Source organism: Antedon mediterranea, chromosome 10, assembly GCF_964355755.1.
Source record: "Antedon mediterranea chromosome 10, ecAntMedi1.1, whole genome shotgun sequence".
NCBI lineage: Eukaryota > Metazoa > Echinodermata > Crinoidea > Comatulida > Antedonidae > Antedon > Antedon mediterranea.
Genome location: NC_092679.1, coordinates 13,845,812 through 13,917,900, shown reverse-complemented (window position 1 = coordinate 13,917,900; position 72,089 = coordinate 13,845,812). Strand labels below are relative to the sequence as shown.

General features: G+C 35.3%; 3 protein-coding genes across 3 annotated transcripts; 1 reads left to right on the top strand and 2 right to left on the bottom strand.

Annotated features, from left to right (window-relative positions):
• Positions 1-16,934: 16,934 nt before the first annotated feature.
• On the top strand, positions 16,935-57,700 carry LOC140059822 (uncharacterized). The gene is made up of 19 exons (XM_072105755.1): positions 16,935-17,186; positions 18,366-18,437; positions 19,194-19,253; positions 21,191-21,259; positions 21,974-22,045; positions 25,834-25,905; positions 26,499-26,573; positions 27,381-27,446; positions 30,963-31,031; positions 35,235-35,306; positions 35,746-35,808; positions 37,110-37,244; positions 47,459-47,527; positions 50,783-50,857; positions 51,014-51,085; positions 51,328-51,387; positions 53,394-53,569; positions 53,805-55,502; positions 55,642-57,700. The coding sequence occupies exons 1-19, from the start codon at positions 16,999-17,001 to the stop codon at positions 55,758-55,760; spliced, it is 3,282 nt and encodes a 1,093-aa protein (XP_071961856.1). The 5' UTR covers positions 16,935-16,998; the 3' UTR covers positions 55,761-57,700.
• Positions 57,701-63,951: 6,251 nt separating this feature from the next.
• On the bottom strand, positions 63,952-68,137 carry LOC140061261 (uncharacterized). Its single transcript, XM_072107769.1, has 2 exons — positions 64,474-68,137; positions 63,952-64,182 (listed from the first exon to the last, which is right to left on the bottom strand). Exon 1 carries the CDS (start codon positions 68,135-68,137, stop codon positions 64,805-64,807), a length of 3,333 nt encoding a protein of 1,110 aa, XP_071963870.1. The 3' UTR covers positions 63,952-64,182; positions 64,474-64,804.
• A 51-nt stretch (positions 68,138-68,188) lies between these two features.
• On the bottom strand, positions 68,189-71,075 carry LOC140061260 (uncharacterized). Its single transcript, XM_072107768.1, has 3 exons — positions 70,921-71,075; positions 69,494-70,629; positions 68,189-69,394 (listed from the first exon to the last, which is right to left on the bottom strand). Exons 2-3 carry the CDS (start codon positions 70,361-70,363, stop codon positions 68,189-68,191), a joined length of 2,076 nt encoding a protein of 691 aa, XP_071963869.1. The 5' UTR covers positions 70,364-70,629; positions 70,921-71,075.
• Between the last annotated feature and the right edge of the window lie 1,014 nt (positions 71,076-72,089).

Below are 72,089 nucleotides of genomic sequence, written 5' to 3'. Positions count from 1 at the left end.
GCTTACTTCATTTTACAATTTATATTGGATATTTGTTGTTATTTTACTGTGGAAGAAATAAATGTTAATTTGAATTGAATTGAATTGAGGTATGCAGAACATGGTACACTGATTATGAACACAAAGAGTGCACAAGCTCAACGAGCCTGCTTTGCAAAATTTTATTTTATTTTGTTTATTAAAATATATTTAGGCAGGGTAGGTAACATAATTCAGAAAAGAAAAAAATTCTGTTTTTCAATATGGTCCTGCAATGAAACAACTTAAAATAAAACAAAAAAACACAAGAAATAAAAAAAATAAATAAATAAATAAATAAAACAATCAGTGAATATAGAACTTTAAAAATAATAGTGGAAATACAATTATTTTTTTAAGAAATGCTTTTATAATTAATTTTAAAACTATTTACAGACAAACTATCTTGCATTTTTACATTCAGAGATTGGGAATATTCTCGTAGAGTATCCATGTTGGTCGTAAACCATTTCACATAAGGGGAGGTGCAATACCATGTATACATTTGTACATAATACAAGCAATAGCGTAGTCTCTACGTTCATCTAGCAATTTCCATTTATTTTGTTTAATAATATCAATCCCACGATAGTTTTTGAAGTAAAAAATACTTTTTACAACTCGAGTTTTTGTAACCTTAAAAGAATATTTTAATTTTTTTGAGACGTAGTTCCCCACACAGAGATAGCATAGTCCATACAGGGCTGAATTTCGCTGATATAGCATATTTAAAAGAGATTCACTTAGCGTTTCAGACAATTTATTTAGGATAATAATTTTGTATCCAATAGTTTTAATTAATTGCCGAATCATTCCAATAGATTCTCATCAATTTGAAGTCCAAGATACCGGATATTCTTCACGACATCGAGGGTTTCACTACCAACATGAATTCAGAGAGGACTGAGGACATTATGATTTCCAATTAACATAAGTTTAGTTTTACTAAACTGGCTGGGTATACATATTGAGGAAGGTAATTTATAAATAGTAGAAATAAAATTGGTCCTAAGACACTACCTTGTGGTATGCCAACTTTGACTTTTGTTTTTTTAGATAATTTATTATGAATATTTAACTATTTGTTTACGCTGGGAAAGATAACTTTTGAACCATTTAATTTAATTACATTTTAGCCCATAATTATCCAATTTAGTAAGTAGATATGTGTGATCAATGGAGTCGAAGCATTTAGATATATCGAGAAAAGAGGCTCCAATCAATTCACGGTCATTTAAATTTTTCCGTATCCGGACAACTACCCCTGGACAATTACCACCTGGACAACCTCCACCCGGACAATGACTCTCCTAGGACAACTACCACCCGGACAATTACCCTCTTGGACAATTACCATCTAGGAAAACTACCCGCTTAGGACAACTCCCACCTGAACAATTACCCCCTAGGACAATTACCCTCTAGGAAAACTACCCCCTTAGGACAACTCCCACCCGGACAACTACCCCCTAGAAAAACTACACCTAGGACAACTACCCTCTAGTCCAACTGCCATGCCCCTAGGACAGCAACACCCTCTGAACAACCACACCTATACCATGACACATACACCTTAGGTTATAATTACGATCTTGTAAAACTTACTGAACTTATAAACATATGGAGAGAGATTAATAAAAGCTTTTGAATTTTTTAATATGCGTATCGTCAGCAGTTATTTTACATTAAACGAGAATCGATTAAATTATTAAAACGTATTCCAATCTTGAAAAATAAAGGAGGGTGGGCTTATTTTATTCTTGTGTGACATGAAGATTTCGTATATATATAAATCTAGGAACATACAGTTTACCTAGCTGCACCAGTCAATCAAACAGCCTTTCATTTAATAATGTTTTGATTAGATGAATTCATAGCAATTAATATGATGACAACAGCAGGGAGGTAAGCATTCAACTCAACATTGTATGAATTATAGATCGATAGGTTAATATATTTAAATCAGGGAAGAGTGAAATTTCATCCCTGATTTAAATAGATTTTACACATTAATATAGCCTGTTTTGAATTATAAAAGAATTTATACATTTTGAAATATTGCCATGCGACAACCAATTTACGAATTTCGATTCTAAAATTAATGTTCAGACGGCCTTAAATACTTGTGTATTTTGTTTGCGCTTTTGTTTAAAATCAAGAAATTTGTGAAAAAAAAAAGTTATTGAGTATTTTGAGATTTCACCCCCATAGAACATCATTTTGAATAAACGCCTACCTCCCCTCCCTTCGAATAACCCCAGTTTTTACTGTATTTTATAACTTCCCGATATTAATTGTGTTTTACTTATTTATATTTAGGGGGTATTTATTTGATTGTACATAATTACACCCAAAAAATAAACGCCTTCCCCTCGAATAGCCCTACCCTCTAAAAACCATCCTTAGCAATACACGCCCATGGGAGTTTATTCGAATGAATATTAGGAAAATAAGTGAAAACGGTAGGTATATTTGAGAACACAATGTATTAATGAGAATGATCAAATATCTCTTTAGCAATGCACGTAGCGCGCGTTTGTATACGTAAATAGCGTTAGCAACAACATACTATACAAACTGCATTATAATCATAGGCAATTATACTATAGTTTCTCGGATTTAATTCTAACAAAATATACAATGGAATCACGAAAAAACAAACGGTAAGTATTTATTCTGTATTGATTTTCATTCTATCTCATTCTGATAGAATTCATAAGTCATACAACATTTACATCGAAACTAGGCATAACCCCTATCCTATTAAAAGTAGATTTTGTATCTAGAAATGAAACCTGTATTTTCTACTTTCAAACTAATTTATCCTCTCTAAATTTAATGCTATTTTGTTTTACTAATTATACATTTTTAAATTTATTTAATGTAACAAAATGCACACACTCCATTGTATGATCATGTAAAAAAGCAAGCATTTACATTTACATTAGATATTGATCGATGGAATCTGTATTATATCAAATAAATAGCAGTTAGTCGGTATGATAATTATACTCATAGCAACATACTACCGTACTGTATCGTTTGCTAATCGGTTATTTATTTAATTGAAACTCATATTCATATTTTTCCCCCTTATTTTGACAGTGGATATTAATACTTGGAGTCAAATATTATAATGAATGTTTTTTAACATTTTTCAACATTTTTTTACATCTTTAGAAAATTCGGTAGGTTGGTCGGTCGGTCGGTAAACACTAAACACATAATCATATTTTTTTTTAAATTTGACACTGGATATTAATATTTGGAGGCCAACATAAGTGTTTAAAACAATTTTTCAGCATTTTCAGCTAAACACTAAACTCATATTCATATTTTTTCTTTAATTTGACACTGGATAGTAATACTTGGAGGCAAATATAAATGTTTAAAAAATGGTGTTTTTTTTCGGTCTGTTAGTCGTTCGGTAAATACTAACTCATATTCATATTTCTTTCGTTTTTTTTAGTAGCTCACTATGTCGGTCAGTCGATCGGTGTAAACACAAACTCATATTCATATTTTTTCGTTATTTTGACAGTGGATATTAATACTTGGAGGCAAATATAAATGTTTTTAAAATTTGTTCAACATTTTTTAACATTTTCACAATTTCGGTTGGTCGGTCGGTAAACACTAACTCATATTCATGTTTTTTTCGTTATTTTGACAGTGGATATTAATACTTGGAGGCAAATATAAATGTTTTTAATTTAATTACTTATTTAATTTAATCGCGTGCAAACGCTACTCTATAGCTAACTATGTCGATCGGTTGGTAGGTCGGTCGGTCGGTAAACACTGACTCAATTTTGCACACGCGACTGCAGCCATGTATATGGTCTTGTTTATTTATAACAATGTAAGTTCATGTTATACTTGTTTGCCACACATCATATCACAGCTGCAGATTACAGTGCATTAATGCGCATGCTCCCACTTCCAGCCATGGTAACGCGCACAGCGCGTGATTGTTGCCATTGTATACGTTTGGCATTAGTATAGTAACTACTACTGCATAAAAACGTCTAAAAGCAAACAAACTTACACTGTCTTACAATTTCTCCGAAAATATTTCACTAATTTACTAATGGATTCACGAAAAAACAAACGGTAAGTTATAGTATAAATGAAATTTCAATAGCATGTATAATTAAATAAATAGATAAAAAATTTGTGTTTTGAAACATTTTTTGAACGATGTTTTGTATCAATGCTTTTTTAGCCTAGGTACACTACACGCCAATTCAATATAGGCCTACATACCCAACCGTATTTAGTTATTTGTACCGAAATCATTTAGACCAATATTATAGTTTACTAGCAATTATACCCGCCCCAGGGCGGGTTTCAAAATGAGTTTAAAGCCTTCTCAGTACAAATTCTTTCGAGTGATGGACAAATTCAATTCAACCTAAGCTTCAAATTGAAAGGAGTATACATAGCTATGATGGGTCTAATAATGGTTGAAGTACGTTGTAAATTGTGTAAATGAATAGGTGTCATATTGGCTGATAACTAAAATATCTAATTTAGATACTGCGGTCCCCCAGCATTCTTTCTCCTTTCACCACCCCAGCCACAATCAACAAACCTTAACTCCCTTCCTGGACAGTTGAAATATAGTAACTGTTCCTAGTACAATTCCAATCATATAGGCTACTTCATTACGCTGGTATTTTCGCTCCTCCTCCCCCTACAAACACACCCCAGATACACTGGGTGATGTGTTGAAGACGGTTCCAGTACAAATTATGTTATTATCACTCCCAACCCATAATCCCTCAGTGGCAGTTTTCAAATTTAAAACATTCCAAATACAGTTTCAGTCATGGTGATAGCCTAACACCCCCACCCCAAACTCCCAGCCGCTTCCCAGGGATAATTAAATACTTTAACAATTTCCAACCACAATTCTGACCTAAGCAAAATCCACACTATCTCCTAGCCTAAGCAAAATCCCACTGTCTCCTGTACTCTATCTCCCAACACCCCTCCCTCACAATGGGCGTTTTTTTCTTGGAGGCATGGTGATGTAGTTGAACACAGTAACAGTAAAGAACGTGTGTACGTTCATACAGGAATGGATGTCTGTAATGAGACAATCCAGGAGGCCGATACATAGCTGGATATGGTTAAAGTACTTTGCTAAATGTTTAATTGAATAGGTGTCATATTGGTTAATGAATAAAATATGTATATCTATATCTATATTTCCCCAAACACCTTGCTGAGGATAATTCAAATACTGTAAAACTTTTGTAGTATAATTTTACAATTCGATAGCCTACAACCCCGAGCCCTAGCAAAAAATGACATCACAAACAACCACACCACCCCCCGCCCCCACCCCTCCCACAAAAACCCCAGGATTCGGGGGAATTTTTTTAAATGTAGTTTAAAACCTTCCGGGTACAATTGCCATCATTTTGATACCCCATACGTATGGTTACGTGCAGAAACAGAAATTTGTATAACGAACAAACATTGAAAGTGGGGGTTTTGACCACATTTTGGTCCCTAACATGGATCCTAGGTTGCGGATGATGTTGAAATATAGCTTAGAACATTCCCGGTACAGTTTCGGTCATTTTGATACCCCATATGTAAGATTACGTGCAGTAACAAAAATTTGTATAACGAACAAACAGACAAACAAACAAACAGACAGACAAACAGACAAACTCTCTCACTTATAATATAGATAAATCCATGTCTTCTGATATAGATTATCTGACGATCGTAGATATAGATCAAACACAGATTTTCAGATCTTTGATGTGCATCCTTCAGATGTCACTTCTGGGTGTGACTTGATGTCATCTAAAATAGGATTCTCTAACAATGAAGGTAAAGCACATGTCTCCTAATTCAGAACCATGTAGGATACCACTAATATGTAGGATATGGAGTCAAACAAGTCCACCGTGCTTTAGTTTAGATTGAAATGAGAGAGTGTTCAAATGAAACAAGACCTAACTAAAAGTGTAACAAAATATTTTTACTTTGAGATGGAGTCAAACCAGTCTACTATGCATTAGCTTAAATGGGTTGAAATGAAACAAGACCTAATTAAAAGTGTAACTTATAATTTTACTTTGCAGACTCAATCAAGTATACAAGAAAGCCTCAAAGAAAGAAGCAGCACGAGAGAAGTCTTCTGGATATGGTTGAACTTTCTGGTAAATCTAGTCCTCTGATTAAAAGACTACATAGAGACAACTCGACTGCAAGCTGTCAAAAGATGGGAAACCGCTACACTTCTGATACAAGAAACAAACTTTCAGATGGAAGCGTCGGACGTACTGCTACCGTATTTCCAGGAAGCAGACCATCGCTTGATAATGCTAAAATTGCAAGACTTTCCTCGAATAACATTGGTCCACATACGGCAACAGATAAGCAAGCTGCGAGGAAGCAACCACCAAATGGACGACTAACAAATAGACCACAACTGAGCCCACCACGGCTGAGTGCAAGTCGTCTTCCCAGTGACGACGAACATACTAGTTTGACATTACCATCAATAAATGCCACAGGAAAAATAGCAAAACCCTCAAAAACAGCACCAAGACCACCAGACATGACACGACCTCAAAATCAGAGCAGCAGTTTACGTCGAAATTACAAAGGATCTAGGCAATAGACAAACAAAACAGTGGTATAGGAATTCAAAGTATCAGAAACTGTTTTAATGATTTAAATTTAATTGATAGAAAGTTACTCTTATGATGTATGTATTCCGAGAACGTGGTGAAAACCCAGAGCCAAGTTTCGTTTTAGTGAACTGAGTACTGTCACAGAATAAACTAAATGTATTCATTATATAGAGTGTATTCTAATTCCTAATTAAAGCATAGTCTAACTTCGCATTATGACAGTGGATGACAGCGACAATTCAAAGCTTTGATGGTCCGAATGAAAAGAAACATGTATGGACATCATGTGATCAAAATAATACTTTCAAGACACATAATTGCAAACTTGTTTAAAACAAAAACGAAACCGATGGATTTTCCTTGGTGTAACTGTTTATAACTGTGAACACAATTCCATCTGGTTTCAATAATAATAGGTAATGTTCACTCTAAAGCAATTGTTATGCTAATGCTACTGATTTTGTCATTAAACTACTAATGAATATTATTATTATATATTAGGCCTACAGTAGGTTATTTATTTATAAATTTTCGTCCTTTTGGATGAACAATCTCTATAGATGCTGTAGGGATACACAGAGGTTAATACTTCCCAGTTAGTTAGGCCCTATAACAAAATGATCACATTTTCATGTAGGCTACATGCTCAAGCTCAATGCCATCTGTTTGACGCCATTGATTTTGCTACAGTCATCATTGTATTTTATTATTCAGGCATTTGATAATCTTGTTTTCGTTTATATGCTTACTTTCATTGGTCTATTATAACGATTGTGCTACGGTTGTATCCGAACGGACTGTCGTACTGTGCGGACATTCAATAACGAGCTCCGCTAGGTCACCTTTCGAGTGTTGAATGACATACGTGTACCATTGACAATTTGAATTTCCCGCTGCACTTTATCTAGAAAGGGCACTCCTTTGGCCTAGGAATCACATCAGTTTGATGATTTGTCTACCGCACTGGACCTGATTGTTTTTATAGTACAGTACAATACAGATCAGCTTTAGATATTTTTATACCATATTTTTATCGTATCAAACTAACAAAACACTTGTTTACGTTGCTTTAATATACATCATTGGTTTTCCATTGGCCATATTTCTTATGCTATACTATAAAAATGTACGTTGTGATCAACATAAGAAAAATCAGAGTAAAGGGTGGATTATTGGAGGAAGGTTCTTTTGGGGACAATACAAGCAAACATTTTGGTTTTGGGAATCCTTTGAGCTGTACAACAAGGCTCTGTTGGCACTCATTGCAAACTTGAAAGATGACGTGTCCTCAAGTTTGTCTTACTGTCAAACAGCCGCAATTACGGCTCTTTCGGACATGTAATATCTGGTAACCACCGGTAAACAACGGTAATAGCCACAACTGTACACATATAAATGTAAAAAGTAAATTTAATAATAATCTTTGACAAACAATTCTTCCTTCTATAATCCAAACCCCCCCCCCCTTCCCCCAAAAAAACCCACCAATTCTCAAACAATGATACAGTATCCCTATTCCCCACACAATTTATACACTTTCCCAAATTCCCAATCCTTCCAGACAAAATATCAACAATCTTCTTATTGTCAAATAAATCCCAGAACCCCCCTTCCAAATACAATAATATCACAAGATGAATAATTAAACAACAATGAATGTCCACAAATATCGTTCCTTCTTGCCTTTTCTCCTACGCTGACACAAAAACAAATTCGAAAGATAAAAGTTAAAACGATTCTGCAACTAAACAACTCCCACGCCTCTGCTCCCGTTATGCTTGTATTCCCAATTATAATTCTTCTCAAACTGCAACTATTTTCTGACATATAAATAAATGAAATATAAAGTTAAAATGTTTCTTGATGTCTTTCTGTACTGCCTTATTGTATTACTTCCAACTCACAATTTATTAACTTCATGTAGGCCTATATCACTTTATTTCCTTTCTGCTTCAGCTCTATATCACCATAATTATTTCCAACGCATAATTTATTAACTTCATGTATATCACTTTATTTCCTTCCTGCTTCAGCTCTATTTTCTGCTTCAGCTCTATATCACCATAATTATTTCCAACTCACAATTTATTAACTTCATGTATATCCCTTTTTTTCCTTTCTGCTTCAGCTCTATATCACCATAATTCTTTCCAACCCACACTTTATTAACTTCATATGTATCACTTTATTTCCTTTCTGCTTCAACATAACATAGCCCTCCTTCTCTGTCTCCTCTCAATTTTCATCCCCCTCTCAACCTTCCCTCAATTGCACACATACCACCACCTTATCCTTCTCAACCAATCAGCAACTCAAACACCAACTCAACTCTTACACCTCTCCTCCAATCAGCAACCTCCACACACTCCTTCTCTGCACACAAACACTCTGCTCCACTGGCTTCAAACAATAGTTTCCTAAAACAAAAGAAAGGTTCAAATAATGAAAACAAAAGGAAAAGTAAGCATGACTTGCAAAATAAATACAAAACTTATGTCACTTGTGACACTTACTCTCTATTTTTACTGTCATATTTATTGTGTTGCACTTATACCTTGAACCAATGAAAGAGAAGTCAGAGCAGAGATTCCAATTCCAATCTATCCATTGGGGCGATCGTAAACTTGGATCAGAGTTTCAATGAAGATGACGTCATTGGTTTACTTCACAAGATAACTCCCGTTATCCTAATTATGCTGAATGTTTCTATCATGCTAGTCGTAATTGGTGAGATATTTATTGAAGGCCTATAATGTAAATGTAGGAATATTAAACCACCATATTCAGCCAACTGCTTATAAATTAATATTAAATTATTTGTTTGCTCTCGTTTTCAGTTGATTTTTTGAAGAAATTCAAAACAGACTGTTGTCGTCAAGCGAGTAGAGCACTGCTTCTTCAAATCGATGAAGATGACCTTGAAGAATCACACATTGAGAAAAATAATATTATAATATAGCTTTATTTTTATAATGAGGTCAACCAATCACTTTAATATTTTAACAATGTACTTTAAACATTATATTTTTATTTTATTTGTATCTTTGATTTAAATATTGGATCAACCTACCGAAAAACCGAAGACAATTTTTGAAAGTTCACCAATTCTGTTCTAGACATCGTCCACAACTCTATTCATGTTTCCAACTCAACATTTCAAAGATAGTTTGTTTTACTTGTTTACAACTGTATATATTTTTAATGTATTGTATTGATATTTTTAATGTTTTATATATTGTATGTGTTTTTAAGCATCAAGGAAAACCAATTTCATGCTCGCCTTGTGTTCATGACAATAAAGATTTATCTTATCATATCTTATCTTATCTTAACCTGTGACATGCTTTGTTGACAACCTAAAGCCCTTGGCAATCTAATTGACAATCACCTCAGGTTGTTACGGAAACTTCAAAAAGCATCATACTTTTAGATCTCCAAAGGGGCGGTCATAAACTGCAAACAGGGATTTCCCTCATCATGTTCAAGAGGTGGCCAGCTGTATTGTTGTATTTCATTGAATAATTTATATTTCTGCGAATTTTCAACAACATAATAAAAATCTACATTTACATTATAACTCACATCCATGCGTTTTTGGTTTTTTTTTCTGTCAGTAATGTTTATTTGCGATGTGTTAGTACAACTTTGCTCCCATTGCAGTGTACGGTAGTGGAGCCCTTGGATTAGCCTTGGGTGGAAGGTGCTGATGCTCAACATACTGCCATGAAGTATCTGCGTATACTTTCATGGGGAGCATCGTTGTATTAATGGTGATTTTTGTACCTATCAGTCTCTTTGGAGACTCTTCCAGGGATTCCTGGTTGTTTTTTTTTATCTCAGTTTCATGCGGGTAAGTGAACATTCTTCCTTTTTTCCTGCACTTTGGTGGGCTGCTCTTGGCGGTGCCTTGGCACCTGCCGCGGGCTATTTTTCTCTGAGCATCCCTGTTGTGCTTACTTAGAATTGGAAAATTATTGCTATATAACTTATATTTGCTTATGACTTTAATGTGCAGTTTTACATGGGTGAATGTTCATTTACTAATTAAACTATTTAAGCCAGAATTTATGTTGTATGCGTCTTTATTTATTATTCTATGAGTTTGTTAATTGCCGCAGTCTCCGAGTAGCAAAATAATATTATAATATAGCTTTATTTTTATAATGAGGTAATATTTATACCATAACTCTTGTTATTGTATAGTATAAGATTAAAAAAAAAGATAAAATAACCTTTTTAACTTTTCAGTTGTAATAGCCAGTTTTGTTAAGTTTCCATTGTAACTTTACATATTCAATTTGTTTTAATATAGTAATGAAAGAGGAATAAAATATGCTTGTTTTAAGTTAGTCTAAAAATCTGATTAAATTATTAAAGTGTGGAAAGTATCACCTGGTTGTGACTAGAATGTTTATATTATTACGATTATTACTGTGTCATGACGGAATTATCAAATTTTAGTGTTAAAAAGAATATCAATGAATGTGAAAAAAGAGAAAACAACATGTTGATACGTAGGGTAAAAATAGTCGTATATCATTGCCATTGTGTATAATGTATGTATGACATATGAATATTTTGTATATATAAGAAGGTCATACACTGTATGATACTGTAGTCAGATTCAGATTATAGAAAGAACCATTTTGTAAACTGTAAATTTTACTGACATATACAATACATCAATAAGTCTTGATCTTGTACTTACGAAATACCATTGTAAATTAGACCTATTTTTAAAGAACAATACGCATAAATAAGAGCTTGTTTTTCTCTCCTTTGTGGCCTAAACACCACAATAATATCATCTTTCATGTCATCACCCTAAAATCTCTATTATTATCATTCTTATCACATTTTTTATCTTTTTAAACTTCATTCATTAACATTTTTAAATCGTGTAAATTAACTTTATATTCCATATTACTAATATTGCTTACAAGATGTTAATTAATGATGAAATGATTGATTTAAAAAAATATATAGTTACCTAACTGCGATAATTCTTGAAACATTTTTAAAAAGTGTTTGCATTAGTTATAGCTGTACTGTACTGTTTGTATTTATTGTGTTAATTTTATATCTATATACAATAAGGTTTATCGAAAATTGCGTGAGCGATGCATAATGGGAAGAGTTTGGGAGCAATAGCGCCACCACCAGTATATAAAGTTTGTATTATACGGTTGGCGTTATTGCTCCCAAACCCTTCCCATCATGCATTGTGCAATGACGTGTCTCGCGAAATCAAGGTATTTGCGATAAACCTTATGACTCAGACATTTTTACAAACCGTTATCAATTAAAGCGTATTAATTTGTTGTTATCAGTTCATTTTTGGTGGATAGGGATTTTCTATGTATGTCCAATTATGTATTTGTGTGTATTACAGACATACAAACACTATTTCGATTTATTTTAAACTAGATATACTTTTTTTAGAAGATTCCATTGATGGTATTGATACCTTTCACCGAATTGAACACTATGTAATTTGTGAGGTTCGCATAGTGGCATGCACTGTTTGTTCACACCATTTCCCAACATAATATATGTTGTAATTGTGAACTCAGAGATCAAGTCAAGAAAAGTTAATTTAAAATAACATATTAAAACACATATTAAATTGTTTTCAAAATACAAATTAAAATAAAAATAGAAACCGCTTTATATCAGGGAAGATTCACTCTACTTGTTTACATGTTGTTCATTTTACAATAGTATTTAGTTATTTTATCACTCTGTGGTCCCTAAATAATACACCTTAAGTAATTAACAACAACATACAGTACAGTATCTGTGTAATTATTATGAGTAGGTTAAGAAATCAGCTTTTATTTAGGATACATTGTTATTATTGCAATATGGAAACTGATTCTCTATGACTTATTAAATTCCCGCCAGAGATACCTCCGATTCAAGAAGTAAGAGTAAGAAAGTTTGTTTGAAGAGCCATTAACAGGGAATTTTCGGAATCTACTAGCTTATACTAATCTTTAATACCTTATTTAAGCTCAGTCATTTGGGGTAGAAACCTTGCGTCTTCAAAGGGTTAAAATACAATTTTGTTCGTAAATTCTAGTTGTTTCTAATGGAAAAGGCGACCTTGGTGAGAAAATGATAAGATTTTTTTGCAGATGTGGCCAAGATGTCATCGATTGTAAGCAATAAAATCGATAGATATATTTAAAACTTGACTACCACAAGGAAATAAAAAATGATATACACACTAAGTATGTTATGACAAAAACAGGTACTGTATAATGAAAAGAAGTAAAGTGAAAGTACACTAATGTCACGATCCGAATCCGGAACTTTTTTTGTTGATACCAACTCAGTTGGAAATGCTTATACAATTTATAGAATTGAAGAAACAATCATGATTTTATTTCAATATCAAACCAGATTTTTGTATTCTCGGGGAATTATATATTTACCTCAGCTGCGCTTCGGGAAATATATTTTAACTCAAACATAATATCATTCCCTTGGGGATGTCAAATCTTATATTTCACCTCTAAGCAGGCAATATCTGTATAATAATGTATTAATAGCTGCCAGCCATAAAAACAAACTAATGAGAAAAGGTTTTCTTGTTTTTTATGTCTGGTTCCTTCCAACACTGTGATTTTCTTCATTTACGGTGTTTCTCTTTTCGATGTGTTTCACACTGTGTGTTCTTCCGACAATGCGTGTCAAACCGTATACAATGTTAAACCAATACTGCATGTGTTCATAACAAGGCCATATAGATGGCTGCAGTCGCGTGCTCATTAGTGTTTATCAACCGACCAACCAACCTACCAACTGACCGAAATTACTGAACATGTTTAAAAATGTTGAAATGTTTAAAAACATTTACATTTTTTTAATTTACACGTGCGAAGCCTGTCACTTTTGACGTGCTCGTATAACGTAATTTCGAGTTGAAAAGTAAGTCAAGAAAACAGAAATAGGGCAAAAATAGTGCGCAATAACATTTAACGCGCAGTGCGCGCGCAAAAATCTGCGCACTCATGGCAATTTTGTAAACGCTTAAAATTGCCTGAAACGTACTCTTATTTCATCGAAAATAAATTTTGAAAATGTTAAGCGCGCGTACGCATGCGTTACATGCGCTACGCACGTAATTGTATTGCCATATGATGATTTATGCCCTGAAATTTATGAGTACCAAATTTTATTTAATTGTGATTCATGGTTGTGAAGATATGATTACAAACGTGATTTCGTTAAATCGTGCGTAGACCACGTAATTTTTTATTGCGCACCGTGAAAACATAACCCCATCGATTCCTGGCCATAAGGAATATACTGTGAAAAATTGACTTAGCTAGATTAAACTGGTATCAAGATAAGGTCAGAAAGCGATAAAACGCATAGGGATACCGGACCGACAGACAGACCGACAGACCGACCGACCAACCGACATAGTGAACTATAGAGACGCGTCCAACGCGAATAAAAATGTATAAACACGGTGTCAATTATGTGAACGCAAAATGCCACTATGTGTACACAGTGTGTATCACATTGCGATATTTTCGTAATGGCCTGTAGCAATGATGTCCCTACTGTTCTTGCTGTGTAATAATGGATTCATCGATTTGTGTTGAGGTAACTTTATCGATATTGTTCCGTAAAATTAGACATAATATAAAAAGGATAACTGGACCTACCTAGTCTAACTAAAATGTTTAGTCATTAAACAAACTGAACTTATTATACCTATGCAATATTAAAAGGATTCTTACTGTCAACCTACAGTTATTTTCACAAAATAAACCTTTATTATTATATAAACATTATTATCGTTATACAGTATGTTCAAAATATAAAAAACACTTATAAAGTTCGACTATTTTAAACATTTTAACAGACAAAGACAAACAAAGTTAATAATCCATACATAAACCCTGATAAACCAAAACAACTAAAGCCTGTTTTCCTGTTGACGTTATTCGACGCTATCGTTAACAATAATCGGCGATCTTCTACGTAAACATTGAAATGTTAACGATTTAAAGGAAATGGTACTCGCTATTGTCATCATTTCAACTTCGTCGTTTAACTTTTAACGATCAACGACGATAGCGTCGAATAACGTCGACAGGAAAACAGGCTTAAGTATCACGTCATAACCAGGAAACGATTGTCACGCTATTAACCAATCGTATTACTCAGAAAATTTTTAAAAATAGATGCTTACACACTGTTTAATAGGCTAGAGCAACTGTTTCCATTACATTTAATAACAATGTCACATAATAATGTAAATTTAAATAAATCTTTCCAAAATACTCTAATACGGATCTTTTTCGACGAACTAATATTAAACTTTGATCCGAAAATGCCTCGATAGTGCATGTGTTTAGTGTACGACTGTGCTTTGGTGGTCTGTTAACCTCAGATATATACCCTATAGCCGGGTGAATAACTCAATGTAATTTAGTACCGTATACAATGATGATTGCCGTAATCGCCGTGTCTATAACACAAATCAATAAAATGCCGTTTTTTCGGCCGTGTACATAGAACAAGACATTTCATGTTTATGTTATGCCTATAAAATAATAATAAAAAAACATCATGTTTATATTTTTTTTTATCGTTTATACTGCATACCATTATTTAAAAAACCTTCATACGCGAGAAAAAATTCACGATATTACACTCTACTCTGTACAGGGGTATAAATATACAGGTCCACGCTAACGCTTGCACACAGACCAGGGCGGAAAATGGTGTATTTTTTTAGAGTGATGACGTCAGCATTCACACGAGGAGCGAGCTAAGACAACGTGATGCTGGTAGTGGGAGTGCATGTGTTTTGAAAATAACTCAGTTGTGGGTATTTTCCGAAGATTTTAAATTGCGTTTTCTTTTTAAACTCTTGAATTCATAAATAATTCTTTCAACTATAGCTCTTGCCTACTCTTCTTAATTAAAAGAGTCAAGGCGTCGAATCCGCGTCTAGCGACGGTCACGGGTTTGGTGCATCTTTTTTTTTCCCTTTAGAATTAAGGGAGGTGGCTAGCCACCCTATTCACCCACCTACCCTAGATCGAGATTTATGCGCGAAAAGAAACGTGACCAGACCCTGTTTTATGGTTCGGGCCAACCGCTTCCTTTTTCCAATCGAACCCCCACCCAAACCCCTTTAATCGACAGCGAACATATACGCGGTACACCAAGGGTTATTGGTAAATTGAAACAATTCGTAAACTCAACCGTGAGAACATAACTCGTACCTTTATCCCTGTATGAACGTACGTCGATGCGTAGTTGCAAATGAATTTTCGATTTTCGCCTGGAATCTGAAAATCACACATTTTGGTCCCTGGATGTAATATGATAAAGCCCAGATATGTCGACAGGTATACCGCAGTGAGCCATGAAAGATTCGTACAAAGAGACACCGCCAGACAAATGCGTACCACATCATACTGTTTACTTCGCTGTCAGTAAATCGTACGTACGTAAAAAATGGAATGCCGCAGTTACTTAAAATATATAGTAGTACACTTAATATGGTTTTATTTTTTACCAGAAAAGAAATGATCATATTTATCTCCCCGACAAATATGGGCAATACTCCCCGACTCCTCCAGCTTTCCCTGACGGGGGGGGGGGGGGGGGGGGGGGCTGGCTGGCGCCACCACTGTCACGTCATAACCAGGAAACGATTGTCACGCTATTAATTAACCAATCGTATTATGGTTTGTATCATTCTCTCTGACTTATTAAATTCCCGCCAGAGATACCTCCGATTCAAGAAGTAAGAGTAAGAAAGTTGTTGGAAAAGCCATTAACAGGGAATTTTCGGAATCTACTAGCTTATACTAATCTTTAATACCTTATTTAAGCTCTGTCATTTGGGGTAGAAACCTTGCGTCTTCAAAGGGTTAAAATACAATTTTGTTCGTTCGTCTAATGGAAAAGGCGACCTTGGTGAGCAAATGATAAGACTTTTTTGCAGATGTGGCCAAGATGTCATCGATTGTAAGCAATAAAATTGATAGATATATTTAAAACTTGACTACCACAAGGAAATAAAAAATGATATACATAATAAGTATGTTATGACAAAAACAGGTACTGTATAATGAAAAGAAGTAAAGTGAAAGTACACTAATGTCACGATCCGAATCCGGAACTTTTTTTGTTGATACCAACTCAGTTGGAAATGCTTATACAATTTGTATAAATTAAGAAACAATCATGATTTTATTTCAATATCAAACCAGATTTTATATCACAGTGACGTTTCTAAAATAAACGCAATATTTAATAGGTTAGGTTGTCACATTTATTGTTGAAAATGGACTCTACATCCTTGATATGCTGCCTGTTGTTTTTATGGGTGGATTTATCAATTGGTGTTGAAGTTGCATGTAGTAATGATACTAATGTGAATGCGGTTTGTGAATGTACAGAAATAACCGTGGACTGTGCAAACCGTGGACTCAATGAATGGCCGGTTGGAATTCCAGTAAACACACAAATTCTGTAAGTTTTTTTTGTAATTTCAATGACCAGTAGACACAATCATTCTGTAAGTTTCACATTGTAATGTTAAAGCTACGGTTATATGTTATTATCCCTACATATCCTCTTCGGGCCCGGCGACCCGTAAGGCTGCTTTGCAGTTTCCGAACTGCTGTTTGGAGGGAGGTTAGACCAACGTAGTCAAATGTTATATGTTATAGGCTATTCTTGAACAATAAGAGCTTTTGTTTGAAATCGAATGAAACCCCGATAGCCGAGTTTTTGAGTAACCTGCCAGGACTTCAATAAATAATAAATACTGTGCGCTATCTGTGTCCCGTTAGGATCCTGGGATACTTATGCCCATGTTGCAAGCCGTCTAAAACGTCTGCATTCTTAGGCCAAAACGGCTCACTATCGCGGAATAATGTATTGATTATACCAAGTAGAATGGTATTTATTTAAATAAACGACCGGAACACCTCCCCAATAAAACATCAATTGATAATTACCACGCCGCAACACCCCCACCCCCCAACTACCATCTAATAAACGCCCATCCACATTTATACACATTATATTGTATTATATTTATAACACAATTATACTATTTTTAGTAGATTTCATCGGACTGTTATCTACAATTTACCAACCACTTTTCATATCTACTAGAGGATTTTATTTGTAAATGTACCATATTATTAAAACTAAAAAAATTTACGGATCCCTCAAATAAGTACCTCCCTCAAATTAACTCCGCCTCCCCACATCCACACTATAAGGGCCCTACCAAACAATTAACACTATACGTAAAACGCTATTAATCATCTACGACACTGTGAAACAGTGAGTAGGTTTAGTTTTACGAATATCAAGCATTTCAATAATGGTAACCGACCGAAAACGTTCAGGCAAGAATGTTCTTCTGAAACCTCTTTACCGAGTCATTATCATCCCGAGAACCATCGTCTACAGTCCTAGAGAGGGAGCGAGCGAAGCGAGTTCACTCTCTAGTATTAATAATGTGTGCATGCAGAACAAAGCAGTATTTTGGAATTTAGCAATACGAACGATCAATATAGATTAACTAGCTAGATGATGTGTTTAAGGAATAAAAACTAGCATTTTACGTGCAAATTCCTTACGTTGTTTAGTATGTTTACAATGTGTTGTTCACCATAGCACAATTTTTTCTTATAGTTACATGAACAATAATAACCTGAAGGAAATCGACGAAGATGCTTTGTCAAAGCTACATAAACTTGGCACCATGTAAGTAATCTTTTACATAAATGCAAGCAAGCTACAGTACAGATGATAATATTAATTTGGGTTAAAATGAAATATCATTCGATAAATTGTTGAAAGTAGGCTTAAGAATGATAAGGCAAAACTTTGAACATGTATTGTTCTCCAAACATGAACAAAATGCAGATGAATGTCATCACATTTTGAATAGGCCAATTTGTACTTATGATAAAGTTATTCACTTATACATTAACTAATTTTTTTATCCGGATTTTGGTTATGGATAGGTTATAAAATTTATTTCAAATATAATACCAAAATCTCATATTTCACAACAATTAGAAAAGACATCCTTTTGGCTCACTATGTCGGTCGGTTGGTCGGTAAACACTAACTTGAGCACGCAACTTCAGCCATGTATATGGTCTTGTTCTATGGCTATAGACTAGCCTTATACTAACAACTCATGCTATGTATGATCTATACGGAGTAAGCCGGTCTTCACACAACATATGCAACTTAAAGAAGTGTATAAAATGTATATTAACATTTAGTATTAATATAGGCCTAGGCTAATTTGAGATTTTACATTCCCGAAGGATTATATGTTCGCGAATCACCATCTTATATTTCACCGATATAAAAGGCGACATAATTGTATTGGTGAAAATAACTTTGTCAGGTGTCAAGACGTAACTAAATTAAAGTATTGCTATAAATATGTTGCATTGCATTGATTCTTCATTACATTTTGTTTATTTATATCTTAATTGTTGACAGAAATGTTAATAACAATTTACTTAGTAAATTACCAAGCTTGCCGAAGACAATTGGTAATATGTAAGTCTGTTATGTTTATTAAATTCTTACTGTTACTAATTAGTTTAATCATATTATCACTGTCATATTATATCAAATTAGTTGACGTTATGTCCGTTTTACAATATTAATTCAAAATACAATAGTTACACCACAGCCCTGCAAAACCTTCTTTTCTATTTCTTTTGAAATAATACTCGTATTTTGTTGCAACACTTCGGGTTAAATATTCCCTATTACTATTAGGCCTACTCTCTGTTTTAGGATGTGAACGTTTATTCTAATCCATCCAGATTCCAAATTATTAAGTGTGATTTGCAAGCAGGTAATAGAGTTCTGCGGTGTGACGTCACAACGATAGATGGCTCTGCGTGGTTGCAAGCGCAACCAAAAATGCGTTCACCGCTACTATGTTGATAAACTATAGATATCTGTATTTCTATCAAATTATGTATCTTGCTTGACTTTTTTAGACTTAAACTGTAGTTGAAGAATAAATAGATTATTATTATTATTATTATTACAAATAATTAGTGATCTTTTGAAATTTTAGTTGTTTTTATTGAAAATGATTAAGTTTTAAAGCTCAGGTACAGGAATGAATTTTAAATATAATATATAATATAAATCAAATATTTGTAACAGAAATCAAGACGAAAAAAACATGAATTTCTCTAAATATGGCCAAATACAAAATTTTGCAAAATTCTTCCATAAAAACCAGGAAGACCTTTTTTCAGTAGTTAGGTAGTTAACCTAATGTAATAACATGTCTTGTGACTCCCTAGAAGGTGAAAAAAGATGGTGGATATACGGTGGATAATTTTTGCTATAGCATGAAAATAAAAATTTGAAGTTGAATAAAAATTCAAGAAATGTAATATTCAAGTTATATTACCTATACTTAGTCATCTGAAAAAATTTTTTACCACACTGTTTATTTTTCGTAGCTTTTTAAAATGCCTCTCTATTTACAAAATTTGTGTACAAAAGAATAGAGATTTTACTGTGTAATTTCAACTATCCCCCACTGATAAGAAAGTGCTTATTTTCAACAAGCTCGTGTAACACAAATAAAATCCCAAAAATTATGAAACATAGGGGAAACTATAGATCGATAATTATTCGAATGTATTTTTTGTTTTAGTAATTAATTTTATTAATGGTATTAATTTGGTAACATATATATATTGTGTCTATAATAACAAAATAATATATGCTAGGGCCTACATGCAAGTCAGGATACATCAAAGCATGAACCAATACAAATTCACCCCTCTTTTTATACAGTATATGCTCTCCGTGTGTTTTTAATACTAACTTTCAGAGACTCGTTCATTATTTCATTTGTAATAATTTGCCTTTATTATTTTAATATTGTTCATACCCTATTCAATATATTAACAAATACATCCACGACGCTTTATTATTTTATTTAGTCATCAAAAAGCATGCATTATGAATTGAAAATATTACATAATTGTTATTTATAGGACGTAGTTATGGGATGTTTCGTTCCAAAATCAATCAATCGAACTTTATAATGTACTAGCGCACGCGCGCGCAATATTCTTTGCCGCAAGTACTTCTGTACGCTGTGCACATCGATATTTCACCGTAAAATGTGCAATTACATTTTTTTTTAATATAAGAAAATGTTTAAAGTATTTTCTTGCTCCTATACTTTACATGAATTAACGGAGACAAGTTTGACACAAATTGATCTGCATTCAATGTCGTAACTCTATATATATATGGCTCTGTACATACCGTCCACGCAGCGCCATCTACCGTCGTGACGTCAGCAACGCTGAACTCTATAGCAATGATACGCATACATTAAAAGATACACACTATGTAATGTATTGAGTTATATCAGGGAAGAGTTAAATTAATTTAACTCTTTCCTGGTTATATTTAGTTATAAATAATAATTTTAATTTATCTAAACATTTCAGACATGCAGACACAAATTTGCTGACAGACATATCAACAGTTTTTAATGATCTTCCATTTCTTCGTATTTTGTAAGTTGACAATATAATTTGAAAATGTTACTTCTTTTACCTGTGTAGAACTAACTTTTAGTAGTGAGCTTTTGCTTCGAGACGGTAAATTAACGAAAGTAGGTGGCATACATTCCGTTCATTATTTAGCCGATCTAAAGATCGGTCTTACAATTCAACCAGACGAAGCAGCACAGTTGATGTCTTTCTGAAACTGTTAAACCATAAGCAAAGCAAATGTATACATGATAGGCACAAGTTGTTTATTTTCATAACAAAAACATCATATGTGTATATATAGTATGTGTAGGATGTAAATTCATTTTGATACTTCTAGATTTATTTTTTTTTAAACTCGGTTTTTGATTATGTGTTGAATACCTAGCCTGACTAACGCAGAACCTGCTCAACCGAGCTTGCATGCATACGGATCAGGGGCCTAAGCCTAGAGGTGGCTAACCGTTGTTGCTTTTGTTTCGAAGGCATTTAGCACCAGACTCTATAAATTAAATTACCGTCTCTTTTCGTTTACCGTCCCGATGGAAAAGTCTCACTATTAACAATATTACAACTGGACGGCACTGCGGTTTAGAACAATAACAACAATAAAACGTATTTCTGAAGATTTCACAGTCAATGAATAAAGCATAGAAAATGATAAAACGAAGTTACTATTATACAATCGCATTTAATAAAGTATCCTAAGTAGTGGCATAATTTTTGTTTTCATAATAGAAGCCTGAAGAACAACAAAATAACTATACTGAGAAATACCACATTTCAAGGATCCACCGTGATAACTAACTTGTAAGTTCAATTGTTACCTTCAAAACTTTTTCTGCTGATGCCGATGCTTCTGTTGCCGATGCTGCAACTTCTGTTTCTTCTGTTGTTTTTTGCTGCCATTGCTGCTGCTGCATGTAAGAGATACAAATGCATCAGCAGTGTATACATCTTAGTGCATCCAAATTGGTCATTGCGTATTGTTCTGTTTATTTGTTCCTAAATGAAACCACCAATTACATTGTTATAATATAATTATATATACAGTTATTACAAAACAGTAATTATTTGCTTATATTACATAGCCTATGTAAATACGCGAACGTGATTGGTTGAAACTGCATCACATGACTACCGCTGCGAGGATCGTAAATCGTATATATCCTCGAGAACGATGATATTGACTGTGTAATTTTCGCGTAATAATCGTGTCCCCTGTCATTAATCATGTAAATTCTCGAGTACGATGATATTGACTGTGTAATTTTCGTGTGCAACACTCGAGTTTGCCGATAAATAAACAAAAGTCATCTACTCGATCTTGAACTCGGGTGGAATTGGCACTCCATCGCAAGACAACGTTTCATCCGCTGGGCCACGGAATTTGCTTGAAGAAATTAATCTTCTAAACTATTTAAGCTATGCATACATAGCGCCCTCATTTGTTATAAGTCCACCCTAAATGTGATGAAACACCGTTTATGATTGGTCAAAACTCACGGTAGTAACCTAGTAACTAGTACGCGCTGAACATCCGGTGATTCGGCTCCTCGAAGATCGAGAAGGAAGACGACGAATTGTTTATTCGGCCTACCTGATTATAATATTATTATTAATAGGCTTATTGATGAAAATTCTTCTGTTAATTTAAACGACCTAGGCCTAAGTGAATATTTTATTGCCAAGGAATCATTAATTAGTAATTATCTGTATATTATTCTTCGCAAGGTAAGGTGTCTAGGCAGGCTTGTTTTAAATACAATACAAATACTATAAGAAAGGAGGCCTAGCCTAGCTAGCCTAGCTTCACCCAACCCAGCAGACTTGTTCTTGGCTATATAATATAACAGATATTGCCTTTTATATCGGTTAAATATAAGATTTGACATCCCCTCGGGAATGATATTAAGTTCTCGGGGAATATATATTTCCCTCAGCTGGCGCTTCGGGAAATATATATTCCCTCGAACATAATATCATTCCCTCGGGGATGTCAAATCTTATATTTAACCTCTAAACAGTCAATATCTGTATATTAGAGGATAACGCTTTATTTTTCATTCGGTTGAAATCACCCTTGATGACGAAACATGTGTTTATTTGATGATTATACGGTTTTGGTAATGCACGTATCCGAGCAACTTTTATACCATTATAGTCAAAGAATGGAAAGGTTCATGCAATTCCTGCATGATACACTTAAACCTGAAAAGACATTGTTGTTTCACCGACTGAATATAGTAAAATGTCTTTATAGTTTTAGCCATGTTTCAGAAACATATTCAACAAAAGCAGTTAATAGTCGATCATTTTAGTGACAAAACTTAACGATGACAAAATCATTTATATTATTGCTTGTTTTATAATTTATTAGCATTACACTAGCAAATTTATGGGAGAATTTAAATCCGACATTTGATTACTAAGTATTATTAATTTCTAAATACAAATTTAAGTTATATAATAATTAAGCGCAGTTTCTATAACCGTAATCGGCAACAGCTTAAATAATTTCTTGTTATTGGGGTATCAAGATCATTTAGAATTTTGATGTGTTTCCGTTTTTAGTCGCGTGGAAGCGACTCTATAGTTCACTATGTTGGTCGGTCGGTCTGTCTGTCGGTCTGTCTGTCGGTCTGTCTGTCGGTCTGTCTGTCGGTCTGTCTGTCTGTCTGTCGGTCCAGTATCACTATGCGTTTTATCGCTTTCTGACCTTATCTTGATATCAGTTTAATCTAGCTAGGTCAATTTTTCACAGTATATTCCTTATGGCCAGGAATCAATGTGGTTATGTTTTCACGGTGCGCAATAAAAAATTACGCGGTCACGTCTACGCACGATTTAACGAAATCACGTTTGTAATCATATCTTCACAACCATGAATCACAATTAAATAAAATTTGGTACTCATAAATTTCAGGGCATAAATCATCATATGGCAATACAATTACGTGCGTAGCGCATGTAACGCATGCGTACGCGCGCTTAACATTTTCAAAATTTATTTTCGATGAAATAAGAGTACATTTCAGGCAATTTTAAGCGTTTACAAAATTGCCATGAGTGCGCATATTTTTGCGCGCGCACTGCGCGTTAAATGTTATTGCGCACTCTTTTTGCCCGATTTCTGTTTTCTTGACTTACTTTTCAACTCGAAATTACGTTATACGAGCACGTCGAAAGTGACAGGCTACGCACGTGTAAATTAAAAAAAAAAAAATGTTTTTAAACATTTCAACATTTTTAAACATCTTCAGTAATTTCGGTCAGTATAGTTCACTATGTCGGTCGGTCGGTCTCTCTGTCTGTCTGTCTGTCTGTCGGTCTGTCGGTCTGTCTGTCGGTCCGGTATCACTATGCATTGTAGCACGCGACTTAATGGCTGTTGGCCTTGTTTCTCTTCATAGACATGTTTTACTTTATTTGATCTTTCTTTATATTTTGATGATAACGATGATGATGAAAAAGAATATTTGATTTGATATAGATGATCATCAGCTGTTATTTTATAGCGTCTCTAAAGCCCCTTTCTCACAGATGTGCCTGCAATATACCGGTACAGTGCTGGCGTCGTGCCGGTATCGTTACCGGCATATACCCATTCTCATCGGACTATCGTGCCGGAAATATAACCGGTATATACCGGCTTTCTGTGAGAAAGGAATCGGGCATATTCGGCCAATAAAAAGTCTCTGACAAAATAATTATTGAGGGCGTCCTTTATTGTTATTATTTTTGTCTAGCGATGATATGGCGGCGAATGTTAAGTTACAGATTATTATCTTCCTTTATAGCATATTTATGCAATACATGCTATGTACAGTATATTGTGCGTATATTATTCCGGTATAGCAATTAATTTGCCGTCATCGGCAATCTGTAAAACACCTTAGAAGGCTGTAGGCCTACAATTTACAAGGCGACGAAAGGTCAGGCACCAACAAACAAAGAGCTAATGGCCTAGCCTAGCGGCCTATATAGATTATGCTACAAATTTCTTCTGGTCCCCTTATTTTAAGCAGCTCTCTTATCTCATTATCCCTCCAGTTCGACATTATTATTGTTAATTGAATTGAATAGGCGCCAAAGTGATACACTTCACTGCGCAAGGTGTCAAAGCCTCGACGGGGAACCCCGGAATATAACGGTGATACGTTCTCACAGAATGCCCGTCTGGCATTGCGGGGAATATCCCTAGAATATTACTAGGTCTAAAGCAGGTCATGTCGATGCCGGCATGGTGCCGGCATGATGCCAAGACGACCCGTTCTCACAGAAAACCATACCGGCATGGTAATGGTATATTCCCGCAATATTCCTGGCACACAACTCTGTGAGAAAGGGGCTTAAGTGATTTTTCTTTACAACACGAATGAATAAAATAAATAATGTACTGCATGTTTAGTTACTGAAAATACACGTTGATGATCGTTCTAGTCACTTTGTTGTACTGTTTCTGCTGCTGCTCCTGCTGCCGCCGCTGCTGCTGCTATGGTACCACCTGTCACTACCACGACTACCACACTCTTATTTAACAACTTTTATAATTTGAGATATTTATTCTAAAAACTAATGATGATTTTTTTTTTCAGATACCTGTCATCTAATGATATAAATATCATTGAACCTTTTACATTTGCAAACAACAGCAAATTATCAGCTTTGTAAGTTTTTAATTTTTGTTACAACATTACACTTAAGTAGATAAAGTGTTATAACGTTCGTAAAAGCTAGCTACTTATTCGGCGTAGAGGGCGTAGCAAACAAGTATGCGGAAATAGGATAGCAAATACTAGAGTAGGCCTAAGTCAAAGGTCACGACAGTGCCAGTCTCCCAAGTAAAATGTGAAACAGAGTTTTTAAATAAGACTATGGTATGGGACAAAATATGGAATAATAAAGTCAAAGATATGAAACATAATATGGTAAAAGTTGCGCAATCTAATTTTAAACTTTTATAATTTTGAAATAAAGAAGTAGGTCAACTGTTATAAGGTAGAGTAGGTCAAGGTTCATCGATCCATACCAACATATTTTGAAACATTAGGTAGGTCGTGTGTGCTTTGTCTTTGTAAAGCTAGTTACTTATTCACCATAGAGGACGTAAATGCTTAAATTGAACTTTGACCAGAAGAAATAGAAGAGGTCAAGACAATTAGACAGTTATTAAGTATTAAAATATCTAAAAAATATGGTGACTGCCTTTTAATTGAATTTAATAAGGAACTACGAACTAGTACATCTTTTTTTTTTTCAGGCGAATTGATAACACGAAACTTCAAATGCTTGGTGAAAATGCGTTTGCATTTACAAATGGTGGATCTGTTGAAATGTAGGCCTAAAAGGAAGTGTGCCGTTGTTAAACAATATCCTTAAGATTATTATGATAAATTATATTCTGTGAACCCACAAGTGTAAACAAGTCGCAGAATAGTATTACAGACTAACAAACTTAATTAACTTGTGATAATATAGTTAAACGTCATTTGTATTCTCTTTACTACCAATGAAGTTCGCTCGCGTACCATCTAGTACAGTATATCGGCGTTGTTCGGCGGAACCAAACTATACACACAATACTTTATTATTAAAGATGTATTGTCCCTTTGAATAATAAAAAAAAGTAAAATTTTTGAATACAGTATTTCGAAAAAAAGTGCGTCATTTTGAAGTATCATAATAGTTATTAACTTTCACCAAAAATGAGTTGAAAAAAAAAATAATTTAACCAAAATACGGACGTTTTTTGGTTCAAAAAATAACTTTGACTTCCAGTCAAAGTTTTCGATCAAAACATATCTCATAATGCAACGCGCTTGTTTGGCTACTCTGTATGCATAATCATAAAACTTCCTCGCGATCTGTGTGAAAACTTCTTCTCAACCGCGATGAGTTGTAAACAATCCTAATTAGCATCATGCATAATGTATACTCGTGGTTTGAAATCTTTGTTTACTTTCGCTCGTAAAGATTTTCCAGGCGAAATGTAACCAAATTAATTTACCTTTTAATTACGTAAACTTGTTGTTTTTGCCTCGAATTTTTTACTTAAAGTGAATAACTTTAATATTACTTTGATATGGCCAATTTAAATTTAGAATAAATATTAATGATGTGATTTGTGTTTTATTCTTTTTAGCTATGTTTCACCATCTGTCGTAGAACTATCTACTGGAACTTACAAACTCTCAACAGGAAGTAGCATGTGAGTAATAAATATAACTGTTTTCTGTTTATACAATCTCACTAGAGGGCGATCGAAAGTCTAGCTCTTATTCCGTAACAAAGATACATAGCCTTGTACTACTTACCTTTTTCTATTTATTGGCTATTTGTATTTATCGGTCACGTTGCTAGGTTGATGCACTTATTTATTTTAAATTATTATCATGGAAACGATTAGCATACGCAATGTCTACCCAAGACGAATAGCGTAACGGATAAATGGATGGAAGAGGACTTTTATCAATTCACTGTCATTAATCAATTGAACAATGTATATTCCACATAGTAAAATTACATTTTAAAAATATAAAACTTTGTTTGCCAGTTACCATTACAGTGTTATTGCGGTTGCGGTGCCGAATTCCAGCGAATTCTAATGGTAAACGGAGATAGCTCGCAACGAAGCATCGTTGCATTGTTGTGTGTGGATATATTTCAGTATCGACAAATATTTGTGCCAAAAGAACAAAATAAATTCGTTTTAATCATCAGTAACTAATGTTCATTCATGTAGTATTTTTTCATTATGTGAAAAAAACTTTACCGAAAGTATTTACCACCAGCTTACTATTGAGTAAAATTCTAGAATTTACACGTGATTTACTAAATCTGTAAATGTATGTGACATATATATATATATATTTTTAAGGCACAGATCTATATTATATAAATTACGGTATGATTTTTACTGGCCACAAAATATAAAAAATGGTAAAATATATTATATATATATATTCTTTATTTGGTCCAATATAAAAATACATTAGAAATTCCTCTTATATACACTGCAGAGATAATAACAATATACGTACATGCAGAAAACAGTCAATATAGAAAATCACTAATAAAATATCAAAAAGTCTACGATCCAGGTGTTCTCTCCATGAGTTAGCGCTGGACAAGTTTGTTATAGGTGACAATAGACTGTGGGACAAATGATTTATTGTAGCGTTTAGTACGGCTCGAGGCAGACGGATACGAATATTTGATGGAAGAAAAATGTATTCCTTATGGAGCGGGTGGTCTGTTTGGGAGAGTATACGTTTTACCAAGGAGAGAACACCTGCATCGTAGTTGAAACTAAGAACAGATACATCAACTCCAATAACCCGCCCAGCCCTTCTGGTAATTTTATTTAATAGTTCCTTATCTTTTTCATATAAACAAGCCTCCCAGATAATTCTACAAAAAGATATATGGTTGACTGGTAGAACAGTATAAGAATTTGTTTACTAACATTACATTTCCTAAGTTTTCTTAACAGATATAGCCGTTGTTGTCCCTTTTTATGGAGTTTTTTAATGTTATTAAACCAGTCCAGCTTTTTGTCTATTATAGTTCTTAGATATTTATACGCTGGGACAACTTTAATTAACTCATTTCCTATATTTAGGGGCTCATGAACCGACCAATTTTTTGTCCTAAAATCAACTATCAATTCACATGTTTTGTTTAAATTAATTTTAATATGGGCTTTTATATACTACATTACTAAATTATAAGCAAATGTTTAATTTATTTTTATATCATAATTAATATAATTGAAAACAATTCATTAAAAATGCTATAAAACAACCTCCGGATAGATGTTAAATTATTATAATGTCAATATCTTTTTAATTTAACTCGATGATATCTATAATTTTTGTAATATGGTGCTCATTGGTATTATCCAGTTTTTTGTGGTGATTGAAGGTTGCATCTCTAAAGTAACTTCGGGTCATATTTAAACATGCTATAAAACAACCCCCGGATAGATGTTAAATTATTATAACTAGATGGCACGCTCGCTTCGCTCGCGTACCATCTAGGTCGTGCCCACAGATGGTTCTCGAATACACAGTATTTCCAGCGAGAAAAAAATGGAGATTTCAAATGTACGTACCGCAGGACTATAATACATTGTCGTTTACAGAAACGAATAAATATACACAATGATTTATGTAGTCAACCAAAATTAGCACCCTGGGAATTACTTCCGAGAGAGAAACAAAATGAGTCAAATTTTTTTATTTGGACTCATTTAAACAAACCCAATTTGTGTTTTGTATGTAACATTAAGGGTTGAGGGATGGGGGAAGAAGATAGGTACAAAGAGGAAACATTTTAAAATATATTCTTATCCACTCAGTAACGAAATATTGTTTTTAATGTTTTATAGGCCTATAAATAATATACCACTAAATACAGTAAAACATTTACGATTTAATACGGTACTTTGTTAAAACTCTCACTGTCATAGTCGATTGAAATAGTAAAGTACATGTAACGATACACCACTACGACGTTTATATATTTTTAAATTATTAATTAATACAAACGTTGAGAAGCAACTGTCAGTAATAACGTTTATTTATTTGTATATTATATGTTTATAATCTAACAGTAGAGCCTACCCACACTCACAGTAATAAAGTTTATTTGTATATATTTTTATATTACATCTAACAGTACCAACACTCACAGTAAGAAATTTGCGATTCAAATTGCGATCAAAAGTGGTTAATACCTTAACAGTATTGTACAGCATTGCAATACTATTTATGTTTATTCTCCAAGGGGGCCCATAAATCTAAATCTATACCTCTATGGTTAAACCAAATAATTTGGAATGTTTATTTGTATATTATATGTTTATAATCTAACAGTAGGGCCTACCCACACTCACATTAATAAAGTTTATTTGTATATATTTTTATATTACATCTAACAGTACCAACACTCACAGTAAGAAATTTGCGATTCAAATTGTGATCAAAAGTGGTTAATACCTTAACAGTATTGTACAGCATTGCAATACTATTTATGTTTATTCTCCAAGGGGGCCCATAAATCTAAATCTATACCTGTATGGTTAAACCAAATAATTTGGAATGTTCCATTCATCACAAATCAATACATTTGTAAAAACGTATATTAAATGTATCAAAATAGTATTTTTTAAAGAAAATCGGCCTGTCTTCAACATTATGATGCTGTACTCGAACTGTTCAACCGGTTTTCAGCTATTAAAAACAATTATCGTAGGAGGAGATAGGAAAATGCGAAGCCTCCTCGCATTTTTGTGGCGGGTGTTTTTTAAGATGGACATCCATTAGACAGTGTATACCATGATCGGAAAACACCCCTATTTGGGGCAAATCGTTGAACCTAAATTCGTTTTAATCGTCAATAACTAATTATCTAACTTAATTTAATTAGTAAACAGGGTTACATCAGGTGGTTAAAATCAGTACCGAAAGTACGAACCAACTTTATATACCATCGAGTAAAAATTCTAGAAGTAAGGCGCGATTTACCGAATTTTGCCCTTACGTAAATTTATATATAGATGTCAAAATCTTTTTAATTTAACTCGATGATATCTATAATTTTTGTAATATGGTGCTCATTGGTATTATCCAGTTTTTTTTGTGGTGATTGAAGGTTGCATCTATAAAGTAACTTCGGGTCATATTTAAGACTAATCTGTTATTTTCTCAATACCATACCATAGATATCTTGCTAATAACAAACTACGAAGTATCCCATCAAAAGCATTTCAAGGCGGCGACATATGGCTGCTGTAAGTATTATGTACAAAAGAAGCGAACATTCCCATAGATGGGCATACCACCAACGGCCTATTTTTTTTACCAAATAACCTTAAATTCTTCTTATAGCTAACTTCCAGTTTTTATGAAGATTGTGCATTTTGTGAAAAAAGCACCAAATTATGCACAAACCTTCTTTAGGGTATATCTAACAATCTTAGAAGGGGTGCCCAAAAATCGGAACAATTTAACGACGTCATTTGGACCACGCCCTTTTTTTAGTATTACGTAATTAGGTGAAAACTTAAATCTTCGTATATACATACCAAGTTTGGTATCAAATTAAAGCTCATGACATGTACATTGCAATACACACATAAAAAATATATGATTTCTCTTCAGACGGAATATATAGGTCAAATAATGTAATTTTCTGTCATATTGAAGGGGATTTCAATCAAAACGCGCCAATATTGGGCTATGTTATGAACATTGTAGTTATAAGAACAACAACATTCATTTTTGTAATAGAACTACTAATATATATTTATCCTGTATCAGTATCAGTTACTTTCCTTTAACACAATATTAGGAACCACTGAAAAAAGTATATAAAACATATACTGTACTGTATCAAACTTGGCTCAATAATACTGGACTAAAGTAAACAGACAAAAGACCATTTGACTGACAATTATGGCGTTAGCATCCATAACAATACATGGAGGTGATTATCAACTTTACTTTTATGAAATTATTTATCTGGAAACAAACACTTATAATGGTACAGAGTTGCTAGATGACGAACAAGTTCCACGGCATGGGCAACAAAGACCTGTGCAAGAAAGACCTGCTGAACGGCACTTGCAGTTCCCTGAGCAATGCAGGCAACCCATTCCTCGATAATTGTTCAGAACTTCTTGTCTTGGATGCTTGAGATTGTGCCAATGAAAGTGCAGTAGTGACAGTTCGTACAATTCAGGATGTAGGTACTACCCAGTACCAAACATATTTCAAGGAAGTTATTCTCGACAGAAGTGTTACAATTCAACAAGCCATCAAACAGAATAAGCTGCCGTTGTTAAACACACCATGGTCAAAATCAGTGTCCAAAACAAAGCAACAAGTTAAGAGTTTAAAAAGTGACTCCAGCCTATTCAGTCGACTGTATCATGCAAGTCAATCTCGTGATGGAGATTTGGAAGACTTCTTCATGCATGAAAACCAGCCATGATGGCCACCCTCTTTGGCTGTAAATGGAAAGCTTCGACTACCAACTAAGAAGTCTGAGTTGCTACAGCATTTGGAGACTGAAGGCCAGCCTGAACCTCCTACATATTTTGACGTAAAGGTGTTTGACGGAGCTGCTATTGTCCATGCTCTTTCCAGCAACCATGCATTTACATTTGATGACTACGGTGATAAGGTGAGTACATTTCTTTGCATTCAGGATTGTATCTATTGTTTAACCACCACATAATTGGTCACTTCTATATGCGGATCGTTATTCTTGTATCATTTGTATGACAGGTCTTCTACCGTGGACCAGACAGCAGCTGCAGAATAGTAACAGAATTGATATAGTGCGGGACACTTACAGAACAGATAGTCTTAAGCAGTCTACAGGAGAAAAAGAGGAAAAGGGGTCAGGAGGAAAGTTGGGGGACAAACAAAGATTCCAGGGAATTTTCCAGACTTTCTGAAAGATCCAGTAAATTAAGAGGAGTTATTTAACTTTTTAATTACAAAGGTGTCTGTCTACCCATGATTACTCTGACTGCAAAGAAGTTTACATTACATCAGGTAAGTTTTATTATGATACATACTAATTTATTTTGTTTGTAACCAAACGATTAATTTACTTATACAGTTTCATACCAATAATTAATTAAAAAGGCATATTAAATTAGTAAGTAATTCTTGATATATGTCCTGTATGCGAGTCTATTGTATGTTGACATCTACTCAACCTATGTCAATCTGCGACCATGAAGAGGCCGACTCCAGGATGTGCATTCACATGGTAGCATGGTTATTTTGGTGCGTACAGTTGATACTGATGTCATTGTTATCCTGGTTGGTATTTTCTGCAATCTAATAGCCTGTTATCCTGGTACGTGTATATGGGTCGCATTTGACATGGGTGTAAGCACTTCCAATTATTTTAATATATATACCATCTGCCATAACCCAGGAGAGGGCTGTCAGTTTTTCATGCATTTACTGGGTCCGATACTACATCCCAGTTCTTCGGAAAAGCAAAACACTCCGCATGGGAGACGTGGAACTCATTTCCAGCAGTCACAGAAGCCTTTCTTTTCATGGCACATCACCCTTTCTAGGAGTCAACTCATCTCAATTCCAGTTGCTAGAAGAGTTTACATGTCATCTATACGACAAGACAAGACAAGTACTTTAAGAAGTGTTACTAAGCTAAGACAAGATCTTTTTTCAAGAAAGGACAATGGACAACATTCCTCCTACACAGGTAACGGGAGCTTCCATATAATTGTCAATTGTCGTTTAATAATTTATTATCAGGTTCATGTTTTTCTTTCATTAAAAGGTAACACCAATCTTTAAATTGTTTATTGTAGGATGCACTTTTACAGCATTCCAACCGATCCATATACCAAGCAAGCATTTGGACCACCAGTCCAGAGCCACAGCAGAATGCTCCATCACCAGAAGACTTTGGTTGGACTAAAACCGGCAGTACATGGACACCAGTCTGGACAATACTACCTGAAGCAGGCATGTAGGGAATTGCTAAAGTGTGACTGCAAAAATTTGCCTTTTTGCTAAGGGAACTGCAAGTGCCGTTCAACAGTGCACTGGTCTTGTTACCCATGCCATGGAACTTGTTCGTCATCTAGCAACTCTGTACCATTATAAGTGTTTGTTTCCAGATAAATAATTTCATAAAAGTAAAGTTGATAATCACCTCCATGTATTGTTATGGATGCTAACGCTATAATTGTCAGTCAAATGGTCTTTTGTCGGTTTACTAATAGTCCAGTGGTTATTGAGCCAAGTTTGATACAGTATATGTTTTATATACTTTTTTCCAGTGGTTCCTAATATTATGTTAAAGGAAAGTAACTGGTACAGGATAAATATATATTAGTACTATTACTAAAATGAATGTTGTTGTTCTTATAACTACAATGTTCATAACATAGCACAATATTGGCACGTTTTGATTGAAATACCCTTCAATATGACAGAAAATTACATTATTTGACCTATATATTCCGTCTGAAGAGAAATCATATATTTGTTATGTGTGTATTGCAATGTACATGTCATGAGTTTTAATTTGATACCAAACTTGGTATGTATATACGAAGATTTAAGTTTTCACCTAATTACGTATAATACTAAAAGAGGGCGTGGTCCAAATGACACCGTTAAATTGTTCCGATTTTTGGGCACCCCTTCTAGGATTGTTAGATATACCCTAAAGAAGGTTTGTGCCAAATGTGGTGCTTTTGTCACAAAGTGCACAAAAAAAGTGCTAAGTTACCCTGCTATTAAGATTATGGAGAATGGCCATGTTGCTGGATTACAATTGCATAAATGTTATTTCTTTATGGCATTCAATTATATTATTGTCAGGATTTCATTACCTTGCATATGTCTATCTGGTGGGCATCTGGTGCTGGCTTATAGAAAAATAAATTGTGGAAAGTTTAATGGTTCTTGAAATGGCAAAATGCACAATTTGGTTACGTTCCTCTGTAAAAAAGAACCATGTTTTTTTTCAGTAATGTATGAAGAATGAATATTTGATTTTTGTCAACATTTTATTTTATATTTTGGGTTATTTAAATACTTCCCTGTTTATGACATTTATGTGCAAAACTACTACGTAATTGAATGATTAAACTAGATTAATATTATAATTATTATTACATATTTTAAGCGAAAGACAGCCTCTACGTCATAATTGTTATCTGATCTCTAACCACAAGATATTACTGAACCTCAATAAAACACAACCGTGATGATCAGACGCTATGAGAAATAAGGTCATATATATGGCTGGCCCAGTCACGTGCGCAAATTTGAGTTAGTGTTTACCGACCGACCGACCTGCCGACAGACCAACCGACGGACCTACCGACCGACCGACATAGTGAACTATAGAGTCGCGTTTGCATAAAGCAATGCTTTTAAGCGTAAAAGTAGTTACATATATATAGAATATTGTACGTCTGTTTTGTTGTTTTCAGCAAACTTGCAGACAACAATATTAGCTTTATACACAAAGACGCCTTCGTCGCATTGGATAGTATTTATATTCTGTAAGTAATTTTCAGTTAAAAAAAAAAAGAGGATCCTTCTACATATTAATCAATGCCACTTCGTTGTTTTGTAAATAAATGATAGTGAATATAGCTTAAATAACTTACCATGTACGGCAGTTTGTCATGGGCCTAACTAGCTTTTATTTATAAATCATGTGACATGAACTGCAGCTTTGCCTAGTCAGCCTAGACATTGTTGTCAGTATTTATACCTTACACTATTGTTATTTTCAGATTTCGAACTTTCGATTTTAAACATTATTGTGTAACACGGGTCTTCTTCACCTTAAATAATATGTTATTTTACAAGAAGAACAGTTTGTTTGCTAATTAGGCCTACAATTAACATGCTCACTATAACATAATATCTTTAATTTGCAATTGCTTTAATCGTAGATGATTATAGTTATGGCATGTTTTATTTATTCTTATTTAGACATCTTGCTTATAATAGACTTACGGAAATTCCAATATTTCGTGGAAACATATATGGTACTCTGTGAGTGTTTTATTTTTTGTTTTGTATCTAGGCCTACATCATTCACTAATAAACATTATCGAAATGATATTGATAAATTAAAAGAATTATATTCTTTATTATTGATAATATCAATCATGTTAGTCTACTTTGTTATGAATCCATGAATGGAATGAGAGTTTGTTAAAGGGTATTTGTATTGACTACTACATGCTAGCCCAATGGAAATAGTATCAAATAGACAATTAGTGATATACAAGCCTATATAATAACTAAATAGTTGTCTTTTATGCTAAAATAATATTACCGAGAAACATTATTTAACTTATTAGTAAATTTTAATTGTTTAAAAACATTGATTAGAAGCCTTCGTTTAATTATCCTCAAACTATAAATATTAAAGGCCGATAGGCCTACACACTAAACAAATTATATGCGAAGCGACACGCGTCAAGCGTCAAATCGAACCGTACTTTTGCCGCGACAGACGATTTCAGTGTGAACATCAAATCAAACTTCAACGCGTTGAATTCGGAACTAGTAGGGCTCCTCCCGTGAATTCGCTAGAGTTTCTCCATGGGAACTTTTTCGTTTTCGCTTGCACTGTTCGCTTCAATTTGATCAATCAAATCACAAGGATCGTAGGGCTATGTGTGATGTCATCTGTCAGATGAAGATGAAAATAATTTGTTCAACATGGATGTAGTGTCAGCGACGTCAATTTTGTGGCCATAATTCACGAGTAGGCCTATTCTCGTCTTTTTATGACAAAAGGTGCACATGAATATAAAAATCCCCAAATCAACGAAAATGCATTTTCAGTGGATGTGTGTATTAAAAAATACAAGTATATTGGAGATAGATTTGCAAATACAAAAGCTAGGCCTACCTAGCTTATTATGCCTCTAGGCCTAGGCCTACCAGCCTAGGCCTCTCTCTACGCCCAGATCAAACCGGAATTGTCGAAAATGACGCGTGACGCTTCGCTTCCAATCATGGGAAATATACTCGGATCGAGACACTTTGTTCGCGATGGTCTAACTTGTTCAAGCTTCACGCGACTCGCTTCGATTTGACGCTTGTCACTTTGCGTGTAATTATTTAGTGTGCACCGGCCTTTAAGCCATATAGAAAAACAATGTAATAACAAGTAATGTAATATCTTTCTTGAAGTGTAGTATGTATTTATATGTTATTGAAAAGTAATTGTATACATGACAAATCAATGTCTAACCAAGGCGTAATTGTAGGCCTAATGTTATTATCTAAGTATTGCTCACTGAAATATAATATAATTATAATATAACTATATTGTATTTCAGGGATGTAAGTTGGAACAGTCTAACCTCATTAGAAGACCGTAAAATACCTGCAGTTAAAAATTTGCTTCTCAGCAAAAATAATATTCAAAGTATCTCAACAAAAATCTTTGCAAATATGTCATCTCTTCAAACGCTGTGAGTATATATTAAAAGTAACTACGAAAATATACCTTTATGCCGCAAGAGGCCAGACGGAAAAATACAATAACACCAAGTTGGATGGAAATTGTCATATATTTATTTAAATGAGGAAACACATAATATCATATATAATACTAGAGTTGTAATAATAATAGGGCAGCCTATAACTAATTTAGTTCCATCTAAGACGTATAGGCCTACATAATGTATGGGCTGCCCCTATCGAGTGTAGGCCTACCGTATATGTACGGACAATAACTACTACTAACTAAACACCTTGGTTATTACATAAAATCACATAAATATATATTGAATGTTAAATATAATATGCCTGGTTATCAAGAATCCAAAGATTAACTTGACTTACTAAACTAAAACTAATTAAAATACAAGTTTGCTGGGTGAACATGCCACAAACCCGACAAACTATGACCTTTATAATGTAGGGTCAAGACCATTGAAACAAATCGCCTCTTTTAGTTTTGCGTATATGAAACGAGCCGCAATCGGCCGACCGTCCATAGATATGTTGGAACAAAGGACCAGAGGTATGCCGAAAATGTTTGGTGTAATCATGTAAACATTTTACTGGACTGAGAACCGAGCGCCCGTGGCACTATTGAATGAAATATGGATAGGGGGCTTACCTACGCCGGTTTTGTGATGGTATATAGTTAAGGAAGCTGAATTACCAGAAAGACATAGATCACTGCATTGCCCGACCTTCTTATCTGCGTCCCCTTTACCTACGGCCAATTCACCAATCCGGAAGAACCCTTGGAACGCGGTAAGGGAAAAGGCCCTGAAAAGTAATCTATAAGGGGCGCAGCCAGCAAAGAATTAAAGGGGGGGTCAACCAATATGTGAGTATTTTGCGAGCGAAGCGAGCAACCATGGGCTGGGGGCCAGGGGGCCGCCAAGGGCCCCCGGTTGGGGTCCAGGGGGTGAAGCCTCCTGGAAGCTTTGGCGGTCTAGCGCAATCTAGATCATTTGAATCGGTTTACGCACACACAAATATGACAATGTTAACACTAATAAACTGAAACAAAGAAAACAAAAAACAACTCTCATTTTCATTACAGAACATTTTTATATTCCAGGCTGCCACAGACAAACACTTTTTTTCTTGCTTGTTTGTTGATTTGTGTAGAGAGGTTGTAAACTCAAGAGGAGGAATTATTTGAATTCCTCCCTTTTCACCAATACAAAAGTTGCATGAAATGAACGTAGAGTTGCAAAAGTTTGAAAAAAGAAATTAGAATGATATTGATAGCATGGAGTGATATTATTAAATGAGAACCGTAAAGTTAGAGTTCATACACTGTGCAAGTCCAAGAAGCTATCTTGGCTCCGTGTGTATGTGAGACGCTTATCATACCCAGTACATACAATATTTTGTTTAAAAATATACCTATTTTGTTCGAATGTATAGTATAGGTGATAGCTTATACATAATTGTAATAACTAACTTCTAAATTATTATCATACATTTTACGTTAGTTACTATAACGGCGCTCTAGACATCGCGTGATGCATCTTTAAACATAAGTTTGGAACATTCTTCTTGGCTTGGAGACAGAATTCGCGAATGACATTCTCTGTATTAATGTTCATGTTAAAGTGTATATTCATGAGGCACAATCCCGAAAGCTGCTCATAAGACATGTGATTTCGCAAACAGGTTTTCGTTCTCCACAAAGTCGAAAAACTCCGTTCAGCTTCAGTAGACGTTACGGGCATAGGCCTACGCGATTAGAAGAAGTGCACGCACATTCGATTCGGGAACACATCTGGATCCACTAATTTTACACAGTCGCTTCCATCACTGAAGCTCGGAATGAAGATGTTCGGGTCTTGGCAGATCATCGTACCAAATTCAAGTTCCTTGAAGACTTCTTCAACATTACACTTCACGATAGACTCGGGTACTACGCCAAATATTTTAAAGCATGGCCTGTTATCGGCAGAAAAACGGGTTTTTAACTCGGTTTGTAAATGATCAAGAAGTAGATTTGGTAATACTGCTCGGTAGTAATCTTCCACAGTATCTCCAGGATGATTTGATCTGTATTGTTGTCTCATGTTTTTATTTATTTTTTTCTAAAAAAAAACGGGGGAGGGGGTCAGGACCCTCGTGACCCCTCCCCCCCCCCCACTGGCTGCGCCCCTGATAAGAAAAACTAGGTTCGATCGACTCTAGACTCGCTAACAATGTAGTCAAAATTTCTGCAGTGATAGGCAAGCGTACATCCGGACGATCCGAAGCATAATGCACGCCACGTCAAATTTTTACAACCAAAAACGAATTACAAGGATCGGGTAAGTCTGCTAGTTTGTGGATAAAAGAGACAGACGAAATGAAATTGTTCTAGGTGCATATTGTAGACCATGTTAATGTGCCAAAAAGTTGCATACCGTAGCCGGGTTTATAGGGAGCTGAACGAGTTTTCCCAACCATGAAGCCAACTTTTGAATATTGCGTTGATACGCCTTAATAGTGGCTGGCGCCAATGACGAGTGAATGAGTGTTGTAGCTTCACAGCTAAGGGGTACCATGTTGTTTGCAGGAACACACAACACCTGTAAATAGGAATAAATTAAATATAAATGTGGTAGGACGGAACATGAATTAGATTTGGACTAATAGAATTAATGGATTCCAGAGCCTCTGTAAATTTTTTCCTTGATAAAAGATCCGCCAACACGTTATCTACTCCAGAAATATGCATTGTACGGAATTTTATGTTATACTGGAGGCATATTAGTACTAACCGCCGAATAATACGCATTAAAGCGTTTTGTCTTTAGCAGATTTCTCATTGATAACAGCCACAACAGCTGAATTATCACAACGAAACAAAATCCGGCGATTAGCGAGCTCATGCCTCAATATTTCTAAGGCATTAACAATTGGAAATAACTCCAAAACAGCGATCGAAAAACCTACAAAGTCAGACCCCCAGTCAATGTATAACCATCTGTCGCAAAATACTGCGGCGCAACCAATAAGCGCAGTGTCGAAGAATTTAGCCATTTTTCTGGAAGGATAAGGGCTTTCCCATTAAAAGATTCAAGGAATGTTAGCCATATCGACAAATCGTCATTAACTCCATGAGTTAAGTTAAGCAAATGAAATGAGATGGATGTTTAGCTAATGACAGGAGGTTTATCATATACGGCGTAAAAACGCTCTACCCGGCACCACCACACTACAAGCGTAATTAAGCAGGCCAACCATTGTGTGTGTGACTTTTTTTCTATTTAAAAATTCATTTATTTTTGTTACAGTTTTTGTAATCTTAGGTAACGGGAGGCCACATTCCATCAAGACTGTGTCCACCCCAATCCCGTATATTGTAATGACATTAGTCGGAGTTACAGTCTTAGACGCCTTATAAGAACCCCGATCTTGTCGCAAAGATATCAAAATTGAGACAGTGAGTTGTGGCAGTCATTGGAATCTTTAGGGCCGACGAAGAAAAAATCATCCAGAATATGGGATACATCCCTTACATTCAATTTGTTACGCAGTATCCATATTGTACTAACGCTTTACTAAATGATTCGAAAATGTTGCATGAGCGACTGGCGCCCATAGGCAAACACCGGTCATAAAAGAACCTGCCGTCCCAAGAAAACCCCAGCAAATGGTAATCATCCGGATGAATAGGGATAACCATGAAGGCGTCTTCTATATCAGTCTTAGACATTAATGGCCTAGGTCCATTTTTTAATACTAATCTAACTACATCGTTGATTGTGTCGTATGAGACCCGTGAAACATCCTGTGGAATCCCTGAGTTGACAGAAGCCCCCCGGGGTACGACAGGTCCAGAATAATGCGATATTTGCCTAATTCAGCTTTGGGAACAACACCCAATGGCGAGGAGATCAATTTATCAAACGGAGGGGACTCGAAAGGGCCAGCCAATCTATCGAGTCGTAAACCATTAGAAATAAATTCTTCTATCTGTATCGGGTGATCGAGGGCACTTGGATGGTTGCGGGCGATGCCCGGAACCGGGGGCTTTAAACAGAGGAGACGGAATCCAAACGAGAACCCGACTAACAATTCGTTAAACAATTCTTGTGTATACCCTGCTAAATACCATGAATGCTCATTTATTACCACTGGCGTGGGTAGATGGGTTTGCTCGAGTGCCGATTTGAAGACTTGTCGTTCGTGGTTTATTGCATTGAATTCTGGGGTGTGGTTGACGGCAGTCGGTACACAGATGTCAGAAGCGGCGTGTGGGGGCGTGGCATTGCTTCCCGGCATTAAATTTTAAACATATCTGTTGGCCACGAAAATTATGCTGCCCATGTGGACGAGGGTTAGGTCTGAAAGAAGATGCATTCCCTAACGAAGCCAGTTTTAACATAAGCTCTGGGTGAAGCACATCGGAATTTAAAGGCCTGCCCTGTGGTGCTTTGCGAAAGCTTTCGTCATAGGTCCGCCAGTTCAGGTTCCCCAAAACATGTAATTCTAGTATGTTGCTGACATATTTAAGCATAGGCAAACATTGGGCAGGTGATTTTTCCGACAAATATGGACATGTATATTGTAATTGCCCGCATCCATTCAGTAATTGTGATTAGCTTTTTCTTACTGTTGTCTGTCTCTACACGGAGTTGTTTATCAATAATTGATAACGAGACCCCATGAGTATCATTGTCGTTATTGATCAGAGTCCTGAGGTCAATGTATCCTTTATAGACGCGTCCAATGGCTGAGCCTGTGTGGCATTATCCACAGTCAAGCATGTGGTAGCGGCTTGAGTTGTTAGAGGACTGCCGTCTGGTGTCATGGGGCCAGTTGCCTCGCCCGCCTTCAATACCTTCGCGACTTCAGCCGCCAGTCTGGCGTAGTTTAGTGGTGGGGTCTCTTTGTTCGCCGTTGCGTTGCCTTCTTCCTAGTGGTTTTTGGGACCGCAGCCGACGCTGTACGGCCTCTTGGAGCTTTCGGCATTATACCTGTATAGAAATCAAAGAAACACCTCTGATGGTTAGAAATGAAAAACATGGGAGACACATTGACTACTGAAAAGCGGAGTTGCATTTGTAACAATCGTCAGGTTTCCATAGTATGTGCTATATCCATGGTCCACCTGAAATTCACCGGACTGAGAACAAGAGGATGTGTCCAAAGCCCGAATGCCACAAGGCACGCATTAGCCCGAAGGCAAAAATTAGGCCCGAAGGCAAATATAAAGCCCGAAGGCAAGCATAAAGCCCGAAGGCAAGCATAAAGCCCGAAGGCAAACATAAGGCCCGAAGGCAAACATAAGTCCCGAAGGCAAACATAAGGCCCGTAGGCAAACATAAGGCCCGAAGGCCAACATAGTGCCCGAAAGGCAAACACAGGCTAACATTAGTCCCAAAGGCCAAATTTTTGCCCGAAGGCAAAACATGTGGAGGTTCTGAACATTTGTATATAAATTTAAATTAAAACTACTGGCCTTATAATTTCTTCTTCTTGTTGAATAGCTTGTTGGACGCGACGTTCGTACCGATACATGACGATCGGCCATTTGAAGAACTTCTGTTAAGATGTACGCCATCGGATCGGAGTGAATATAGGACCAGTCGTTCCACAGGCCTCTGTGACGCCAATATGTTACACATGCACCATCGGCATAATTCGCCTGAAGTCGACGGTTAAAGTCCACAGCGGAGTCGTTGAAGTTAGAGCTTACCCGACTGGGGTGCCGCTTTAACAGGTGGCTAACCACAGTATGTTTACACTCTAGTCCAAAATCAAGAAAGTCAAATAAATTATCGAGTTTGTTCACAATAAAATTATTAGATCGTTTCACAATGTCATTCTCTCCTAGATGAACGTAAACGATATCTTTCGGCGTGGACCATCCCTTAAGCAGATCAGGGAATCTGTATGTCGTTGCACCTCCGCGTGAATAATACTTGACATTGTACAAACTTGCATCTAGGCGTAAGGCAAAGAATTTGCGTTCGCTGGTATAGCATTCCAACCTGCGTACAAACGAGTGTCCAACAAGACCTATTCTACATGTCGGGAAGGCCATTTTGTAACACAATTTTTTGAATTAAACTTACACAATGAGTGCACAAACTATTTTTTCTACTTACAATTGTTAAAAACCCTGTGAAATAAAGACACAAACACCTGTGCAGGTACAATCTCAAAGTTCTAAATACGTGAATAAACTTTTCTATAACTGGGGGTTTCACGTTCAGATATACTCCGCCACTTCCGTATTGGTCAAGCCACTACAGGTGCTCTCGCGTCAACATAAATAATTCTCGTTCTACCACGATAACTATGAAGCAGTGGTGACTGGCAGATGTACTGTATGCGCCAACTACAGCAATACATTTTACCATTATGCACAACCTTCACAGAACATGTATTTCAAACCGTCCGGTGATATACCGAAATTCAATTAATTAATTTGAAAAGATAAAGATGAGGAAATCTCATCTCATATATTCAGAAGCAAAACAAACCAAACAAAAATAGACAGCATTCACATTTCACTTTAGCCTTACCATGGTTTTGTATTTCAAATCCATTTTCTATCATACAATAGTTAAAATTATACATTGGCCAGTGATTTGGTAATATACACCAAAGTAAGTAATGAGATTTTTAGCACAAAAGTGCAATGCTCGGAAAAGTAGTACTTATCCCCAATCATCATGATGGGACAGAGTCTATCTCGCATCTCTCATCTGCTATTATAGTTTTCGTGAAGAAAACTATTTACTTTAACGAGTTTTCTTCTGTGAATATGTGTAGTATCCCACAGATATGGTTGTCTGATATGCATGATGGTACTTTGCAAGAAAATATTGAAAGATACTGTTCTTTAAGAGAAGTTATGGATAAACACGCACCTTTAAAAACAAAATGTATCAAACTAAATTCTTCAAAGCCGTGATATACTGATGAAATTAGATCGGCGAAAAAACTCCGTCGCGTATTTGAGAGAAAATGGATGAAATCAAAAAATACCTTAGGATAGACAGAAATATTGTCATCAGCGGTGTATTGTTAATATGCTTGTTGAAAGTGCTAAGAAACGATATTATTCTGATCTGATCAGAAGAAGCTGTTTAAAGTTGTAAACAATCTTTTACACTGTTCTAAATTGTCGGTGCTTCCATTTTCTCACTCAGATGAGTTGCTTGCAGAAAGATTGTCCGTATTTTTTAAAAATAAAATTGTTAATATTCGTAAACTTCTTGTTAAAGATAGTGCTGGAAGTTTGTCTCATTACTTTAATAACGACGTATGCTGTGAAAATTATAATTGTCCCTACCTCTGTAAATTTGAACCTGCAAGTGAAAAGGAAATTTCTGAAATTGTCAAAAACTCGCCTGCTAAATCTTGCAGTCTTGATCCAGTTCCTACTCTGTTAATTAAGAGAAATGCTGTTGTTTTTGTTCCACTAATTACACGTGTCGTTAATCTGTCTTTGGAAACTGGGGTTTTCCCAGATATTTGTAAAATCTCGCACATACGTCCTCAATTAAAGAAATCGGGTCTTGATCTTGAAAACTTATCCAATTACAGACCAGTATCAAATCTGTGTTTTCTTGGAAAAGTAATCTAAACGTATACTATCACATGTAAAGGATAATTCTTTACTTGATCCGTTTCAATCAGCGTATAAAGCACATCACAGTACTGAAACTGCACTGCTGCGCGTTAGCAATGATATACTTTGTGCGATGGATGTTGGAAAAGTAACTGCTTTAATTTTACTTGATTTGAGTGCTGCGTTTGATAAGGTAGATCATAGTATTCTGATTGAGAGGTTGCATGCTTCTATTGGTGTTGAGGGATGTGCACGAAGATGGTGTCAATCATACTTGGCGGACAGACCTCAACACATTTGTATTAGAGAGGTAATCTCTCAACCTACCACTTTAAATTTCTCTGTTCCGCAAGGATCTGTGTTAGGTCCACAATTGTTTACAATTTATGTATATCCTATTCGTGATATCATTAAGAAATATAATCTTAGCTATCATGTTTACGCTGATGACACTCAGATATATATATATATCGTTTAAACCTACCATGACACAGAGTGAATTATCAATTGATTTGCTTGAAAATGTATCTCTGAAATTCGTATCTGGATGGCCAAATACTTTTTAAAACTTAATGATGATAAGACTGAGTACATTCTAGTTGGTTCGCAACAACAATTAGAGAAAATTCTCTAGGAGGGTTTCCATTGGTAACTTTTGTACTAAAAATACTACACAAGTTAGAAATCTTGGTGTAATTCTGGATTCTAATATGACAATGACGGCTCATATTTCTAAAATTACGTCTGCATCGTCATATCATTTAAGAAATATTCGAGGCTTCAGAAAATACTTAAATCGTGCAGCTGCTGAGCAACTTGTACATGCATTTGTTAGTTCGCGTCTCGATATGTGTAACTCCTTGTTATTTGGTCTCCCACAAAAACAACTCCCCAGGCTTGAGCTGATTCAAAAATACAGCGGCACGAGTTGTTAAAAAACTTCCAAGATATGCACACATATCAAATACCTTGGAAACTTTGCATTGGCTTCCCGTTAGGTACTGCATTGTTTTTAAAATATTACTCTATGTTTTTAAGTCTATCAATGGCATGGCTCCTGAATATATTTCTGACATGCTTAGGCTGTATGTTCCCAGACGAAATCTGCTTTCTAGTGATACGCTGCTTCTACGTCAACCTAAGTCTCACCACTCATGGGGAGACAGGGCTTTCACCGTTACTGCTCCTCGTCTATGGAATGCTCTACCGAGCTCTATCAGATTTTGCAAAACGGTTGATACTTTTAAAAAATTATTAAAAGCACATTTATTCATTAATGCATATGGAAATCAAGGTTTCTTAAAGTTCTAGAATTGTATAGTATACTTTTTCCTGACCAGCATTATCTTTGGGGTGCCTCTGTCTTGGTTGTTGTCTCTGAGCACCCGGTCGTCTGTGACAAGGCAAATGTGTATCCTGTTCCTTTGTTTGGTCACCTAGGTAGGGGTCCGGGGCCGCGACAGAACGCGAACGGATGGGGACCCTCCAAAGAAATTGCATTTTATTTTTCAGGCATTTGTATGATTTGTTTCTATTTTTTTGAATGCGCCTTAAGCACTCTTGAGTGGTATGTGTGCTATAAAAAATCCTGTTATTATTATTATTATTATTATTATTAAACTATCAAGAGCCAACTATCGATATGTGTATCAAAGTAAACACAACTAGAAGATCAAGAGGAAGAATACACTCTATACAAAGTGGAAACTGCTAACCTCTTCTGTGTAATTAAGTATAAGAAACTAAAAAGGGGCATGTAACGCTCACTCAGGCGTTAATATTGGATCTATGTAGAACAGACGGTTTCTGTGAAAAGATCATCTAATGGTAAAAATATGGCCAACGAGAAGTTATGAAAACTAATCAAAAGTCTTAGAAGTCTGTTGCTGGTTGCAGATTGAAAGATAATTAGTCGGGACGAAGAGTGCTCAAATGACCGTTAATATTGGATCTATGTAGAACAGACGGTATCTGTGAAAAGATCATCTAATGGTAAAAATATGGCCAACGAGAAGTTATGAAAATTAATCAAAAGTCTGAGAAGTCTGTTGCTGGTTCCAGATTGAAAGATAATGGTAGACTAGTGTCGTGACAGATCATGAAAAGCAAGCCAATATACTTATTATAACATAATTATTTATACATAATAAAAGCTTATCTCTGAAACTTATCCAGGATGTATTAACGTCATTTAGCCTACAATTTGGCACAAGTTCTAATCAACAGAATATTCTAATTCTGAGTGTAAAATGTTAGAGTTAAGCTTTGAATACAGCTATTTCGTATACTATTTGGTCGTTTTCGGTAAAGCGGTAAAGGCGGGTGCTCCGGAACAATAACTATACAATCGGTAAAGGTTCAAGGCAATCCTCGATTATTGGTCTGGTTGTAGAATTAAAAGTCTTCTCGGATAAGGACTTGAAACTGGTGGTTCAGTGTACACATCTGACTCGTGTGAGCTGTAAAGAATCAAGTTCATCTTCCGTTCACTTGTCGCAGGTTATTTCCCCATATTTACATTTGTTTCAAACAATTTAAATTTAAAAAGTATAAATGTTAAAACTATGTTCACTGTACCGTTAGTGTAGCTCTGAAATCTAACTAAAATATAATTGTTATATTTTTCAGATTTCTTGTACACAACAACATTACATTTATAGAAGATGGAGCGTTCAATGGAACTAATCTTTATTTTCTGTAAGCAAATGTTATGTATTAAGGCTGGTTTCCTGTCGACGTAAGAACATCACTTTTGTTGCGACTACGTCGATTTGTCGTAAGAAATGCGGATTTTACAGGAAACCGATTACGATCGAAAATTTATAAAATCGACGCAACGTAAGAAAAATGGTAACGACAAACGATTTTACAGGAAACCGATGACCTAACAATTGTTGCGTTACGACGTTTTCTTCCGATTTTACAGGAAACCGGGATTTTTTATCTTACGCTTGAATGAAAGCCCTTGCGTCACGTTTCTTACGTCTCTTACGAAAGTTGACTTGAAGTCAACTTTTGCAAGAGACGTAAGCGCAATCGTAACAAGCAACCAATGAGCGACAAGAGTTATGACGTAATGTGTATGTCCTTATAGTGAAATAAAGCCGGACAATAACATTTGTATGTATTTACTACTATAATTTTAGCCTAATCATGTTCTAATCAGGGAGTTTACAACTCATATCAAAATATAATACTCTTATTTATGGACGTGCAATAAACAATCAGCATCGGTAGAAACGTCGCGAAAATGAACATTTGCAACAAGATAAGATATAGAAAGCCCCTGTAAGCAATATAATATTAATATGTAACTTTAACAAAAAATTGTTTGCTTGATTTTGTATAATTTATATTGTTTTGTTAAATTTATTCTTACTCGATGGTTCTCGAATACATAGTAATTTCAGAGTAGCAAAACTGGCGATTTCAAATGTACGTACCGCAGGACTATGATTTATGTAGTCAACTAAAATTAGCACCCTGGGAATTACTTCCGAAGGAAAAACTTATCACAAAATGAGTCCAAATTTTTGATTTGGACTCATTTAAAGAAACCCAATTTGTGTTTTGTATGTAACCAGAGAGATGTAACATTAGATGTAACAATTTTTAAATATATTCTTTATGCACTCAGTAACGAAATATTTTTTTCATGTTTTATAGGCCTATAAATAATATACCTCTAAATACAGTAAAACATTTGCGATTTAATACTTTGTTAAAACTGTCATTGTCATAATCGATTGAAATATAGTCACGATACACCACTACGACGTTTATATTTTTGGTAATTATTAATTAATACAAACGTTGAGAAGGAAATGTCAGTATAGTTTATTTGTATATAATAATGTGTTTATATATCTAACAGTAGAGCCTATCCACAATCTCAGTAATAAGTTTATTTGTATATATTTTTATATTACATCTAACAGTACGAACATTCACAGTAAGAAATGTTCGATTCAAATGAGGACCAAAAATAGGTAATTATAATAGGTATTTACAGTATTGTTCAAGTTTATTCTCAAAGGGCCCATATATTTACCTACCGTATGTGTTAAACCAAGGGCTCATAAATTTACCTACTTGTGTTAAACCAAACTCTGGCAGACTGAGAGATTGGGATGTTCCATTCATCGCAAATCAATACATTTGTATAATCGTATATTAAATCAAAATAGTATTTTTTAAAGAAAATCGGCCTGTCTTCAACATTATGATTCTGTACTCTAGCTGTTCAACCGGTTTTCAGCTATTAAAAACAATTATCGTAGGAGGAGATAGGAAAATGCGAAGCCTCCTCGCATTTTTGTGGCGGGTATTTTTCAAGATGGACATCCATTATTAGACACTGTATACCACGATCGGAAAACACCCCTATTTGGGGCAAATCGTTGAACCTAAATTCGTTTTAATCGTCAATAACTAATTATCTAACTTAATTTAATTAGTAAACAGGGTTACATCAGGTGGTTAAAATCAGTACCGAAAGTACGAACCAACTTTATATACCATCGAGTAAAAATTCTAGAAGTAAAGCGCGATTTACCGAATTTTGCCCTTACGTAAATTTATATATAGATTAGGCCTGTAAATAATGGGTATCTTACTGCGGTAGTACTATCTCATGCTCGATTATATATGCTTATAGGCCAATAGGCCAATGCCTAGTCTAGGGCCTAGGTAGGTCTAATAATAATAGGAATCTCGAAATGATTTGCCTTTTTTTAATTTTGAAAACTATTTAAGGCTAGGCCTAGAGGGCCAGGATAATTAATTCATATTTTGATTCATACAAATAATACATAGGCCTACTAGCCTAGGCTAGTTTGATTATTTGGTCAAATCAATTCCTATTAGTACGGTACCATACAGTATTAATTAAGTATTTTACTAATACTAGGACCTAGCTTATCTACTGAAAATAACATGTTGGTGTGCTGCACTGACAGGTAGGCTACAATAACAACATTCAACATTTTGCGCGAAAAATGATAAAACCCGCTCTAAAAAGAAACACCAATCAGAGATGTTGTTTCAAATACGTCATAAATCCGACCGACGTAAGAAAAAAATTTCAACTTTCGTAACAACACTAAAATCGACGTAAGCATACGACGTGTGTTTCACAGCCAAAATTTCAACTTTCGGGAGCAGCATAACTACAGATGTTTCTCTGCGGCCCGACACGATCTTGACTAACGTCAACGACGTCAATTTTTTCTCAACTTTCGTAAGAGACGTAAGAAACGTATGAAACGCAAGAATCGTTGCAAAATTCGACTTCTTACGTCGACAGGAAACCAGCCTTAACCTAACATATGTTACGTTTGCTCTCCGTTGTCCAACTGTAACTGAAATAGGCTTACGCTATCGTGTTAAATTGTTATTACATACGGGCCTACACCTTTAGCATGTGCATTATTTATTAAATAGTATTTTGTTTGCATGAATCTATCATTGTATGCTCCAACATTGTTGTCACTATAATGTTTGTGTGGAATACTATATGTGTATGCATGGATGTTCGTTTCGTTTCGTTTATTTTCCACTCTTCAATAAATTCAAACATACCAATATCTTGTTGTCAATTAATTCTCGACGCAGATATGCCAATATAACAATCAGACTGCGCAAACGATTTCTACATGGGTAAGTTTTGTTGTCGAAAAAACAGTTGATTCGCAGCGTTCTATAGAGGGCGCGATTAGAGACATGGAGTTCAAGGAGCGTGTTTGCAGCAGTGCTTTAGTATAGGCAAGCGCGTTTGATGTCACCGTCGATACATATCCATCTATCCATGGTGTATGCAATTGTACAGTATGCCTACTACACACATGCACTAAAACAAGTAAATCATTTTTTTACTAACAATACAGGGACAAACACTAATTGCATTGATATTGTCTTAATTTATATTAATATAATTGTTTTTCTAACCTGCAGATTCCTCTATGGGAATAAAATTTCCAACATTACGTATAAAACATTGGAAACCCAAAACACAACACTGGAATACATGTGAGATTTTTTTTTAATACTTTTTTAGCCTAAGATAAAATAAATACTCGATGATAGGTACTTTAAAGTTAAACTTTTTTCTATTACATTTTAATCACAGTTTAATGATTCAAATTAAGTATTAAAATAACAAAAAAAGTTCATATTTTCCTCCAGATATCTATTTGACAATCCAATAAAACAGATCGAGGAAAATGCTCTATCACATATGATAGAAAAGGGAACAGTGTATGTACATTAGTATATTATTGTTTTTAGTTTTTAAGTCAAAACAATTTACAAAAGATAATGATAATTTCAATTTCACCACGATTGAACCGTCATCATCATCCTCGGTATATTTATCAATCTTTTTATCATCAATGATCGTCGCATCATTCTCATCAGCATCATTCACCATTGCAATGTGTTAACAACGTGCTACTATGCTTTGTTACAACATATGCATTAATCATGTTATTTTTATTTAGATATCTCAACTGCTGTGGACTGAAATCGATTCCTTCAAACATCGGGAAATTTATTAACATGTAAATACACTTAAAATAAAAGATTTGATGTATTGATTTTATCTATATTTTTTAGTTACCTTTCTAATATGTACAAGGTAAGGGGAAACTGATATCTGGCTATATAATATAACAAATATCACCTTTTATTTCGGTGAAATATAAGATTTGAAAAAGAATGTTATTTATTTTATTTATTTTTATTTTATGTCTTTAGGCAATGTGGCCAAGGATTACCAATAGTGAATTAATCACTGTCCTATCAGATAGGTGGTAATCCCCCTGATACAGGGGCTATTGTGTGAACCAGTTCACCGGGGTAACCCCCTACTCTTTTTCGAATAATGAACTGGGTTCTTTAAAGTACACACAGGTTATAACTGTGTACACTGGACCTACGGTTTATAGTCCTTATCCGAGAAAACTTCCACCACCAGAACTAGGAGGGAGTCGGCCTCGAACCCTTGCCGATGTTGTTGTTGGCTCTTTAGGTACGGTAAACGGCGCCCCTGCCTTAACCGCTCGGCCATATGACTCGCTTATGTTATTCTTCGCTTCGTGAAATAGATAGTCCTTCGAGAAAAATATGGTTTATGGTTTTATGGTTTTAATTTTATATAGCGCAAAATACAGATAGTCTATATACGCTGTTTAACAGGGTGTCACGAAACCTAAGACCACGAAAGGTAAGACCCCCTAAGACCTAAAATCACGAAAGCTAAGACCCAAGATTACAAATATTTATCTTTTGCACCTGCCTTGTATTTTAACTCCCAACATTTATTCTGAATACCACACCTTAGAATTGGCACTTTTATGAAAAAGAATAACATAAAAAGTAACAAATACATTTTTAAATTGATGATTTTACAGACGTTTTTCTCGCACACAAACTGTTTGCGAATTTCGCATGACTAGCCTACAGCAGTACAGTAGCAGTAGGCCTACCATGTTCAATGTTTTTGTTTCTATGGAACTTCAAAAGAGCAAAAATGATATAGAGGGCTGAAAACTCTGTGGAGTCCATCTACAGTGTGGATGGAACAATGTAAAATTAAAATTGTAATGATAATAGTATAATCATGCAAGTACGAAGAAATAAATACTGGCAAATAAATTTTAATTTAAAAATCATGATTTGTTTCGTTTTCTTTCTGTTTTTATACTTGTACTATTATTGTTGCTCTTTTGGCGCTCCATAGAAACAAAAACATTGAGCATGGGGGGGGGGGGGGAGCTCGAGGAGTTACAGTATACAAAGAAACATGTCTGTAAAATCATCAATTTAAAGGATTTATTTATTTGTTTTTATGTGTTTCTCCGTCTCAAAGTACTTATAAATCCTAATTTTAAAGTGTGGTATTCAGGATAAAGTTAGTCAACAAATTTGGAGTCAAAATACAAGAAAGGCAGGTGCGTAAGAAAAACATCCTCTGAACCAACACAATGGAGTAAATATATACCAACAAACAACCCGTCAAGTTTGTTTGTTGTAAGGAAAAAAATATACATTTACTCAACGGGCGAAAATAATGTGAGTTTATCTATGTTTTGCGGTAGTATTTAATTATATTTATGGTAATAAATGAAACCTACTGTGTTTAAAATTATGTATGGATAAACAAGTATTGTTTTTAAGCTGTAGTATATCTTAGAATTTGTAATCTTAGGTCTTGGGTCTTAGCTTTCGTGATCTTAGGTCTTAGGGGGTCTTAGCTTTCGTGGTCTTAGGTTTCGTGACACCCCTGTTAAACACAACAGAAAAAGTCCGAAAAACGGAATCTCACATCACCACACTGTTTCACTAACTTGTCAAGACAAGCTAACTATTTATTCACAAGTGTCATAGTGATGTGAGCATCTGACTATCCTGCCTAACAAACAATAAAAGGAATCATTCCCACGTGGATGTCAAATCTGATATTTCACCTCTAAGTAGGTAATATATGTATAGTACTATACACAGAATAGATATAATTGAATCAATATAATTGCATGTAGAATTACAAACTAATTGTTTTTGCTAGTGTTTGTGTTACAGAAGGTACAGAAATCGAAATAAAAGGATTCGAAAAGGAGCTGTTAAGTATTATCGGTAGAGAAATAGGTTTGACATGTAATTCCATGACGAGTAAATGCAGTCCGTGTAAGGAAGGGACATACCGTTTGTATGATAGCACCAAATGTGGAAAATGCCCACCAGGTATGGTGCAATATAATAATCTCTCTAATTTAGTTATGACAGTAAATAGTATACAAATATTATTATATTATTTAACGATCGTTGAATAGTGCGTACTATTGCACGCCATGTGACCCACATTCGTCCAATCAAATGACAGGAATTTATATAGGTGTTATATAATAATAATTAATAGTAAAAGTATATAACAATAAAACAACGACGGGTACTTATAAATAAAAATAAAATGTTACAGGTGGTTTCTATCAAGATAAACGAGGAGTAAATGAAAAGGGTGGTTACAAAGATTCCTGTCAACGATGTCCTCTTGGAAGTTTTTCAAATAATGCAGGAGCAGCGTCCATTGCCGGTTGTCAGACTTGTCCATCAGGAACTAAAACCAATAATATTGCCAATCTAAATGCATGTTATTGCCTTGACAATTTCCATCGAACTGATCGATTTGGGCCATGCATGCCCTGCTCAGAGGGTATTAACTGTGAAGGAGGATATCAGAATCTAACAAAAGGTTACTGGTGGTCGTGGGACTTTCATGGTGACTGTAGAGTAGGCGAAGAACAATATAAAAACTGTTTATTGGCTTACACAACATTTGTAACTAAATTAAAAAACGACATTTTTCCTATTACCAACCCAAATCAACTGAAAGATGCTGTATACAGAGGTCCGTTACCAAAAGTTTATGCTTGTCCACTAGGCGAAAAAAGTTGTAATATTGGACTAAAATTTAATGACACTTGTGTCGAAGGGTACACAGGTTGGCTTTGTGCAGCATGTTCTAATGGACATTATGAGCTGTTTAACGAATGTCACAAATGTCAAGGAGCTGCTGTAACTGTAATTATATTTGTTAGTGTTGCCTTTGCAATAATTGGAATGATTTTACTTTTATGGAGAATGCAGGAAAGAAATGTGGATCGAAGACAAACCGGCCTAGATTCATTTGTTACCTATTTAAAAATTTCTATTAATTTTTATCAAGTCTTAGGTATACTATCAGAAGTAACCGACATTCATTGGCCTAAAAACTTTGAGTATGCTGGCCAAATACTTCAATATTTTGACGTCATAAGATATATTAGTATGTTAAGTCCAATATGTTTATACGACTCTTGGAATGCGTATTCCTCCCTTCATATTGCTATGGCTACACCACTAGTCATACTGTTGACTATGTCTACCATTTACTTCATTTGCTACATCTGGAATAAGTGTCATGGAGCAGTAACTGAGAGTTGCATACGTGATAGATGTATTGTTATATCCATGTTGCTCCTTTACCTTACGTATGCAAATACATGTGCTGATATATTAGCAGTGGGGCCATGGTCAATTCGTGTATTTAACGTCACAGCAGACGGAAAGGTCAATAAAACAGTACTAACGTCAGACTACTCCATTGATATGAACCAAAATGGTGGATCTACGTATCAAACTAACAAAACACTTGTTTACGTTGCTTTAACATACATCATTGGTTTTCCATTGGTCATAGTTCTTATGCTATACTATAAAAATGTACGTTGTGATCAACAGAAGAAAAATCAGAGTAAAGGGTGGATGATTGGAGTAAGGTTCTTTTGTGGACAATACAAGCACACATTTTGGTTTTGGGAATCATTTGAGCTGTACAACAAGGCTCTGTTGGCACTCATTGCAAACTTGAAAGATGACGTGTCCTCAAGTTTGTCTTACTCTCTATTTTTTACTGTCATATTTATTGTATTGCATTTGTACCTTGAACCAATGAAAGAGAAGTCAGAGCAGAGATTCCAATTGTTGACTCTTGTCTTTATCGTTGTCAATCTATCCATTGGGGCGATCGTAAACTTGGATCAGAGTTTCAATGAAGATGACGTCATTGGTTTACTTCACAAGATAACTCCCGTTATCCTAATTATGCTGAACGTGTCTATCATGCTGGTGGTAACAGGTACGATATCTATCGTATATAATGTTTATATCCTAACTGTGTAAATATTGGCACATTAAACCATATTTGGTCAACAGCTTTAACAAATTAAGTTGTGTGTACTTTTAATTAAATTTAAATCTGTTTTTCTCATTCTTAGTTGATTTTTTAAAGAAACTCAAAACAGACTGCTGTCACCAAGAAAGGGGTGTACTGCTTCTCCAAATCGATGATGACCCGGACGAATCGCAGATTGAAGAAAACAATATTATTATTTAGCTTCAGTAACATTATCGTATATATAAATATAAATACGTTAATCTATTCTATTTAAACAGAAATATTTGTTAACATGAAGTGTTGCGTTTGTTATAACTTTGGCTATTTTTTAGATATTGATGAATATAGTGAATTATAAAAAGGGTTTTTTTTTTGTGGAAAGTATGGATCTTATTATATATTTTAAGTTGGCTTAAGTTGAATAACATTTTCGACAGTATATACATTTGATAAATTATTCTAGAGTGGAAAGGGAAAATTAATGTTATGGCGGTATTGTTAATATAAAAATGTAGAATATCCATAATCACAGTTGAAATTAAAAATGTATCGTGAACAAGAATATCAATAAATGTACAAATAAGAAGTACAAAAAATGTTGATATAAATGGTAAGAATTATTATATACAGTATAATGTTATTTGGTATGGGAACTATTCCGCCGTGCCGCACTGAGGATGTTGAATAAATTTGAACAATACACTGTAAAAAATATATGCTTGGTTTACCCCATAAAGTGGGTGTCACCAGGCTGCCACCAATTAGTGGGATAAACTTTGATTTCCACCTTTGGGAAAGTGGAAAAGTTTAAAGCTTACCCGGGTATTTTGGGTTACAATACCAAACTTTTGATGAATTTTTTTTAACCAGTTTTTGGTGGCAGCAAAGTAGCACCCAACTATTTTGGGTAATCTGGTTACATCAAAATGTCGATTTAAGTTGGTTTTCCTCAAAAAACAGAAACAAAATAGAAAAAAATATTTAAGAAATCACATGATTTTTTTATTGATCAAAATTAAACATAAATTTACAGAGGTACAAAATTGATTCAAATTAACACAAATGTTTATTATTTTCGTTTTGTTTATAATTCAATAGGCCTACCATGTACTATTCTATTCTAAAATATTATTTCAAAATCTTTTATTTTTAATGAAAATGTACTAGGCCTACTTGCATAAAATACACAGAAAAATTAACTTAGTCTGCAGTAAAGTGAGCTGGCCGCCGCCATTTTGTTTACAAATTCTTCAATTAAATTACTTGAACCGTAACCTGCAAAATACAATTAAATCAACGATAATCAACTAAAACCTTAACTGGGCTAGATCATGTCTGCATATTTATATATTTGGTGGTGTATAGCTTTCGAATAAAGTAATAGTAATCAAAATTTATAAGGAAATTTAAAGTAATAAATTATAGTTTATACACAACACAAGTACTTTCTTTTAACTAAGGATGTGGTATATAAATGTGGGTAGATTTCAGAGTAATAGAAGTGTTAGGATGAATGGTATATTGTTTTTACAGGTAATTAAAACGGAATGTTAGTCAAGGGAGACACTTTATCAAAGTTCCAACCACAGTAATTGACAATGTATTTCTATAGACCAACGGGTATATCTAATAGTGGAACCACAAAAATGTAGGATAGGCTAATTTCTAATTGGCAACCAATGGGAATTCAGTGTGTTTTCAGTTGTTTACTAAGATGCATACTAGCACACTTCATTGTTAAATTAGCCGTTCGATAGTTGTACAAACTTTTCAATCTTTCCCACCCAGCCATCCCCCGGCATCATCCAACACCTAACTCAACACAGGCGCTACTCATATGTTACTCATGTTATTCGCTAATTTGGCTGGTATAATTCTGGGGAATTATTTTGCCCCCAAATTCCACAACTTACCTAACGGATGTCACTTACATCCTTACCGATATACTTAATAACAACCATTTGATTTACTGGCTCCTGTGACAACACACTGGACCTTTCATACAGCGATGTCATATGAGTGGTAGCCCCCAAGAGGCCAAAATGTAGTTTATTATTAAGCTTTAGTGGTTTTTAGCATTGCTTGTACAGGATCAGTAGAAATAAATATTATGTATTGTTAAATATGTATACTCTGAATAAACTTGGAAGCTTAACCTATTTGTGTTGTGTGTAAAAGAGAGTTTTTATTTCATTGTTTTCTTCATCCACAAACGGATAGCCGCTCCACACGTACTGTGCTTTTGCGTACCGTAACACCTTATTCACAAGATGTGCTTTGAACATCGCGCATTTTTGCACAAAGGAACTTGTTGACATGGTGATATGAGACATTGCAATCGGCGCAATTTTAACGAAATGGTAAACTACTATAATTGTTTATTCCACATTTATTTAGTCATCAATTACAGTACATCATAATTACAGTACAACTGAGAACAGGGATCCTGCATAAAAAAGCTGTAGCTTCGTGTTTTTTTTGTAGGACCCTTTTACATAAGAACAAGTATATAGAACTTAAATAAACAAAGGTGTTGTTAATCGTATGTGGTTTTACATTTACTGTTAAATGTAAATAAACACGATTGTAGATACAGAAACAACATAGGAACAGATTCATTGACATACTATGTATTTTGTTTTAATGATCACCTTGTTTACTGTACTATAATACTATAGTACATTACGACTAGGCCTACTTGTTAATGTAAATAAATGAAACGATTGTAGATACAGAAACAAAATGGTAATAGATTAATTGACATAAATGATATGTATTTTAGTTTTGCTGACCTGATACATTTAATGTTAAATGTAAATAAATAAAACGATTGTAGATACAGAAATAATAAATCAGTTAAAAAATTATCGACCTAATATCCGTATTAGGGAAGAAATACCTTAAAAATGATATAGAAAGAGAGCCATAATTGATATATAATATATTTTATATTGTATTAACTTAAAAACTGCAATAAATTCTGCAGCATGCCTATTAACTTGAAAAACTGCAATAAATTCTGCAGCATGCAGGGCGTAATTGTTTTCCTTTTGTTGCTGAAACATAATGCACTAAACAAAAAAACAAAAGCAGCAGTATGTTAACAAATCAGCACACTAAAAATGAATAAATTGGACACCCCTATTTTTCCATCTTTTTATAATGGAATAGTCCATACAAGTCGAGGTGGCCGAAAACGGCACCTGATCCCATTTAGGAATACAATAATAATGAATAACAATAAAAACAATGTATTCATGCGGAAATCTAGGCTAATAGTCTAGGATATTTTGGAAAGTTGCATTTTTTTTTTGCTATATTTGATAAAATTTGGATATGTTGTAGAATAGACATCACTGAATCCAAAAATTATTTGCTCCATTTTTTTTTTCATACGCAAGGGGGGTTGGCAGCCATTTCAAAATGGCCGCCATTTTGGACAAAATATTGTAAGTATATATGGCATTAAAAGATGTTATCGAGATAGAAATTCAATCATAAAAGTAACAATAAATGTTCACATAATATTTCACATCATTTTTGTAACTGAACAAGTCAAAATGGCCGCTATTATGCCCAAAATGGCTGTCATTTTAGCCAATATGGCTACCATTTTATCTAAAATTGCCACATATATCAATCAAATATTTTTTTATTCACCTATATTTACAATTGGATATGTTGTAGAATAGACATCACTGAATCCAAAAAGTATTTTCTCCATTTTGTGTTTATAGGCAAGGGGGGTTGGCAAGAGGGGTTTTATTGAGATGGAAATTAAGTCATATAAGTAACAATAAATGTTCAAATAATATTTCACATCATTTGTGTAACAGAACAATGGCTGACATTTCAACCAAAATGGTCTCCATTTTATCCAACATGGCCGTCATTTTTATCTGAAATGGCCACATAATAAAATTGTTTTTTCTTTAACTTTGATTAAATACATGGGCTATAAAGGAACCAACATAACAACATAATAATATTTGTGTTTAATTACTTTACTTATTCGTCGTCACTTTCGTTATCACTGTCCGAATCGGATGTAGACAACAATGGTCATATATTGTGACAGTTATTCTCGTCTGTTTCGCATTTACACATCTCGGTATATTGTAGATTGTTTTTCTTGCACGTGCATGTATTATGGGAACATGTACTTAAACATGAACACCGTATTAGCTCCACAACTGCTTCTGGAGCAGTTTGCTTCTCGTATAATACTGGTCTTAGTTTACCGTTCTCTATAAACCAGCCAAGTTTTGGCATGGATCAGGAATTATTGGATCAATAGTTACATGGCTCCATATATATATTGGCCTGGAGATGTGCACGTAGTATGTGCTGGTGCAACGCTCCAGACGTTGGTGGCAATTTTTCCACACCTTGATTATTTGGCAGTGTTTTGAACCGTTTTTTCCATCTCAGGGTTGATGAATCTTTGGCTGACACCCTTTTAGTTTCAATAAGACCGCACAGAAACTCCTCGCATCCTGCCCTCACATTGAAAGATCGCACATTGTCTTCTCCGAGTTTGACTAACGCTTCTATGATATGAGGAGATGACTTCATATACATCTTAAAAGCTGTTTTTTCCTGTGTACATCCAGTGATAGCATGGAAACCTGGTAGTCTGGCTGCCTTTTCCGGTCCAAGGGATCGTATATTGATTAAAGAGCAATTCTTCTTGTTTCAGCTGTGCCTGTTAAAATACCAGAATTTTTCCCTAACTGTTGTAGGCGCCTTCAAATTAAAACAAATAAGTCGACTTCATTTCCTGGTGTAGATGCTACTTCAATACCATGAGGGATCATTAGTATATCTACCTCTTCTTTGGGTGCTCACAGGTGGTGTTGGGGAATGTTCAGGTGTGTTTGTGTTCATCTTGTCGCATGACTGTTACAATAGGATGTTTACAATTTCGTACTGATTTGTCGGCAAGATAAATTGTGAGTTGATCTTTTGTCGTGTTGCTTGACAAGAATATTGCTTTGTTTTTAATCAGTGTGGAATCTTCCACAATAATTTCTACAATGTTAGGAGGAGATGAATGATATCGGATATTGTCTTTAAGCGAAAGTGTCTTCTCATAATTGTCAAAGACAACACGTCCACCAACATAAATGTATTTGTTAAGTAGAGAATCTATGCAGGCTACAAATGCCTCCACAAAATCTTTGCAGGTGGTAAAAGTCTGAACATTCATAAGAGTTTGAACAACTGCCATTCCATCGATGATGAGATAGTGATTCACAGGCTGAGGTGATATTAATCATTCTATTGTAACAGTCACGTGAGCACCCAAGAAGAGGTAGACACACTAATGATCCCTCATGGCATTGAAATAGCATCTACACCAGGAAATGAAGTCGACTTCTTCACGCAAGATACCGACTGGTTTGTTTTAATTCTAAGGCGCCTACAACAGTTGGGGGAAAATACTGGAATTTTAACACTCAGGCACAGCTGAAACAGGAAGAAGAATTACTCTTCAACCAATATACGATCACCTTGGACCAGAAAAGGCAGCCGGACTACCAGGTTTCTATGCTATCACTGGATGTGGTGTTACGGGTCACAGGAAAAAAACAGCTTTTAAGATTGTATATGAAGTCACCTCCTCACATCATAGAAGCTCTAGTCAAACTCGGAAAAGACAATATGCCATCTTTCAATGGGAAGGCAGGATGTGAGAAGTTTCTGTGCAGTCTTCTTGGAACTAAAAGGGTGTCAGCGGTTCAAAACACTGCCAAATAATCAAGGTGTGGAAAAATTGCCACCAACTTCTGGAGCGTTGCACCAGCACATACTACGTGCACATCTCCAGGCCAATATATGGATCTATAATGTACCGAGATGTGTAAATGCGAAGCAGACGTGAATAACAGACTTCAAACCAGTCAAAATAAAGTTGCTAGGTTTATATTAAATAAAAATGATCGTGCACATATTGGTAAAGACGAACTGAACCAAATCGGTCAATTATGTCTAGAGGATAGAATTTGCCAACTCAAACTTAATCATGTTCATAAGATTTTTTATGGAAAATCAGTACCTTATTTAACTGAAAAGTTTAAAAGAGTTTCGTCTAACCACCATTATATGACTAGAAGTAAGGTCAATGGATTTTCAGTTCCTAAATCTGATAGTCAAATATCTACGTTTTATTATACAGGCATAAAGGCATGGAATAACCTACCTCATTCCATTCAGCAAATAGAAAACAAATTTAATTTTAAGAAAAATGTTAAATCACATTTCTGTTCTACCAAATAACTATATAAGTCAATCATAGTCTTTAATTTAACTTGTTTTTTATATTATTGTTTTTGTTATATTTACGTGTTTAATGCAATATTTTGTAATGTTTTTATTTTAGATTGTAAAGGATCCCAATGGAAATAAGCTGATAAGCTTTTTGGGCTATCCTGGAAAATCTTTTATAAATGTATTATTTGTAATGTCCGTAATGTATGTTATCACTTTGTATGTATTTTTTATGATGATTTTCCAAATGAATTCAAATCAAATCAACATATGACCATTGTTGTCTACATCCGATTCGGACAGTGATAGTGATGGCTAAAATGACGACGAATAATTAAAGTAATTAAACACAAATATCATTATGTTATAGCCTATGTATTTAATTAAAGTTAAAAAAAACAGTTTGATTATGTAGCCATTTCAGATAAAAATGGCGGCCATGTTGGATAAAATGGCGGCCATTTTGGTTGAAATGTCTGCCATTTTGGCTTTTTCTGTTACACAAATATGAAATATTATTTGAACATTTATTGTTACTTTTATGATTGAATTTCTATCTCGATAACATCTTTAAATGTCATAAACTTACAATATTTGAAACAATTTTGTCCAAAATTGGGGCCATTTTTAAATGGCTGCCAATCCTCCTTGCGTATGAAAAAAAAATGGAGCAAATACTTTTTGGATTCAGTGATGTCTATTCTACAACATATCTAATTTTTACCAAATATATGTGAATAAAAGTTGAAAGAAATATTTGATTGATATATGTGGCCATTTTAGATAAAATGATGGCCATATTGGATAAAATGGCAGCCATTTTGGGCATAATGGCGGCCATTTTGGCTTGTTCAGTTACAAAAATTATGTGAAATATTATTTGAACATTTATTGTTACTTTTATGATTGAATTTCTATCTCGATAACATCTTTTAATGCCATATACTTACAATATTTTGTCCAAAATGGCGGCCATTTTGAAATGGCTGCCAACCCCCCTTGCGTATGAAAAAAAAAATGGAGAAAATACTTTTTGGATTCAGTGATGTGTATTCTACAATCATATCATATCGCTACATTTCATTCCATTCTGGACTATAAGCAATGTAAAAGTCATCAGGACTAGACCAAGCCTACTAGGCTAGGCTGATTACACTTCACAGTACCCTCGTACACTAGGCGCCTACAGAGCAGTGAGCCTACCAGTTAGGCTAAGCTTAACTAGGTACAAACGTGGAGAAGCAACTTTCAGTAATAAAGTATTATTATTATTATATATTTATAATCCAAAAGTAGAGACTACCCCCACAGTCACAGTAATAAAGTTTATTAGTATATTTGTTTATATTATATCTAACAGTAGGCCTATCAAGACACACAATAAGAAATTTGCGATTCAAATGGCGATCAAAAGTGGTTAATACCTATAGCATTACAATACTATTTATGTTTATTCTCTAATTGCCCATAAATTTACCTACTTGTGTTAAACCATGGAGGTATGCAAGCATGTTTAAACCAACTAATTTGGAATGTTCCATTCATTGCAAATCAGTACATTTGTACTGTATAAACGTATATTAAATCTATCAAAATAGAAAATCGGCCTGTCTTCAACATTATGATACTGTACTCGAGCTGTTCAACCCGTTTTCAGCCATTAAAAACAATTATCGTAGGAGGAGATAGGAAAATGTGAATCATCCTCGTATTATTGTATGCGGGTATTGTCAATAACTAATTATCTAACTCAATTTAATTAGTAAACAGGGTTACATCAGATGGTTAAAATCAGTATCGAAAGTACGTACCAACTATATATACCATCGAGTAAACATTCTAGAATTAACGCGTGATTTATCATCCTCGTATTATTGTGTGCAGGTATTTTTTAAGAGGACATCCATTAGACAGTATATACTACGGTCGGAAAACACCCCTATTTGGGGCAAATCGTTAAACCTAAATTCGTTTTAATTGTCAATAACTAATTATCTAACTCAATTTAATTAGTAAACATGGTTACATCTGGTGGTTTAAATCAGTACCGAGATTCTAATCAACTTTATATACCATCGAGTAAACATTCTAGAAATAACGCGTGATTTACCGAATTTTGCCCTTACGTAAATTTATATAATTATAGATTGTAACCTTGACGTCACGTGCGGTTCTGGGAGTCAAAACGAATTAAACGCGTTCACAAAGGTATAGATATAAATAATGTTTATTCAACACGGCAATGAAACGAACGATTTGACAAATTGGTAAAACGATTGGTTGAATGGTCGAACAATTGGTTGAGCACAAAATGAATAGATGTTGAACGAACACACAGCAGTGGAACGAACGATAGATCGAACGGTTTAAACTGTAAATTAATGGATAATTAAAGCCGTCATTGTAATCAAATAATCAATTGGTATAACAATTGGAACATCTAAGCTAAATAGCTCAACAATCATATTAAACTAGATTTATAGAAAATGATCGATTCATCATTACTGTATTACCATCATTACTTCAATTTAACAGTAGGCCTAGCCTAGGCCTAGGCCTAGATTATAGTATAATTGAGTCAGTAATTTGTAATTATCTAGTAGGCTACAGTTAAATGATACAAAAGATTATATTATCTAAATATAAAGCCTCATAAACTTACATCTGTTTCTTCACCAGAACCTATAGATTACAGTACATATTTTTAACTATCAGTGTATTTATCTAGGCTATGAACTATCCTTGCCCAAAGCACAACTCTGAGCAAGTCTGCCCTCTTGCTCCCCAAACATGAAATAGAGGGCGACATTATACATTTCAAAGTTAACATTCCGGCCCCTTAAAGGCACCGTATGGATAGCCTTTACATAAAAAGAAACATGTCAACAAAAACCTAATATTGTTAAAATTTATAAGGAAAAGATAAATTCCAAAATTGGATCTTATAAAACGCAGAAGAACAATCTGTAATGTTCAAAAGTTCATATTTCCAATTAGTTGGTCGCATTCTCAAGAAGGACCAGTTTGTCAATTGGTCTCACAAGCGTTGATGTGTTTGTCTTTACTTTCACTGACCGTACAAGTCCATCCTTTTGGTTGCTGTACACTTCAAGAACTCTTCCCAATGGCCATGAACTTCGTGGTGTGTTTTCGTCAAGAACAAGCACAACATCGTCTACAGCAAAGTTTCTCTTTTGCACATTCCATTTTTGTCTTTGTTGCAGTGACGGTAAATACTCCCGTACCCATCGTCGCCAGAACACATTTGATAAGTACTGTACTTGTTTCCATCGTCGACGATACATATCCTCCTTTGAAAAGTTACCAGGAGGTAAGCTGTTCCCTCCTCGCAACAGCAGTAAATGATTCGGAGTTAAAGGCGTCATGTCACGAGGGTCATCCGATATCTTAGTAATCGGCCGACCATTAACAATAGCCTCTGCTTCACACATTAAAGTGTTTAGGCCTTCATCATCAAGCGCTTGTTGTTTCAGCACAGCCATCATGACTTTCCTCACTGTCCGAATACAGCGCTCCCATACTCCTCCATGATGAGATCCCATTGGTGGATTGAATAACCATTTCACATTTCGTTGCAACAAGAATTCATGGATTTGTCCGTGATTCCACTCTTTAATTGCCTTATTCAGTTCCTTCTCTCCCTTTTTGAAGTTTCCTCCATTATCTGATCGAATCTCTTCTGGCTGTCCTCTTCGTGCTATGAATCTTCTCATAGCATTCATGAATGACTCCGTGTCAAGTGAGTTTGAAACTTCGATGTGGATTGCTCGTACAGTGAGACACGTGAAAAGGACACCATATCTCTTCACATTTGACCTCCCCCTTTTTACTTCGAATGGGCCGAAGCAGTCAACACCAACGTACGTGAACGGTGGCTTCGAAGGTGTTACTCGGTCTTGCGGAAGTGAAGCCATTTTTTGTTTCCCAACTGATGATTGGCGTCTCTTACAGCTGAAACACTCGTTTAGAACTTTCTTCACTGCAGTACGTGCATCAATCGGCCAGAACTTCTGTCGAACTAGGGACAGTGTGTATTTTAGTCCACTGTGTCCTGATAAATGGTGATAGTATGTAGTAATGAGCTTCACTATGTGGTGATTCTTTGGTAGGATTATCTGATGTTTCATGTCACCGTTGATAGGTGAATTTTGAAGACGGCCCCCTACTCTGATCACTCCCTCACTTAAGATGGGATCGAGTTTGTAGATCTTGCTGGATTTTGGTAGTGCTCGTTGCTTTTTGGTATTGCAGGGTTGAGATAGGCTTACATGCTTCAGGCAAACTTGCTCGTCTTCAAAGCATTTCTGTACATGCTTCGTGATAGCAATTTCAGCACCTTTCATCTCCAAAACATTGATTGGATCAACTGTGTCATTTCTATTAAATGAAACATCGTCTCCAGCCTTACGCCTGCGAACCACTTCTCGTAACTTTTCTTTGTACCTCAAAATCCATGCAAACGACTTCTTCAACTTCTCCCATGATGAGTAGTAGTTAATGACTGATGAAATCGAGTCAATTACATTTATACCAGTAGCACAGACTGTGGATTTTGCCTTTACCTCTGGGTCATCTTGTGGGATTTCACCCATGTTTGCTGGTCTTTGTGGCCATGTCCTCTCAGGTTGCTTTAGGAATTCTGGACCTTCCTTCCAATGTTGATTGATCAGTAATTCATTTACTGTCATACCTCTTGATGCTTCATCTGCAGGGTTATGTAACCCATCCACAAATCTCCATTGACTTGCGTCACTTTGATCAAGTATGGTTGTGACTCGATTAGCTACAAACGTCTGAAATCGTGTTTCCTTGTTTTCTAAATAGCGTAGAACACATGTGCTATCCGTCCAAAACGTACAACTATCAATAGGTGTTTGCAGTTCTTGTTTAATCATTTTGTCTAATCGTGTGGAAACAACAGCTGCCGATAACTCCATTCTTGGTATAGTCATCGTCTTGAGAGGAGCTAACCTGGATTTTGCCATCACAATAGCACAACTGATGTCTCCATTTACATTGATTTGTCGAAGATAAGATACTGCACCATATCCATGACTTGAAGCATCTGAGAAGTGATGTAGTTCTCGTTTAACTATATTTTCAAAGTTTAGAGGCTTGAAGCATCTTGGAATGCTGAACTGCTCCAGCTTAGGAAGATCCTGGAGCCAATCCTCCCACCTTGCTTTGCAAGCATCTGGAATCTTGTCATCCCATCCTAAACCCTTTTGGCACAGTTCTTGTTGAATGGCCTTTGCAGGCAAGATGCATGGACCGACAAATCCAAGTGGATCGTACACCGAACTTGTTATTGATAACATTCCACGTCTTGTCGCTGGACGTTCTTTCTTGTTGATACTATAACCAAATGTGTCAGTTGACAGGCTCCATTTGACACCTAATGCTCGTTCAGTTAACATCATGCCACCGAAGTTCAGATCCAAGTCCTTCACCGATTTTGCCCTTTCGGCATCCGGAACTGATTCAATAACATTTATTGAATTTGACGTCCACTTTGTCAGACGGAACCCGCCCTGGTTTAGTAGTTCCTGAAGTTGTTTGATCAGTTGTTTGGCTTCTGGCTCTGTCTTTACAGAATGAAGACAATCATCCACATAAAAGCTTTCCTTCGCTGTTTTGATTGTCTCTGCATCAAAGTCATCTCGGTTGTCTTCTGCATTACGTTTTAGTGCATAGTTGGCGCAGCTGGGAGATGACACACCCCCAAACAGATGAACCATCATCTTGTACTCTTCAGGCTGCTTCTCGGTATTGCCATCTGGCCACCAGAGGTATTTAAGGTAGTCTGAATCATTTTTTCGTACTCGTACCTGGTAATACATCGATTCAATGTCCGCCATGAAAGCGATTTGTTCTCGCCGGAAACGGGTTAGTACCCCGACTAGTGTGTTAGTAAGGTCCGGCCCCTGTAGAAGCTGGTCGTTTAATGATGTGCCTCCATATCTCGCCGAACAGTCAAAAACAACACGTACCTTGTCAGGTTTTTGAGGATGAAATACTGGGTGATGTGGTAAGTACCATCCTTCAGGTACCGAACCATTAACTTCCACCTTATCAGCATAGCCCTTTCTTACCAAGTCGTTCATGAACATGCGATATTTCTCAAATACAATTGGATCATTGTCTAGACGTCGTTTGAGGGACTGAAGTCTGCGTTCAGCTTGTATTTTGTTGGTCTTCAGATTTGGTGGATAAAACTTCCATGGTAACGCAATCTCATAATGTCCATCTTTCAAAACAGCGCTTTTTTCCATAATTCGCAATGCCTGTTTGTCATTTTGCGACATCGCAGCCTTCGGGTTGTACAGGCTGTCATTGAATTCTAGATTACAGTAGTCCTAGAACTGTGTTGACAACTCTTCATGTGAATCGATGTAGTTAGCGCAGTGTGTTGATCCAGAGTTCTTCCTTCCCAATGGGCCGTTGACAACCCAGCCAAATATTGTTCTAGTGGCAAATGGACCACCATCGTGGCATTCGCGTACTTCCAGCGGTTGTAGCAATTCTGGCACATCACTTCCAATGAGAATACCAATATCTGCATTTATTTTATCTACTTTAATCCCAGCTAGGTGAGGCCATTTGTTGATGTCATCTGGAGTAGCGATCGTATCGGTAGAAATTGGTAGGGTTTGCACTGAATAGACGTTTGGAAGTAAGACGGAATGTCCATGATTTAAATCCAAAATCTCCAACTTTGTAAGTTCACACTGGATTGGTCTATTTACTCCGTTCATGGTTGTCAATGATAAGTCTACAGTATTCGACGATATCCCTAATTGCTTTAGTAGACCAGTGGTGCAGAAAGTTGTGTTGGATCCACTATCAAGAAATGCATAGGTTTCTACAAGCTTGGCACTTCCTGGAGCCTTGACTCTCACAGGTACGGCAGCAAGACCAGTAACGGTTGATGTGCTTCTCGATGCCGACATGTTGACCTGTTCACCACTGAAGGTTGCTGGAGATGTCTGAACTGGTTGTACAGCAACAGTACCAGCATTACTTGCAGTCTCACCTTTGGGATGTAAATATGTTGAGTGTTTCTTCGTGCATCCGGATATTTTGCAGAAACTTTGCTTTTGACAATCTTTCACAAAATGTCCAACTGTAAGACAGTTGATACAGATTTTCTTGTCATTTACACATTTCCATCGGTCGTTGAGTGACTTCCGTCGGAACTGCTCACATCTGGAGAGCCAATGGTCCTCACAGCATAGCGGACACGTTGGTTGTGATGTTACAGGTGTGTTTGACTGAGAATTGTGAACGGCATAACTGCTAGATTTGTGGTTGGTCGATAATTTATCCGAATTTGGAGAATTGGTAGACTTCACTGGCTCTATTTTACCAAAGACTGGATGAGTTGCTACCCTAGCCTTATCGGTGACAAACTTGGTAATATCCTTAATGTTTACATCTCTCTTTTCCTTTACGATGATAGTGTCAACCACTTCCCGCCATCTTAGCCTTAGTCGATACGGAAGACGTTCAATGATTTTCCGAAGATTGTCTGGATTATCTAGCTTGCTAAGGTATCCAATTTCCTAAAGTGTATTTGCACAGCTTGTTAGTTGAGTAGAGAAGCGTTGTAGAGCTATGCCATCCTCGACTTTGATAATCGGCCAATCCAGCAAGAGTTGAACGTGGGCAGCAGCTATCTTGTATGCTTGTCCATATCTTTCCTTTAGCAAGCGTCTCGCCTCAACATATCCTTTATCATCACTCATCGATAGACAGCTTCTCATCAACTCTTGTACAGCCCCAGTCGTGTACTGTACCAAGTAGTGCAGTCTTGCACTCTGGCTCACAGTTTTGTTCTCAACAAGATGTTTGAATGAAGTGACAAACTCGCAGTATTCAGCAGGATTGCCACTGTATAACTTCATTGACGGGTTAGGCAAGGTAAGCGCAGTAACACTTTGTTGCTGTTGTTGGACGATCTGTCTCAATGCTTCATTTTGCTTATCTTGTGCTCTCATCATTGTGGATGCCAGTCTATCTATGGCATCGATCTGCTTGTGTTGGTGGAATACAGGAGCATCCAGATTAAATGGTTGGAACACTGCTGGTTGAGGTGTAGGCTGCCACAGCATAGGATTCCCTAACAGTTCTGTCTCCTCCTTTGGAACATAATCTGCTCGATAATCAGGAGCAAATCGTTGGTCGGGCAGATTTCCTGATGGAAGTTTGGGAGTGGTTGTTTCAATTTGAAGCTTTGGTAGAGAAAGATCTTCGAGTTCACGATCTACTGCCTCATCCTCGTCCTGTTCAGCTTCGTTGTAAACTTTGTCGGCAGCTTCAATTGCCCCGATTTCAATTTGCAATTCCACATCAGCCTTCTTTTGTTTGAGCACCAATTCCTGCATTTCCAAGTCATGCATTTCTTTCTGTCTGGCAGCTCGTTCCCTTAATGCTGCAGCTTCAGCCTTAACCCGGATCCTAGATCTGCTGCTCGATGATGAGCGTTTGGAGCTTACGCAACTCACTGAATCACTTGGTTCAACGTCAAACATCTTAGAGATAGATTATTGCAGTAGAAGATAGATTTTAAACTTATGTAACCTTGACGTCACGTGCGGTTCTGGGAGTCAAAACGAATTAAACGCGTTCACAAAGGTATAGATATAAATAATGTTTATTCAACACGGCAATGAAACGAACGATTTGACAAATTGGTAAAACGATTGGTTGAATGGTCGAACAATTGGTTGAGCACAAAATGAATAGATGTTGAACGAACACACAGCAGTGGAACGAACGATAGATCGAACGGTTTAAACTGTAAATTAATGGATAATTAAAGCCGTCATTGTAATTAAATAATCAATTGGTATAACAATTGGAACATCTAAGCTAAATAGCTCAACAATCATATTAAACTAGATTTATAGAAAATGATCGATTCATCATTACTGTATTACCATCATTACTTCAATTTAACAGTAGGCCTAGCCTAGGCCTAGGCCTAGATTATAGTATAATTGAGTCAGTAATTTGTAATTATCTAGTAGGCTACAGTTAAATGATACAAAAGATTATATTATCTAAATATAAAGCCTCATAAACTTACATCTGTTTCTTCACCAGAACCTATAGATTACAGTACATATTTTTAACTATCAGTGTATTTATCTAGGCTATGAACTATCCTTGCCCAAAGCACAACTCTGAGCAAGTCTGCCCTCTTGCTCCCCAAACATGAAATAGAGGGCGACATTATACATTTCAAAGTTAACATAGATTACCTCAAATGAAGGGAATATTCTGCAGCTCACTATGTCGGTCGGTTGGTCGGTTGGTCGGTAAGTCATATTTTCAGAGTATATTTCTTATGGCCAAGACTAAAAAATTACGCGGTCTACGCACGATTTAACGAAATCACGTGTAATCATATCTTCACAAGCATGAATCACAATTAAATAAAATTTGGTACTCATAAATTTCAGATCATATTTCATCATATGGCAACGTGCGTAGCGCATATAACGCATGCGTACGCGCGCTTAAAATTTTCAAAAATGTCAAATTTATTTTCGATGAAATTAAAGTACGTTTCAGGCAATTTAAAAAAAAAATAATTTAATTGCAATAAGTGCGCAGATTTTTGCACGCGCACAGCACCTTTCTTTTAATAAATGTCATGATATTTGATTCACTTTCCAACTGGAAATTACGTTATACGAGCACGTCAAAAGTGACAGGCTACGCACGTGTAAATTAAAAAAATATATGTATATATATGTTTTTAAACATTTTCAACATTTTTAAATATGTTCAGCAATTTCGGTCGGTTGGTTGGTCGGTCGGTAAACACTAACTTGAGCACGCGACTGCAGCCATGTATATGGCCTTGTTAATATATTATATAGCTATAGAAAAATATTTAAAAAATATAAATTACATAAATATGTCAAGTTTAGTATCAAATTATAGCTTATTACATGTACAATACCACTCACATGAGAAAATATAATTTTCCAATATAATGACTTCATCAAAGCCACACTTATTATATATTACATAACTTCGTGAAAAAATTAAACAAATAATTAAATATGGCAAGTTTGGTATCAAATTAAAGCATATGACATGTACAATACCACTATCATAAGAACAATATAATTTCACAATATAATGACGTCATCAAAGCCACATCCATAATATATTACATAACTTCGTGGGAAATTAATATGGCATGTTTGGTATTAAATTAAAGCTTCTGACGTACAAACACCACGG

Excerpts from the sequence above, each read along its gene's own strand:
- LOC140059822 (XM_072105755.1), top strand. The coding sequence starts at position 16,999 with ATGGACTCTACATCCTTGATATGCTGCCTGTTGTTTTTATGGGTGGAT. Across the intron at positions 27,447-30,962 it reads CTCTCAACAGGAAGTAGCAT|ATATCTTGCTAATAACAAAC; the intron begins GTGAGTAATAAA and ends ACCATACCATAG. Across the intron at positions 37,245-47,458 it reads ATGTCATCTCTTCAAACGCT|ATTTCTTGTACACAACAACA; the intron begins GTGAGTATATAT and ends TATATTTTTCAG.
- LOC140061261 (XM_072107769.1), bottom strand. The coding sequence starts at position 68,137 with ATGTCGCAAAATGACAAACAGGCATTGCGAATTATGGAAAAAAGCGCT.
- LOC140061260 (XM_072107768.1), bottom strand. The coding sequence starts at position 70,363 with ATGTTTGACGTTGAACCAAGTGATTCAGTGAGTTGCGTAAGCTCCAAA. Across the intron at positions 69,395-69,493 it reads ACAAGATAGCTGCTGCCCAC|GAAATTGGATACCTTAGCAA; the intron begins GTTCAACTCTTG and ends AATACACTTTAG.